At 37.0% G+C, this 57,456-nt stretch overlaps 2 protein-coding genes across 2 annotated transcripts; both read right to left on the reverse strand.

Annotated features, from left to right (window-relative positions):
• Window positions 1-8,140: 8,140 nt before the first annotated feature.
• Window positions 8,141-37,698, reverse strand: LOC121410403 (PDZ domain-containing protein 8-like). Its single transcript, XM_041602469.1, has 17 exons — window positions 37,616-37,698; window positions 32,224-32,428; window positions 30,652-30,843; window positions 29,242-29,334; window positions 28,110-28,286; window positions 24,482-24,562; window positions 24,065-24,281; window positions 22,801-22,985; window positions 21,784-21,866; window positions 20,817-21,453; window positions 20,223-20,449; window positions 19,645-19,887; window positions 17,358-17,442; window positions 14,240-14,334; window positions 11,984-12,290; window positions 10,425-10,487; window positions 8,141-8,622 (listed from the first exon to the last, which is right to left on the reverse strand). The coding sequence occupies exons 2-17, from the start codon at window positions 32,368-32,370 to the stop codon at window positions 8,422-8,424; spliced, it is 3,033 nt and encodes a 1,010-aa protein (XP_041458403.1). The 5' UTR covers window positions 32,371-32,428; window positions 37,616-37,698; the 3' UTR covers window positions 8,141-8,421.
• A 9,099-nt stretch (window positions 37,699-46,797) lies between these two features.
• On the reverse strand, window positions 46,798-48,737 carry LOC121406403 (thyrotropin-releasing hormone receptor-like). The gene has a single exon (XM_041597434.1). It carries the CDS (start codon window positions 48,433-48,435, stop codon window positions 47,299-47,301), a length of 1,137 nt encoding a protein of 378 aa, XP_041453368.1. The 5' UTR covers window positions 48,436-48,737; the 3' UTR covers window positions 46,798-47,298.
• Window positions 48,738-57,456: the final 8,719 nt, after the last annotated feature.

Raw genomic sequence — 57,456 nt, forward strand, 5'->3', positions numbered from 1 at the left:
TGATGACATCACTCACTATTTTTTTGTATTTTATTACATGAAATATTCTAATTTTCTCCGCACTGTCCTGTGGAACAAAGTTTTATTTCTCCCTGGACATGTGGAATTACCATTGTTTAACATTTCATGGTTCAGTCAAGTTGGTCTTTATTTTCAAATCTGTAAAAATTGAAATATTGTATAATTCAAACAATAAAACACAAAAGAAATAGTGAGTGATATCGATTCTCACATTTGCATGTGACTTAATTGTGCATGTAACTATTTTGTGAAAAAAAGGAAACTTTAAAATGTCACAACTTTCTTATTTTTCATCCGATTTTGATGAAATTTTCAGCACTATGCTAGTCTGATTGTTCTCTATTTATTCAAATCAGAATTTTTCTGGGGTAGACTGGACCTTTAAGAATCCATACATGCTCACACTTGTATGGATTCTATCGAGTTTGACCACTGAACAGAATTAGTATCCTCTTGTGCTCTCATTGATGCTATTTTTCTTTTAAACCGCTTCTTTGACAACCAATCTTGTATATTGATTTATTGTATTTATGAAAATTACAAAATTTTATATTGAAATTGTATTCTGAAATGTCCATCCCATTCCATAATAAAGAACATGTTTTATCCCAGGCGGGTGTTTCATAAAGCTGTTCGTAAGTTAACAGCGACTTTAAGAACGACTGGTGATCCCGTCTTGTTGTAAATGGTATATTCATTGGCAATGGCTTAGCGCGTGTAAGAAAGGATCACCAGTCATTCTTAAAGTCGCTCTTAACTTACGAACAGCTTTATGAAACGGCCCCCTGATTCAAGAAAAATAACCCCATAAGAGACCTGGGGGCCGTTTCATAAAGCTGTTCGTAAGATAAGAGCGACTTTAAGAATGACTGGTGAACCTTTCTTATGCGCTTATTAGACCATCGCCAATGCTGTATACCATTTACCACAAGAAAGGATCACCAGTCGTTCTTAAAGTCGCTCTTAACTTACGAACAGCTTTATGAATCACCCACCAGTGCCCTGCCTTACAAAGAGTTACGATTGATCCGATCAACGTCAGCTATATGGAAATCCATTGATATCATAATTTCTTTTCTACAGGAACTTTGCACCAAGTACTTTTTAAATTAAGAGGAGCATACTGAATTGCAAAAACACCAAACAAATGTATGAATTATACATCGTATCTAGAAATATTTTGAAGAAACACGCTTTTTTACATGTTGACGTTACTGGCTTTCCGTAGTTGTGATTGATCGGATCAATCACTATTGTTTGTCAGACAGGGACGTGACCTTCATGGACTGCAGAAGGGTAAGATGAAAATATGTCACTGTGACCTTGACCTTTTGACCTCAAAATCAATAGGCTTCCTTGGAACCATGCTAGTATCATACACATCAAATTATATGAGCCTAGGTTAAGTCAAACTGAAGTTATCGCGTTACAAGGAAAAGTTAACGGACGGACAGATGGATGGACACCGAGCGTGACACCATTATACATGTACATCCTGTCTCGGTATAAAAACAGTAGTCTCTGTATAAGTGAACATTCCATAATAAAGTCCAATAATCAACCAACTCCAGCATTACAATGTATTTCAGACCAGAATATGCAAAATAAATTATGTTTTACTAACATTAAAGGTCAAGTCGACTCCAGAAAAATGTTTGATTTGTATCAATTGAAAAAAAATCAAATATCAAAAGGTCATGAAAATTGGATGTAAAATAAGAAATTTACGACATTTTGAAGATTTATTTTTCACAAAACAGCTACATTTATATGCACAATTCAGTGACATGAAAACGAGATAGTCAATGGTGTCCCTCACTCACAGTTAATTTTGTTTTTTATTGTTTGGAATATACAATATTTTGATTTTCATTGATATGATATTAAGGGCCAATTTGACTGAACCATGTAATGTTTAAACAATGGTACGTGTAATTCCACATGTTAGGAAATAAACTTTGTGTCACAGGACAATAGGGAGAAAATTAGAATATTTTATATAATGGAATAAAAACGAAATAGTGAGTGGGTGACGCATTCAGTCCCCTTGTTTGCACACCCACCAGGATATGCATGTAACTCTGCTGTGAAATTAAGCATAACTTAAAACAATTCAGAACTGTTTTTTCTTATATCCGATTTTGATGAAATTGTCAGTATTATGCTTGTTTGATTTTTCTCTTTTTATTCAAATCAACTTTTTGTTGGAGTGGACTTGTCCTTTGAATTTGAACATGTTCCTATGGTCCCGAGAGATTGGACTTATGGGCAGAGTTGTACATACTGAACATAAAAAGGACACCTTGGAGTGATTTTGGCCAATTTGGAATTGATTTATGCCCATAATTAATAAATAGCAAGTCAAATTTCTCACATTCTAATAACAAACATGTAGTGACTATACACTAAATATAAGCGCACCAACATGCATTTGAATACATTTTACCATCTCTTCTAATTCATGTTGATTCTAAGTTTATGAGTTATGAATTTAGAATAAATAGCAGTACTGCATAATTAAAAAAAAATGTTTCTACAATCATACGAATCACCTACAGGGTCTGTCACATCGTTCCGTGCAACCCATGCGGGTGATTGCCCGCAACTCACCTGCAACAAGGTTTTAAGCATGTTCAAAACATTTCTGCATGGAAATCGGACTTGCGTGCGCTTCTGCGGCACAGTGTTCTGCGGGCAACTGCGTGTGAGTCACGTGCGAGATACTGTCAATGCAAGCGTCCTGCGGGTAGCAAACATACTGTAGTTACCTTCATATCACACGCAACGCTTGCATGGAAGGATATGAGAGTGCCTTGATAATTCAATGAATATGTAACAGTATTAGATCTTAGGCCAGCTAAGACAAAGTCAATATACAGTGCATCCCAGAAAAACAAAACCAGGATTCCCATGCCTTTTTTTCTTCAAAGGCAAATCAATTAAAATATCTCATTTACTTAATCATAAAATTTAATCATTCCTCTACATTTTGATACCTAATGTAAGGTAAACACTTTACGCATTAAAGAGCAAAGCGAGTCTGAAATTTTAATGCAAAATTCAGATTGCGCAGAAATATCGGACAGGAATGGTTCGTGATAAGACGACCGTGCTTATTACACGATTGGCTCATTGGTATTTCTTTTGTATTCTTTGTTTAATAATATTCTCTCACTGATCCCTGAAATGAGAGTGGATTCAGATGCGAACGTAGGTTTCTGCGCAAATTGTGTCTGATATGCCTGAATATTTATCGTTTGTAATCTGTCATGTGTGAACGATTTGCTACGCTGTTGGTCTCAAATTAAAAATGAGATTCCACTCTTACCATAAGTATACATACATATGGTGGTGGGAACATATTCAATAATTGTGAAATCTATCTCTGAAACAGGTTTCCTTTTTTGTAGGACGCACTGTATATACATGGAGGTATATGATAGCCAGTTTCACCAATTCACAAGTAAAGAATGACAGACTTTTCTGTACCTAATAATGGAATTCAATAATAAAAAAAAGGAAAACTGAGCATGCATGAGAAGTCTGCTAAGTAGTGTAATGATATGAAATAAAGTATCATTGATACTATATGGTAACTATGCATGTACTTTGTTATCATCACCAAATGAATAATTTTACACAATACTATTAAAGGGGAAGACCACCCCAAGAAAAAAAGTTGAATAAAAAGAGAAAAATCAACCAAGCACAATGATTAAAAAGGATGGAGCCACCTTCTAAATTTTGCTTGTCTGCTGTGACCTTTATGCATACGTTTTGTGTCCATCAGTCAGTCGGACCAGGCCTTTCAATGAAAAAGTTACGACATTTTAAAATTTGGCTTATTTTCCTAAAGCAGTTACGCAAATGACAGACTCAATGATGTCACCCACCCAATCACTCACTATTTCTTTCTTTGTATTGTATTGTAAAAGTTATACAATACTTCATTCTTTTACAGATTTGACAATGATTAAGGCAATTTCATTGAATCATCAGAGGTTCAACTGTGGCAATTCAGCATGGTCAGGGAGGAATCACACTTTGTTTTACATCATATTCAGGTAAACATCAAAATATTTAAAATAGAATTTATCATTTATTTCAATAATTGGGATACATCCCTTGAACTATTGCTATTCATCAACATGAGTGACTACTAACCGAAGACAATAACACACACACACAAAATTCCTTGAGCAGTGTCCCGGCCATCTCCCTGACCCGAGCATTACGCCCAGTAAATCAATCATGGCCACGTCACGCCCTCTTTTCACTTTGTGTCTTAACTGAGTAAAGATGTTCAAAGCGAAGTCTCTCTCCAACATTAGAATTGGAGACTTTCTTAATTGGCGTTCTTGTTTTCTATATGGCTCATATGTTATATCAATCTGAGTCTAGGTTTAGCACACTAGCGCAAGTTTTCATGTAATTCTAGACCTTGTTGGTCTTCTACATTTGAGCTTGTTTTACCGTCACACGCCGCTTATACATCGAAATACAAAAGAAATAGTGCATATGGGTGACATCATCAGCCCCCTCATTTGCATACCAACCAGGGTTTGCATAATAGGGTTTTTGTGAAATTAAGCCAAACTTTAAAAACATCATCGCTGTCTTATTGAACATCCATTTTTGATGAAATTTCAGCATTAAGCTTATTTGATTTTTCTCTTTTTTTTATTCAATTGAAATTTTTGTTTGGTGGAACAAATCCCTCATGACCCAAACCCAAATCTATATAAGTAGACCCTTTATTGGAGGCAAGAGAAAAATGAAATATTTACTCATCACAACCAAACCTATCATAATAATGTAACATTTAATTCAGAGCCTGTTTTGTTTAAGTAAATACTGTAGGAACTCGGCACTGCAGCTTTCTGCTGCATGAACTCCAAGCTGGTATAAACCAAATAGGATACATTTTACATCTAAGTTGAGCAGTCATAGTGGCTGAATTTATTACTCTCTTGCACCCATTTGGTCAAAGTGGAAATAATGGCAGAACAGGGATTTGAACCCACAAACTCACAAACAAGAGTCAAATGCCTTAACCACTAGATCATAAGAACCCTGTATTAAAGATATAATCTACAGCAAATTCAGAAAAAATGTCTTTTAACTGTTAATGACAATAATAATGATCCGCTTTTATAAAGGGCTGAATATACATCAGAAGGACATCCCCAAGCACTTTAGAGATAATCAGTCATCGGATTCTGGCATGCCCACATACAATGCATGCACCTTCTCCACCCCCTGGGGAGCATTCCAACAAGAGTTCCAAGACTCAATTGCTAGGCATACTATATAGGCTTTCGCATCCTCCCGGGTACCCATTTAACACCTGGGTGGAGAGTGGCAAATTGTGGATTGACGCCTTGCCAAAGGACGCTAGGCCGGGGTGGGATTCGTACACATGACCCTCTGATTACAAGGTGAGAGTCAGAACCGCTACACCACGATGCTTCCACATGATCCTTATTAACCAATCATTCCTGGTTTTCCAAATAAACAAAACAAAACAGAAGTACTGCTCAAACATTAATACTGGATTGGGCTTTAAAGGAAGTACTCACAAAATATAACGAACAGAAGAAAAGAGAATTTTGAGATCACACACATAGATAATCTTGTACATTTCATAGACATCTTGTATATCTAAAAGTTGCGTGACACTTCAGACAGGACTAGACATCTTGTCCTCTTAGAAGTAGTGCCACACATATAGCCCTTCAGATATTTTAGGTAGTCTACCTTCAAGTCACCTCACACCTTACGATTGGTCTGACTGTGACTCAATATTTGGAATTATACGTAAAAATTTATGTGAATATTGATATATGGAACATCTGTTTGAAGTTGTAAAATTATTGTAAGAATACTTATGTTAAAATTTGTGATGATGCTACTATCCTATACTAGAATAAAATTGAAAATCAAGTCTTCATGATGTCATAGCAATTGTACGATTGGCTATGATTTGAAACCAATTTGGTCTTTACTCCAAAATAATGGACAGCAATCTTCTAAAATTGCTATATAGTATTCTTACGGTTAATTTGAATCTTGTACACATTTTCAGAAAATAAGAAAAACACCATTTTGTTCCAAAATCAGATCGTGGACCAATCTAAGGTGTGCTGTGGCCTCTCGAAGATATGCTAGATGGGTTTCATCCACTTTTACAGAGGTTGCTGATAAGGTCCTTGGAACGGACAGTATTTCCTTTAGTTTCCTTTAGTTTCATTCAACATCCCAAGTTGGTCAGTTTGTCAACTCGCTAGTTCGCTCTTCGAACAGAAAATACTTGCAATTGTTGAAAATGATCAATGAATGGCACATAAGTTTCATGCGATACCAATGACAGCAAGAACAAATTGTGGAACAGAAAGTACTCGCTATAGTTGAAATTGAATACTAGTAATTCGAGACTAAGGACAAAATCACAATTGTCACAAGTCTGCCCTTCAAACAGAAAGAACTTGTTATGATTCGATTGTAAATGAGTTGAGAGTAACACCGAAATAGCAAGAATGAATTGACGATTGGCCACACTACTCTGCCCTTCAAGCAGAAAGTACTAGCTTCAGTAAAAAATATTGATCTATCAGTAATTGCAAATATGCAATCAATTACAAGTACATCTCATGGAACAACCTAAAAGATAATAAGAACATTCTTTACCTACTTTCTTTGTGCTTTGTGAGAAATAAATCAATGCATTTTATGTTTAAAGGTACTTCAAATGGGTCCTTTATCAAATATATCACAATCTATATTTGCATATACTATATACAGCAGACATCAAATATAATTGGTAATTTGTAAATTCCCCAAAATATGTACGTCTGAACCTCTATATGTTCCGACAATAAAACTGAAATTTGTATGCTGTCAAATTGCCATGAGGGGAACACAGAGAAAGTTTTATATCAGGCCATATTTGCCAAAAACTTGGAAAAATGTAACTTCATATTATCTGTTGTGTCAGAGGTACTATATGTAGCCGAGTATCAATGAAAACTTGGTGAGTTGCTCTTTAATATTCTGATGAAAATGATTTGAGTTGTAGTATTGACGATCTCTGAATAAAAGCCCTCTAAATCAGCTTAACTTTTCTTTATACATGTAGACACTGGATAGGCAATACAAAGATTGTTTTCAGAATATGTGTAGATGCTTTTAAACATTTATTTATAAAAGTCTCAAAATTGCCAAAAAGTGAGTTAAGTCCATCTGAAGGTGTCATTGATAACTAGATACCAAAATAACTACGACCATAATGCCCTTCTATTAGTAAAATGTGGCTCAGAGGCAAGAAGGCAGATACAATATTTGATTAAATATATGACACCTGTTGCATGTCAAAGGTGTGTGATATATCTAATTTCTAGTGTACATATCCACACGTCAGTGAAATTTTCATGACGGCATACATGTGCATGAATGGTATCAGAGTGCATATACAGTGTGTACATATACACAAAACAAGCACACGCACAAAGCTGTATTCAGTTTTAATACAGTGTCTTCAATGAAAAAATGATAATCCTCAGTTTCATTTTTTTTTCTTTTGGAATGCTCGAGACAAAATTAAGAAATACTTTTCACTCTTCACCTACTCCGACTGAGCTTAACAACAAACCAGACTTGCTAAAGCTACATGTATAGCTGTTTTTTTTTTCAATGCATGGCATAAGCATGATTATAGAGAACAGAATACATTTCCTGACATACATGAAAAGTGGTAAAACACATATCCTTTTCCTTCTTTTCATGGACATGTTGGATCCTTGCAAGTAAGCGCATTGTTAGTGTTCAGGGTCCTGTTTCATCCAACTTGTTATAAAAACAAAGTTGAAGTAACAGTTAAAAGCTACTGAAATCCTTCAACCTAATTGGCTGATAAGTCTTTCTGGCACAGGACCCAAAGCATGGATGACAAGGGAGTTGTAGGGAACGGTACATTCATACTAGAGCAATTAAGAGAAAGAACTGTGTGTACCTAGATGTATGTTCAAAGGTTATATTCAAACCTCAAGTTTCCATTGCAGTGATGAAGTAATGTATGCCTGAACAAAAAAAAAAGGTGTCTCTTGTCCTTTTTTTTCTGGGGGGGGGGGGGGGGAGAGCCTCACATCCCACTGAATTGAAAAAAAAAAATGAGTGTAGCTGCTAAGCTCTGTCATGCAATGTTGAGAAGAGCCTCCAGTTTATGCAGAAATATTCACAACCTAGCACATCAGCCGATTCATGATTTTGTGCGAGCTTCATTACAGTAGATTGTGGGGGTTTTGCAGACTCCATTCTCGTTACTAAGCAATGGACGTACCAATGACACTCACTGCAAGGTCTTGAGCTGCTGAATACAGGATGAACAGGGGCAGCCACAGCATTTCACAGCGTCTCGTTGCAATGCTGGATGCCGGCGCAGTAGTGCAGCATGAGGTTGGCCAGCGTCTGCATGCGCTCCTCACTCTGAGCGAGGGCACCCTCCAGCGCCTGCTTCTGCTTGCGGCGCCTGGACATCTGGACTTCCTTGGCGAGCTGGAGCTGGCGGTCCGCCTCCTCGTCGATCTCTGTCTGGAGCTTCTCAATCTGTAGAGGGTCATGGATAGAACAACAGAGGAGATGTAATGGGCAACATCAGAGTTGAGTTCTACAAAGATTGAAGGCTGACTAATAATTGCACTTAATTTACACATTGCGTATTGTACTCATGATGCATCTTCACCTCGATTTAGTAGACAAGAGATATGCACTACGACATATCAATCGATGGAAATCAATGACATTTTGTGAATATTAGAACAAGTTTATGTAAGCTTGAAGTTTAGTCAGACTTTATGGCCTGTATTCTGAAGTTGGGTTTAACTCAAACTCAGGTTCATAGTTGTGGTTCAATTACGGATAGCCCTAATGGTAGAGATACATGTATCATATTTCAGCTCATTCGGCTCTCAAATCATTCACCATTTTCTAGGAAGTATAAATAGATGATTGTCTTCACCATCAATGAATCGGAAAAGAGCAAAATAAAAGAAACATACAACTCGATAGAAATTTTGACACATTTGGCTTCCCATACTTATAGCACAGAGTTAGACCATGGTCTAAGTTAAAGGGGAATCCAACCCAAATAAAAACTTGTTTTTATAAGAAAAAGAAAAATCAGACAAGTTGAAAGGTGAAAGTTTGAACAATATTGGACAAGTAACAAGAAAGTTATGATTTTTTAGAAGTTGTAAATATTGGTAATCACTATACCTATGGAGACTTCAAATTGGCCGCTTATGTGATGTCGTAGTGATGTAAGGCAAGGACTACTCTTCCATGCACTTCAATACATATTATGGCTAAAATGTCATTTTCCCCAAAGGTTTTATTTCAAATTCTATTTTTCTTTCATGAGGACATTAAACAATATACTACCTGGGTTATATTTAGATTACTGCCCCAGGGGAATGGGAAATTAGGAGAAAACCACAAATCCCTGATAATAAAGTACATGGCCTATGGGAAAGTTGTCCTTGCCCCTTGTCATAATTTACTTACCCAGTTGCCAATTTGATATCTACATGGTATTACTGATCTCAATTTTAAAGCAGCTATAACTTTCTTATTGTTTGTCCGATTTCTTTCAAACTTTCACCATTCTGTTTAATTCATTTTTCTCCTTCCCAACACAACATTCTATGGCCAAGGCTGGATTCCCCTTTAAACCTGACTTCAGAATACGGGCCTAAATCAACAGATACCCCCTTGATGTGACACATTTTCTTGCAAGGCTAACAGTCTTCTCCTCAATAGCTAATGCCATGTTATATTCTTGGTGGCTTTAAATTTTGTGACGTCTCAAATTGATATATATTCATATCTCAAATTTGGGTGCCAGTATAAGAAACATACACATGCGCACTACTATCCTCCTGCATGTACTTAAAAATGTGTTGCTATATCAGGTGAGTGTTTCATAGAGCCGTCTGTAATTTACGATCGACCTTATGAGCGATGACTGGTGTTCCTTTCTTGTGGTATTAAAATCATACACATATTTTCATTAGTGTTGATGTAGTCCTTAAGAACCGCTCACCAGTCATTCTTAAAGTTGCTCGTAACTTACAAACAGCTTTATGAAACACCCGCCCGAACCTTTCACTTTTCCTATAACTCACACTTGTGGGGGTCCATATTATCCCTGTTCCCATTTAATTTTCTAAATAACATTATTACAATTATGATAACCCGGTTCTCCCTGCAGAAATAGTTGCAATCAAACGCAACTAGACTTTCAACCAAAGAAATACATGTATTAGGAACTTGCACTTGATTGTTTAGTGGCACATAAATCCAATTTTATTCTGTAACAAGCGTGAGTTGAGTTATAAAAACAAACGTACCATTGCCTCTAGTTTTTCTTTCCTCTCATTGACTGGAGAATCAATGAATAGCTCACGACCCATCTAAAAATAAAGAAAAACGGTACGTATGAGATGTTAATTATCAAAATAAAGCATGACTGAACATTTATTTGCAGCTAGATGATACTGGATAATTCTATTGGTCCATGAATGCTTAGATATACAAAGTTTTAGCTTCCAATGGCTTTCAACATATCAAAATAAACCTTGGAAAACAATTTTAAAAATTAAATACCGATACATGTCTCATATCAACTGTCCACATGTATTGAACGTAAACAAGTTTTCACAGATTTAACGGGGGGGGGGGGGGGGGAGTGGAAGTGTTATTGTAGTTGTAGTGAAAGAGTGGAGTTTTAAAAAGCCTTTAAAGGACAAGTCCACCCCAACAAAAAGACGATTTGAATAGAAAGAGAAAATTCAAACAAGAATAACACTGAAAATTTCATCAAAATCGGATCTGAAAGAAGAAAGTTCTGACATTTTTAAGTTTTGTCTAAATTTCACAAAACAGTTATATACACACCCTAGTTAGTAAGCAAATGAGGGGACCGATGACATCACCCACTCACTATTTCTCTTGTATTTAATTATATGAAATATTTAAATTTTCTCCTAATTGTCATGCGGGAAAAGTTTTATTCCTCCCTGATCATGTGGAATTCTATTGTTTCAACAGTTTGTGGTCAAACAAGATGGTCATAATTGTCAAAACCGTAAAAAATGAAATATTGTTTAATTCAAACAATAAAAAACAAACGAAAAAGTGAGTGAGTGACATCGACTCTCTCATTTGCATATAACTGAGTTGAGCATAGAACTGTTTCGTGAAAAATAAGCGACTCTTTGAAATGTCATAACTTTCTTATTTTCCATCCGATTTTGATGAAGTTTTTAGCATTATTCTTTGATTTTTCTTTATTCATTCAAATCATTTTTTTTTCTGGGGTGGACTTGACCTTTAATACTTGGATTGGAATTATGCAATAATTACTAATTACTGCTTTTATACAATACTGCCCTACATGCTAATGGAGGCATTACGAGCAGAAAGTAAGTAAGGATAATAACAATATCGAACATTAATATACTGCTTAATACAATGATTCAAATTGCTGCTTATATTATCTCAGAATAATGTCAGGTATATGGTTGACATATTCAAAGATAAAGTAACAAAACGTACTCAATTATGGTCAAATTAAATAGTGAAATATACCAATCCATAAGTAACGGTTATAAGGTCATCAGGGCCTAACTCAATTATATGAATATTTGATTTGATTTGATTTATTTTTTCTTCTGCATTCATAATATTTGTAAAACAAACATGATATATCGGTAATTGATCTTGGTATGAATCGTACAAAATATTAACGTCATTCTAAACAAATATGATCTACTACCAACAAAGAAAATCCAGCATTTACAGTTTGCAGGAGAATTGTCATTATGAGCAGATTGCTTGAAAACAGTGACAGCTACATACATGTAATAATTCATTTTGGAACAAAAATGCAAATTAGTGCAGTGCAAACCTCTCTGACCGCCGTCATGACCATCGCATCGGTATCATCCACTCTGTTTCCTTCCGCAGCGTTCAACTGCCTCAGACGCCTCTTGAGCTTGCTCAGTCTCCTCACCATCGCCTCGACATCCTCCTCCTCCTCGTCCTCTTCTTCGGATTCATGGGGCGAGGGGGCAGGGGACGGACTTGGGGACGGGTGGGGTGTGCCCCTGCGGCCGGCCGCGCCCGCCAGAGACTGGGCGGCGGCCTCCAGCTGCCGCGTCTGGCTGAGTTCTCTGGTGGGGGAGGATTGGTCAGTACGGCGAGCAGCCCGGTTCCTAGCAACACAAAATAGGTATACAGTTGAGCTTTGATAGCCACACCCTTCTTGTTCCTAGAATATGAAACTAGAATGTATACATTCTTGTATTCCGAAAGGATGCGAAAGCCTATGTAGTATGCCTAGCAACTGAGTCTTGGAACTCTTGTTGGAATGCTCCCAAGAAAGTGAAGAAGGCGCATACATTGTATGCAGGCATGCAAGAATCCAATGACCAGGGTAATAATATATCTATCTGTAAAGCACTTTAGAGACATTGTTCCAATATGTTAAGCACTATAGAAATGCGGAATATTATTAATATTTTTCCTTGAGAACAGGTAATGGTCAAGAAATATAAAGAGTAAATGATATAAATATTGAATTTTCTCTCAGATTGACCAATCATATTACAGAATTCATGAACACAGGCTAAGGGATAAATACAAAATCTTGTGTCAACAAAGCACACAAGATGAAGATCAAAGATGCCAATATATATCTTATTTTTGATCTATTATGTATTCCCCTCATGTACACAGCAGTTTATTGCATCAGGGCTTCAGACTTAACATCGCTTTTATATTAAGCAAAAGAGGTGTAATCTGTCTTGCCACATCTGAACACAAAACGTAGCTGAGCTGTGAAGCATCCTATTTAAGCCAGGGGATTTTTTCATCAATATTTTCCTCCGACAAGTTGTCAGATCTTACAACTTTCCTTGATTCTGATTGGCTTCGACGCACTGTTACTAAGGTAACTGTCGGATAAAACAGGACTTGTCAGATCAAGCCCTTTCATGAAACCCTCCCCAGGTTTACAAGTACATAGTGCAGGGCAATAATCTAAAGGCCACCGCACACCTTACGACCCGACCGGTTGCCGACTGGCTTGCGACTGGGTGAAGGGGAGATGAATCGCAAGGCAGTCATAAGCCTCGACACCGCACACCTTGCGATCCGATCTGCGACTCACGCATGCGCTTTTTGCTTTTTGGCATAGCATCTGAGAAATTGCGCTTACTACTGCGTATACACGTTGTTTATAATACGCGTTATGCAACTCTGCTGTCTGATTGGCTGGAGGTTGGATTGAGCTTGCGATCCAGTCATAAGGATTCAACATGTCAAATCCTTCCGATTTTCCTTGCGACTTGTCTCTGACTGGTCTGCGACTGTGAAGCTGACAAGCGCTGTGACGTCACATCTCCCCTCACTCAGTCGCAAGCCAGTCGGCGACCAGTCGGGTAGTAAGGTGGGCGGTGGCCTTGATAAATCTTCATATTGAAGATACAAAGCTATGATGCTACATTCAAATGCAAATGCAAGTTATTGGCAGATTCAGGAGTTGAGGGCCCCCTCTATATTATACAGAATCATCCTTTGGGCATTTATATTTCTTTAACTAAATCTAGGAAAATAGTCATCTGCACCCCCTCTATTAAAAAATTTGATGCTTGCACCCCTTTTTATCAAAATCATGCATCTTCTACTGCCCATCAAACGCAAAGTGTTTTCTGAATGTTGAAAATTAATGACAAAAAAACTAAACAGGCTAAAAATTTTTGTGGTTTGCTACTAATGAAAATTAATAAAAGATTAAAAACTAAATAAATCATATTTTGTAAAAAAATATACAAGAAAAGAGTTGACATAAAAATATTTCATATTGTGATATAATTCTTTCCTAATTTTTTTCCATGTATAGCTCTTTTATTAAGCTAAGCAAAGTTTTAAATACACAATTTTAATAAATCATAAACAACCGATTATAGAGTAATGATCGATTAAACGTAAATTTATTAATTATCATTATCCAATGCTAATTAAGCTTTAGTGTTACGCATGACAGATTTTTCTCCATTATTTTCAACTAAACTTTTTGTTGGAATGGTTTCAGCATATTGGTATTAAAATCATCAACAATAATCAAAAGAACAAACATCTCGCAGCGGTGGCATTGTCTTACCTATCACACGGGATGCTGGCCTGCGTTTTCTCTGAACATTTCTTGTGGCATATCAGTTTACAAACAAGGCACTGCAGGGCATACTTTGTCCATACCTAAATCATACGAGAGTAACATACCCACAATGCATTGCAAACATGCTTGTAATAGGTCACACATGCACGTATTCTGGTTGGCTGTCTCTCACAAAGAGTTTAAAAGGGGAACTTTACCCTGATGATAAGTTAGTTTGAAACAGAGGGTCGTGGGTTCAAATCCCAGCCATGGCGTAATTTCCATCAGCAAGGAATTCATCCACAGTGTGCTGCACTCGACCCAGGTGAGGCAAATGGGTACCGACAGGAAGTAATTCCTCAAAAAAGCTGTGTGCACATGAATAGGTAGCCTAGCTTAGCCGGGTAATAATAATAGCAGGGCCTACTGGGAGAACAGTTTTTGGAACTGAAGTGGCTACCCTGGGTAAATACATGTATACCGTTAATATTATTATCATTATTATTACTTCTAATAAGAGTAGAAAATTCAGAAAACAATATTGGTGAGGTTTGATCAAAGTCTGTCAAAGAATAAGAATAGAATTTTTCAAAAGTTATCATTTTATGACATCAAAGACTATATTTAGCAGCTCCTCCAACAAACCAAGTTATTGTCAGATGAATTTCCCCTTTAATCTAACAAACCAACTTATTGTCAGAGGAATTTCCCCTTTAATCCAACAAACCAACTTATTGTCAGATGATTTTTCCTTTTAATCTAACAAACCAACTTATTGTCCGGGTGAATTTCCCCTTTAATCCAACAAACCCAACTTATTGTCCGGGTGAATTTCCCCTTTGATCTAACAAAACAACTTATTGTCAGATGAATTTCCCCTTTGATCTAACAAACCAACTTATTGTCCGGGTGAATTTCCCCTTTAATCCAACAAACCCAACTTATTGTCCGGGTGAATTTCCCCTTTGATCTAACAAAACAACTTATTGTCAGATGAATTTCCCCTTTAATCCAACAAACCAACTTATTGTCAGATGAATTTCCCCTTTAATCCAACAAACCAACTTATTGTCAGATGAATTTCCCCTTTAATCCAACAAACCAACTTATTGTCAGATGATTTTCCCTTTTAATCTATCAAACCAACTTATTGTCAGATGAATTTTCCCTTCAATCTCACAAACCAACTTATTGTCCCGGTGAATTTTCCCTTTATTGTCCGGGTGAATTTCCACTTTGATCTAACAAACCAACTTATTGTCCAGGTGAATTTCCCCTTTAATACAACAAACCAAACTTATTGTCCGGGTGAATTTCCCCTTTAATCCATCAAACCCAGCTTATTGTCCGGGTGAATTTCTCCTTTAATCCATCAAACCCAACTTATTGTCCGGGTGAATTTCCCCTTTGATCTAATAAACCAACTTATTGTCAGATGAATTTCTCCTTTAATCTAACAAACCAACTTATTGTCCGGGTGAATTTCCCCTTTAATTCATCAAACCCAACTTATTGTCCGGGTGAATTTCCCCTTTGATCTAACAAACCAACTTATTGTCAGATGAATTTCTCCTTTAATCCAACAAACCCAGCTTATTGTCCGGGTGAATTTCTCCTTAAATCCATCAAACCCAACTTATTGTCCGGGTGAATTTCCCCTTTGATCTAACAAAACAACTTACTGTCAGATGAATTTCCCCTTTAATCCAACAAACCAACTTATTGTCAGATGAATTTTCCCTTTAATCCAACAAACCAACTTATTGTCAGATGATTTTGCCTTTTAAACTATCAAACCAACTTATTGTCAGATGAATTTTCCCTTTAATCTCACAAACCAACTTATTGTCCCGGTGAATTTTTCTCTTTATTGTCTGGGTGAATTTCCCCTTTGATCTAACAAACCAACTTATTGTCCAGGTGAATTTCCCCTTTAATCCAACAAACCAAACTTATTGTCCGAATTTCCCCTTTAATCCATCAAACCCAGCTTATTGTCCGGGTGAATTTCTCCTTTAATCCATCAAACCCAACTTATTGTCCAGGTGAAATTCCCCTTTGATCTAACAAACCAACTTATTGTCCGGGTGAATTTCCCCTTTGATCTAACAAACCAACTTATTGTCCAGTGAATTTCTCCTTTAATCCTTCAAACCCAGCTTATTGTCCGGGTGAATTTCTCCTTTAATCCATCAAACCCAACTTATTGTCCGGGTGAATTTCCCCTTTGATCTAACAAACCAACTTATTGTCAGATGAATTTCTCCTTTAATCTATCAAACCAACTTATTGTCCGGGTGAATTTCCCCTTTAATTCCAACAAACCCAACTTATTGTCCGGGTGAATTTCCCCTTTGATCTAACAAACCAACTTATTGTCAGATGAATTTCTCCTTTAATTCAACAAACCCAACTTATTGTCCGGATGAATTTCCCCTTTGATCTAACAAACCAACTTATTTTCCCGGTGAATTTCCCCTTTAATTCAACAAACCAACTTATTGTCCAGTAGAATTTTCCCTTTAATCTAACAAACCAACTTTTTGTCTGGGTGAATTTCCATCTTAAGTATGACTTTACTTCATTTTTTAATGTGACCAGCCATACTCTATTTTTCTTTAAAAAATAATAAATTAGCAAAAGAATATAATGATAGAAATTTGTTTATGAACAAAATTAACATTTTACTAATGAATAACAACAGCACAGCTTTTATATGAATATATAAGAGCTCTTTTTACTTAATTCTACCATGGATATACTTCTCTGTCAGAGTAGTACATGTAGGTCCATTATTCTACATAGCATTTTTTTTAACTATTGTTCTTAATTTTGATTTGAAGATATTCAATGATGGAGAGCTTCTTATGTCTATATGCTTACAAAATGTTTTAGAAGAGGATTCCTAATGCTCAAAAGGCTACACACATGAAAAATGCAATCTCAAAATGCAAGAAATTTCTCCAATTCTACTAAATGAAGTAATTTGCATGAAAACAAGGAGAAAAATTACATACATGTAATAGTGGAAACTTGCTCACTGTCTATATTCTATTTTGTGAAAAAGGAAAGAAAATACACATCACAATGCAGAGTTTTTTTAATCATCACAGAAGTAGCTTACCTTTTTGCCACAAAAGTCACATCGTGTGGGCGAGGAGAACTGTGTGCCTACCAATTTATGAGGCTGCCCAACTGGGCCATGGAGACTAGAAGTATGGCATTGGGGAAAAGTTGTTTTGAAGGGAAGAAGGGCATTGTGATCGTATCCGAATTGCGGATGAATGAAGGGAGAGTAAGAGAGAGAGAGAGAGAACGAAGAGTGGGGTGAGAACATAAAGAGAGGGGGTGGGGTGGAAGGAGGATAGAGAGAATGACAGTGAGGGCAAAAGGAAAAGACACACACACAGAGAAAGAAAGACAAATTGGAGAGGGGAAGGGAAAGAGGGATGGGTCATAAAAATAAATCAAAAGAGGAGGTGATGGCAAAGAATGAATGAGAAAATGATAGGAGAAAGAGAGAGACATAAACATAAATAGAGGAAGAGAGATAGGAAAGGGGAAGAGAAAGAAGATTTAGAAATCAATTGTAAGGGGATTGGTACGGCAAAGGGAGAAAGAATGATAACAGGAGGGGGAGAGAGATAGGGAGGAAGAGAGATAAAGCAAAAGAGAAATTGGGGTGGAAAGGGAGAGAAAGAGGTGTCATAAATAAATTGAAAGGAAAGTGATATAGCACAGGGAGAAAGAATGATGAAAGAGAGAGAGACTTACACAGAAATAGAGGGAGAGAGAGTGGGGAAGGGAAAGAGAGGGGTGATAAATTACAGGGGAAGTGATGGTAAAGGAGAAAGAATGATAATAGGAGAGAGAAGAAATTTGAGGGGAAAGTAAGTAATGGGACAGATAAGAAATAAATCGAAAGGGGAGGGGAGGATGAAGCCAGAAAGAAGCACAGAAGAAGAGGGGGAGAGATAGATAGAAAAGGTGGAGGAGAGCAAGATGGATGGTGAGGGAGGGATGGGAAAGATGGAGGAGGTAAGAGAGGGAAGGGTTAGTTGGGAGGAGAAAACAAGATACGGAAGAATATCAAGGGGTGGAAGAGAATGATAGGAGAGGCAGGAGCGGCGTATGGAATGGTGTCGATGGGAGTTAAGGCAAGGCAGGAGAAGAATAATATCCATGAGAAAATGGAAATAAAAAGGGAGAAAAGAAGACAAAAAAATGATATCAGTGCATCTAATATGAAGACATTCAATGGAGAATGCAAATATATATGCAATAAGTATTGCAGGGAATGCTGATGCATATCAATCATAGGTCTACTCAGCATGTCACATGCTGCCAGGTATCTACCAATCATGAAAGGCACATTCATAAATGTAATGTCAATGAAATTCAAGAATGTATTTTCTCACAGCATTGCGAAACAGTATACATGCGATACCCTCAGAAGTCAAAGAAATTCTAACAGAAAAAATAAAAATGTTAAAATAAAGGTACACATTTCTTTCTAAATCTCAGCACATTATATTTCACAATCGTGAAATGGACATGTAGTAATCTCTTCCATTTCAAAATCTGGTTAAAAAAAGAGTTGCTTCAGTTGCATGATTAGAAAAGTTGTTCCACTGAGTTAGTGCCTTTTATATGCTAATATAATTTCATTTTCATTGCACAACTTGATATTCGTGGCATAATGAGGAAATATTTTTGCGTTACATTTTGGAAAAAAAAAATAAGAATGAACAAAGCAAGTGAGCTGTTTAAAATCAATGCATTTCAATAACTTTTGGGGCAGGTTTAAATTTCAAATTAGCTGAATATTTTCAAGAAATTCTCATAAAAATCATGATGAAATTTTTTTATGCAACCCTCCCACTCGAGCCCAAAAGTTCATGCGTGACAAACTGGCTTTATCTTGTATTTCATTTTGAATTTAACACTTCATACATGAATTTCCCATATGTTCTAAATCTAAATACATGTACCTGACATGCAATAACAGACTTGACCATTCATAAACTGAATGTGGCATGTCCCAAGATGTAATTCAAATGAAAAGATGAGTAAATATTTGTTGTGCCAAATGCCATATGTATTATACATCTACATAATATGAATAGAAAAGAAAAAAATTAAGGGAATGAGAGAGCGAAGGGGAGGAAGAGAGATAAAAAGGGAGAGAGAGAAGGGAGAGAGAAAAGCAAAGAGAAATGGTGGAGAGAGAAATAGAGACAATGACAGAAAGAGATACCGAGCCCAGTGCCTAGGATATATTGCACATAACTTTTTAACCTCAAGCCTGTATTATAGATATTGAACTGCAGTTAAAGCTTTTCCATTAAATGCACATCCCAAAGATTTGAATTATCCAAGCCCATCTGCAACATTCTAATTGAATGCCTTACCTCAAATCTTCTGGTCTTGTGATCTTCTTAACCCCGACCGGCTTGCCTTTCTCCTCCACACTGACCTTGGGCTTACCCTTGGTGTCGTACGGAGAGAAATCTGGACGCTCAACACCGCCCTCTTTGGTGGGTTTTGGGGGATCCTCGAACGGAGAATGATGGAAGAAGAGGGAGATGTCTCCGTAGCTGAGGGTGCTGTCGAACCCTGGGTGGGTGAAGAGATGCATCTGGGAAGTGATTCTCCTACAATAGAAGAATAAAACCATTTCAAAGAAAAATAATGCTAATAATAATGATAATCAGAAGAAGAAAAGAAGAATATCAAAATAATAATGATGAAATAATAATAATAGTGATATTAATAATATAAATAGTACTACTACTTCTACTATTTGAGTGACTGTTCTGGCTTGAACAGTAGTTCTAGATGTCCCCCTGAAAGAGTGCGGACACACTGAAGTGTAAAATCCATTTATAGACTCACACTACTGTAGTCAAAATGTCCCCCTCCTAACGGTCATACCTAGATGATTCCAGATTCGCTCCCCCCTAGACCACTAAGACTACAAAGTACTCACGTTGCGCCTCCTCTCTGTTCTGGCGGCTGCAGCTTGAACAGTTCCAGGTGTTCCCCTGATAGAGTGCTGACACACTGAAGCGCAACGTCCATGAGACACACACTGGTGTAACCTATCAACATGTCGCGCTCCCCAACAGCCATGCCAAGACGATTCCAAATACACGCATTCAGGAAGTTATCATTCTCACCCACCTGGAAGGTGAAAGTCTCGTCCCATTCAGGATTCTGAAAGAGAGAGAATATGATCATTGACATTGATCAGTGGGTCATCTAAGTAATTCTTTCTTCTATTGATTCAATGACTTGTTGGTTGTAATGGACTTGGGAACCTATTAATGCAGATCCAATCATCTAAGTAATTTCAATCAATACCAAGTCGGTACGGTTGCACAAACCAGTTCTGTACCATTTTCATTGGGACCCAGTTTCATTTTGTGGCACACTATATTACCCAGCCTTAGCTTGAGCTACTTTTTCCTTTAAATGTAGATAATGAATTTGATAGTCAAAACTTTTATATGGTACCCTAAACATCTACTAGACAAATGGATGCGTTGCATAATTTTCCCCTAAATTTGGTTAGTGAACTTACAGCTTCTGCAGCCACAAGACATGTTTCCTGCATGTCATCCATTGGAGGAGCAGCTTCAGATCCTGAAGGAGCAATGGACACCGAAGGGCCAACAGAACCTGAGTCCACATCCTCCATCTGAGAGGTTAGACTGGACACACTGATTGCATCAAGGTCTATATCAGGTATCTTAACGGCTTCTGATTTCATTATCGGTATGGCTGATGTAGGGTCCTCCTTTGGTCTCTCGACCTTGGGTGTAGGGTGAATGGTCTCCTTAATGACTCTCTTCAAGTTCCGTAGCCTGTCTTCATTGTCTAGCTGCGTGGACAACTGCTTGACGGTCTCATAATCCAGACATGACGATAGGCGCCTACCGTCCGCTGTCGTCGGTTGCTTGTTCTTGCGCTGCACGACGGGGGAATCCAGACTCGGGACTTGGAGCCGTTGGGCAGTAGAAGAACTTGGCTGCGATGCATCGGCTTCGTCGTCGTCCTTTATGCCAAGTTCGTTCATGATGTTGACGTTGATGAAGTCCTCGTAGTCATTGTCTGCTGTAGTGTCTTGAACGGATCGTAGGTCGGGTTGATCGTAAGCTGCTGATGAGGCTGGTAGGTTCTCCATCTGGTTCATCGGCCTCTGAACTTTGATGACAAACCTGGATTACAAGGGATCTCAAACATTTTAATAGGACAACAATATAGAGCTTTACACAACCTACAGCACTCACCAACAAAGACACAAACGTTGTAAGGCACTGTAATAGAGAAAGCAGTGATTAATAAAAAATGTTGCAATGGCCAACCAAGATCACTGTTGCATGTGCATATGATATTGCTAACATTCCCAATGTCAACCAATCAAAATCATTGTTTAAAATTTACAATTGATCACTATTCTTCTCTCGCAATTTAAACAGGGAGACAAAATTAATTTTAATAATTCAATTCACTGAAGTTGTAGTTGAATCACTACACATGCAACATACTTTTCCTTTGCTTGTTTGACGACCTTTGCTGCTTGACGTGCAGATGTGACTTTTATTTCATCAATGCTTACTACGACATCTCCCTGACAGACAGAAGAAACAATACAACAAAGAGATAAATCAATGAGTTAATATAATTTATCTTATCTATTGTCTGAGATGGGTGAGGAGCAAAATTCTTGTTTTCTCCAATAAAATTAAGAGATCAGAAAAAAATACACAAATACACAGCACAAAATAGCTCATTGAAATTGAGGACATATATTTCTAATGATGCATATTTAAAGATAGAACGTAAAAGCCATTATACTGATGGAATGTTCCATAAAGAGTTGAAAAAAGTAGATGATTAATGATAAAATTTGCCCTTTTACATACGAATGTCTCCAAGCGCTATTATACAATTCTACACAGGTCAACAGATTAAGGCTTGCCTGCACACAAATATATAATCTTCCCTCACTCCCTGGGAAGCATTCCAGCAAAATTTTTCAAACTCAATTGCCAGGCATACTTAACTTAACTGTATTGCAAGTAGGCCAGCTAAAAGCTGAAGGCTTGGAACAGCATTTATATTGTATAAATGTTGCATAGATACGATCTTCATGACTATTATTAATTTCATGTAGAATGTCAAAGGGATATGAGCCTATAATATTGAACCAAACTAAAGAGGCATTATTGCCGCCAGACTCACAGAAAGTTGAAGATTCATCAAGTTCTAAAATAGTGAAAACAAAATTATTTTCATCCAAAGTCACATAAGGCTATGCCTTGTTGAATAGATCTCTCTCTCACCTTTATTTATGCAAAATCTTGCACTATCGCACTCATGCCTATTCACTATTTGTACAAAGCTGTCAGTAAGTTACCTCAGGCTCTGGTGACCATTTTTGTGCTAAATTATACATGTACATTCCCATGCAGCTGCTTACTTAGCTTTTAAAGTCAATTTCCAGTTGTGCATAAAGTCCTCGTAACTTTATGAATGCCACCCAGTTCATTTACCAAACTAACCTTTCTCAGTTGGGTCTGGGCGACCGTGGAATCGGGGCTAATAGTTGCCACAATGACCTCCTTGTTGTATATTCCCCTGCTGAACGTTACTCCGACGTTCTTCACGTTTCCTTTAGGGATTTCGATCTCTAACGAATCACCATGGAAACGTTGTTCTATGTCTTCGTGTGTCCACGCGTGGTCATCTAGGAGAGGAAAAACAATGGTACAGGATGGGTATTGTGATCAATTGGTGTATTTCATGATACATTTGTGCAAGTTGTTTCCATATTTAGACATCACTCCTTCGTATTTATTCTGATAAATTTGGTCGATCATAGTTTACTCAATATCATGCACTAATACCCCCATTACATAAACTAAGGGGGTACACCACCAATGCAACATAAAACTTAGCAAGGAAGTGGCACAGATATAGCATGCACAGGGAAATTTTTTACAAAGAAGTTGGAGCTGTGTCCCAGTCATTTTGTGGAGCGTTGTGGCCCAGTGGATTAGTCTTCTGACTTTGGAACAGAGGGTCGTGGGTTCGAATCCCAGCCATGGCGTACATGTAATTTCCTTCAGCAAGAAAGTCATCCACATTGTGCTGCACTCAACCCAGGTGAGGTGAATGGGTACCCGGTAGGAAGAAATTCCTTGAATGCTTGAGCGCCCAGGCAGCTCAGCTAAAGCCGGGGTAATAATAAAAGCAGGGCCCGCTGGTAGAACAGTTTTCGAAACTGAAGTGGCTACCCTGGGTAAAAATACCTATATTATTACCGTATTGTTTTTTTTTACTGAAAGTCAATAATGCTGCGGGAACATCATCAACTTCATCAAGGTGCCTTCATCAACATGTGTTTCTATGAAAGTGATTACAAACCTCATTCAAAACACTAAACTTTCACAAAGAGTTATTAGGAATAAATGAAAGTCATGCTCAAAGACAAACATACACATGAATGGTTTCTTAGCCGTAACCTGAGCATGATCTGACCAATGCGGTGGTATGTTACACACAATAGGGCGTTAAGAACGGCTTCAATGGGGTATCGCAATTGATCGCAAGTCGGTTTTAGGTCTGCAAACGTACAATAGATGGATAATCTGCTTCTTGCATCAACAAGTAATAATTGATTTGCTTTTGTCCAAATCAATCTATCACTAGCGAAGTTGCATCTGGCATTTGCAATCAATTGCAAATATTTTCTTGCAACACCCCCTACGTCACACTTTGTGAAACACCTCTACAATGTAGGTGTATGTTGAAATGTAATCTTACCAAGACATAGAGTAATGTACAGCTCAGAGTTTGTTGTTTCTTTACTTATAGGGAGACGACTGCATTCTATGACGGTGACCTGCATACGCCCAATCGTGATCTTTGAATCGTGGACCCTGAAGTCGTTGTCGGAAGGTGGAACAGGCTTTGGAAAGAACGGTTTGCTGCGAATCTTGTAGGCGGGTAGGGTGTGTTTCTTGCGCATTGTTTTACGAAGCTGAAATTTGGAGAGACAGAACAGAATCAATAGTAAGTCAAGATTTTTTCTTTCTTCAACTTCCAACCATCTGAAGTTAGAGTAAAGCAGACAGTAAGTTTTGTCTCGCCTGTACGAAGTTCGGCACAGACCTAGTAATCACTTTTTCTGTACACAGCTTACAAAAGTTTTATGAAAGACCACAATGGTATCCTGATTACCTGATTTAAGATGAGGGATCCAAGTTGATGCACTGTACGACCTTCAAAATGAGTCTCAATGTCAAATTCCAACTCTGGTTCCTGTAGCAGAAGAAAACAAAATGAATTAAGATTATACCTATCAACTGTGTAGTTAACAAAGTTTGGTTTTATGCTTGACTTGCGATCAATTGCAAGATTTATAATAGACTTATCAAACTAAGTATTCCTTGCAACAGCAGAGCTACCAAGTCTAACCCATCCTGCTTGAGACTCGTGCATTTAGGGGCGGTGTCATGATCTTATGCATCAGGAAAACCAACAGAGTAGCATTATTTGCTAGACCACGAACAAGCCTACAACCTTCCCATGAGCCATCTAGCAAAAAATGATCACTAAAGTATGCACAAGATTGTACCATTTAGCGCTGAAAATTAAAAAAGCTCCCTACTGTGGGAAGGGACACCCATCTTCCACATCCCCCCCCGCCTCAGTTGTTCATTTACCCAGTTCGAATGCGAGCCTAGATACCAAGTTATGAAAATCTTAAGGCCCTGTCACATCGTCCGTGCAAGCCTTGCGGGCGACTTGCAGGTAACCATTTTTCAGCACACAAAATACTTCTGCAGGCAAACAAGAATTTTCTCAAGTTCTGCATGCGGGATGCGTGCAATTTACTGTCGACTTGTGGGCATTGCGTGTGACCTGCGGGTGAGGCACGTGCAAGCTTCCGTGAAAGTTGCGGGCGACGTGCGTGCCCTGCGTATTATCTACTGCCAACTTGTGTGTAAAATTCATGCAAGGTGCAAACATTGGGAAAAATAAAAATTTCTCGATTAATTCCCTTGAGTAAACATGCCTCGTGATACAATAGCCGGTTGAATCAATACCGACCACAAGGTTGATGACTGGGAGGCCGCAGAGACCAACGAAATTATAAATTCCGACGAAGATGAATCAGAAAAATGTCGTAAAGCAAGACTGTCGAACAGAATCAGCGATAAGGCATTCAAGGATGACCTCGTGGAGTGGCCATTGCGAGAAAGACAGGGCATGTGGGCCGACAAGGCAAAAGTGTTTGACAGAACTGGTAATTCATACAGGGACATTTACTTGTTCCTACAAAAAATATATATATACACATATATTTCCACGTTGCTTATTTAGATCATTTTTAGAAATAGTACAACCGAAAAAAAAAAAGAGAAAAGGAAAGAAAACGAAAGGGCTAGAAGTGAAATACTGTATGACATTATTTTCCGAATATTATGATAAAATCTAAAACTCTATAACAAACTTGGATTTTTGCAATAAAATTGTTGAAATTTTTGCTCGATCGTTTTGCTCGCTCACAACTTCATATTAATTTTACGCGAAAATGCCATATCGAGCCCGATCAAATTGTTCGGCTCACTACTCCACTGTGCCAAAGTGTGGGTATGTTTTTATTTTGAGAAGTAATTACAACTAAGAACATGAAAAAAAGGAAGAGGGATGACTCTCCCAGCCTGGTGGAGGTGACCCGCCAGTTATCCACTGCCCAGACTCAGGTCCTTCATTTGCATAGACAGATCTTGGAGCCAACAAATAAGAGGGCATCATACTGAGAATACTTTAAATCCATGTAGTAAAAGACATCAGCATAGATGAATGGGATGAGTACCACCAGCTAACAGTTGAACAAGAATTCAAGTGGCGGAGATCCGCGAGGCAGTGAAGGCAACAGCAACCGTCTGCATCCTTTCAAACAACCCTTAACGAGTCTGAGCAGTACCAGCAAGGACCCTGGCAATGCCAGCACAGCAGCACCAGCTCATAGTGGAGCCAGAACCAGGACTACACGGCAGCATGCAACCAGCAATCGTACCAGCAGCCATAGATGTTCTCTTCCTTCCGTGGTCCTAGCCCTAGGTCAGCTGCTGTAATGACGGCACCAAATAAGAGCGCACAAAAGACTGCGACTCCGCTTTCCGCCAAAGGACTGTTGTCCAAGAACACATCGACAGCCAAGGTAGTGTCCAGGGCATTGTTTGCCCTTGACGAACAGGCAGCTATATCTTCAGAATCACCAAATCCCATCGTAAAGTGCGATCATGAGGGTACCGTGTAATATTCCATCGCCAATGCCTCAGGAAAGGCCGGGCGAATGAAACTGAAGAAGTGTTTGTCGAGCCCGAGAGACTAAGATACAAATTTTTTCATCTGAATTGATAAATCATTAATCTAGCAATGTGATTTTTTTCATCACATTATGTCTTGATTGATGTTAAGGATTTTTTACCAGACAAACATAGGTGATGGGTTATTTAGATTTTTAAAGATATCAAAAAAGAGTTGCAATTATTTTTAGCTCTTCTGTCTTATGAGACCATATGACATAAACTCAAATATGCATTGTTATGTTCAACTTTCATTGAAAATAATCTTATGATTGTTGGAATGGTCACTAAAGTTGTTTGTCATTTGTATTCAAGAACATCATCTACTTCAACAGTGCATGTTATGTATTCATTTGCATTGTTATACTTTGTTACCAATTGAAAATTATGATTTTTTAAATCACCTGTACGTGCATGATACCAAACTGTTTCTTGATTTGAGCCCCATCAGCCATTCTTTAGATGCCTTCTTTATCCGAAACCAGAATAACAACTAATTGAATGTACCCCTCTGAAGGACTTAATATACCTTGACCGTTCTTCATGCGGGTTCATTACGAGTGACTTCGGCGGCTACGTGCTTCCTACTGGTGTTCTGCGGGTGAGTTGCGGGCAATCACCCACAACTAGCCCGTAAAACGTTTTGAGCATGTTCAAATCTTTTCTGCGACTTGTAAGCGCTTCTGCGGGAAACATGCGCGTGAGATACATGCAAGATACTACCAAAGCGGGTGATCTGCGGGTAGCAAAAATAGTTACCCACAAGGCTTGCACGGAACGATGTGACAGGGACTTCACACTTAAAGTTTCTTTTTACTTGGCATCTCTGCGACAGACTTGAGCTTAAGTTCATTCAATAGCAACTTCGCATATATTTGCAAAAAGAAAAAATTTCCTTCTGGCAGAAAAGTTTTCCATACCCTGTGGAAATGTATACTATCCATATCTTGATGGGCACGGATGGAAAAGAAGAAGTCTACATTATTCATGGTCATCATGTGGTGTGTGTACGTGTAAAGACTCATTATCAAAAAATTGTATGCGGTTTGAGATTTCAATGTGCAATGTCATTGTCCCTTGGGCTTGTATACCGTGACTCAAAAATTCACATTCAGAGTGTGAAACTAATAATACCTATAGTTCTTTAATTCTTGAGTTAATTACAATGCATCTATTCAACAAGGAATAGGTTTTGAAAATACAATATCAGTTTTTATTGAGCCAAGGATAGGCTTTGTGTGATTTTCAGGGGCAATCATGCAAATACAAATTGATCGTGCTCACTGTTCTGAGCTCATCATAAAATGTACTTGAGCCAGACAGACATTTAAAGGGCCTGCTTTTGGCAGGGCTTTTTCAAAATGTTAATTTATTTTTCAAGATTAGCACATTGTATGGTCTTCATCCTTAATAATAAGTCAAAGAAAAGAACCCTTTAACATACATCAGGGAACTAGTTCATCTCTTCCCTTTTATGCTGTTAAACTAACCTCATAGAATGAGAATGACCAGTGACTATATGGGTTTCGTGTAAACTCAAGTCTGGCCCTTCCTTTCAGTTTGGTGACTATCACCGAGACGTAAGCTGATGTTCCAAATACCAAGTCCACATCAACAGAAACTCGAAAGCCACCACCGTAGTCTATGTCAACAGCTACATCAACGGTCTGTGGAAAATGGAGAAAGAGAAAAATGTAATCTTAATTTGAATACAATACCTACTTAAAGCTTGTGTATAGTTTTGGTAAATCCACCAAAATGCACCTATCACTATTCCAATTCATTGCTAGCTAATATGAATGGATATGCCCTATAACAGTTATGATGTGGAGGATATGAAATGAAAATGTGTTTAACAGGATAAATTTTGCGATTTTACATGGAAATTTAACTTGATCGGGTCACCCGATCAAATTAAAATATCAGTGTGTTTTTGTCTTTCAATTAAATCCTATTCCAAATCATGGAATGGGCTGAAACTTTCAAGATATGTTTTTTGTCTGTTTCTTTTGGATATCTAATCACTAAATTTATAAGATAAGTGCTCGAATGCCCATTTTTAAAATTTAAAACAAGCATCGCCGAGAGAGGGCGCTATATATCCAAGATTTGAATATTTGAAATTTTCTCAGAGAAGTGCAGTTGGAAAAATATCTAACGGTCTCTACGCTTCAGCAAGACTGTCATATTAGATGATATTCGATTATCAATCACATTATTGACCCTTTTCCAAAGCTATACACAGGCTTTAAGTATTTCCTCAATGCAATGATTGGAGATTAATTTTCCAGGGCTCTGTTTGAGCATTTCAGGGGTGAAATAGCCCCGAGCTCCCATTACAACACTGGCAATTTCCCTCTGAAATAAAGTATTGCAATTATGATCAAATTATCAGCTGAATCAGTAATGATTTTGAATCCTGGGGGCCCCTAACACAACACTTACCAACGGTCGTAGAATATTTTTTTTTACGACTGATTGCACTGATTTACAATGGACAATTAATCATGAAAATCAAGCATATAATTAATCACTAGCCATTGTGTTACGGGATCCTGGACAATGTTACTTTATACAGCTTTCGAATGTCTGTTTACTACGTTCTATGCAAACAATTATTACCTCGGGCATATCGGTCCCCTCTGCAGTAGAAAATTTCATCAACGTCACACCGGTCAATGTAGGAAATGTGGGCCCAAGGCAATAGTCCCTTACCTGTAAAAACAAATGGGGTAAACTAATCATACACCAATGCAATGCATTTCTTTTCTACAATGGCTCAGTCAAAATGTGCTATCTGAGTAGTGGAGATTGAAGACTTCCTCTTCATATCACTCCTAGAAACATAAATCCATGTAATCTAGGGGGGGGGGTTATTTCACAGATTTATGTGTGAATTAGTGTTGCATTTCAAATCCTAGAACTTTGCGTGTGGTGTGAAAGACATCACCACATTGGTCAGATCATGTGCAAGGGATGTGCGCTACTGCGTATTGATCAATAAGAGTACACGTTTTTTAAAATTATGTGCTGATGTGCATTTAAGCATGACTGTAAGTCACTCTTTACTCTTCGGGAGTCACCTTCCCCCCTTTAAACTTTTTCATTTAAATTTGATTTGAGCTGACTTTACAGGTAATTACATCGATCATGATATGTAATTAAGCAAACAGATAAATCGTATGATAATAATAATAAAAACATTAAATTCACCCGGGGTAGCCACTTCAATTCCAGGTCTCCCAGCGGCCCCTGCTATTAGTATTACCCTAGCTTTTAGCTCGGCTACCTAGGTGCTCAAGCATTTGTGGAATGGGTACCCCTTCACCTCACCAGGGTGAGTGCAGCCCAATGTGGGTAAATTTCTTGCTGAAGGAAAACTCACCATGGCTAGGAATTGAACTCGCATCCCTCGGACTGAAAGATGAGTCAAAACCACTAGACCACATGATGCCCCCACTATATGACTAATCACTATGCTTTCTAATACAGGACAGATGATTGAAATATACACGACAGAAAAGCTAATGCCTTAAGGGAAAGTTCATCCTAACAAAAAGTTTATTGCACAAATAGCAGAAAAAAATAAAACATTGAGGGTTTGAAGAGAATCCATCAAAGATATAAAATAACTTATTTGAATTTCAATTTGATTTGGGATGTCATGCAAGTTGCTTCCCATATTGTGTTGTAAAAACATTAATGAAATGCTATTTTCACAAAACTTGGTAAATGTTATTTTTTATTGTACATCAAATATATCAACAGACATATCACTTCAGACCTGCTCCTGAAAGAAAATATTTGTTCAATCATCATAAACCATTCAAAAATTGAAATATGTATACATTTCATATTAAATAAAATATGAGGCAATTGCTCGTATTTGACGTCAAAAATCAAAAACTTCAAATTCTAATAACTTTCTCAATCTTTGATGGATATAACTCAAACCTTTACCAATATTTGATATTCTTTCTGATAATTTTACAACAAACTTTTTTTTCGGGTTGAACTTCCCCTTTAACTTACTGTGATCTGTTCCAGTATTTTCCCAGCAGTCTTGGCATTAAGAAGTTCCTCAAACTCGACGTTCATCTTCTTTATAATCCACCTACGAACGGGTAGAGTATCTTTGAGCTCGTTGAAGAGGAATGAAATCAGGGCATTGGCTGCATTGCAACTCTCCTTCTTGAACAGGATCGAGGAGGGGTCCTTCAACTCCTAAAACAAATCATTCATTAATAAAACTCTTAAGTATAATTCAAAATATCATGCAAGATATAAGGATATTAAGGAAGAACAGGAAGAATGAAGAACAAAGCAAATATTATCATTTTATCTATAATTATTTCAATATTAACGAACCAGTATTGTGCTTTTCCAAGAAAGGCCCAATACACTTACAGCATGAAAAGGAAAATGCTACCATTACAAAAATGAAACCTTGCAATCCTAAAAGCTGGATTGGAAAAAACTTTTTTAAATGAAGAGACAGATGGTGATTGCCCGAGAGACAGAGGTATCCACTTCCAATATTTGGAAGCAGTTCCAGTGTAAGCCTTAAGTTCAGTTTCCATGCCATTTTTATAAGCAAGACGGAGTGGGTCCCTGGAGGCTTGTGCATGTCTGCGAGGGGCGTATAGGGTCAAACAATCCTGTACATGACTGTAGGGGAGACCAGGGTTAGTTGGAACATGGGGTAAGTTGAAACATTGTAATTTTCTTTAAAGCCTGTAAAATAAATCTATGCAATACTGCCCTCAATTTATTGCTATTAATAATACAACAGTGTTGAATCATTATTGTAATAAATTGAGGGAAGTATTGCATAAATTTATTTTACAGGCATTTAAGAAAAGTGCAATGTTTCAACTTACCCCATGTTCCAACTAACCCCGGTCTCCCCTACTACATAAATATAGCACCTATTATGTCAAAAGATGCTTCCAGCAGATTTTGGATATCATATAATCACAGCTTCTAATAGCATCAGAAGCCTTTTTATAGTGTTAGCACATCAGGATGGTTTTTCATAAAGCTGTTCGTAATGTTACGCACAACTTTACGCACGACTGGAACATGTTCTTAGGCCATAAATCAATTACATAGGGATATCACATAGCACAAGAAAGGATCACCAGTCGTGCGTAAAGTCATTTGTATCTTACAAACAGCTTCATGAAACACCCACCAGGTAACTATTCACCTTTCTTCACCTGGGGGCCTTTTCATAAAGCAGTTCGTAAGTAGTGACTTTGAGAACGACTAGGGATCCTTTCCTGTGGTAAAGGATATCATTAAATGTTCATTGGTAATTACTTGGGGCACAAGAAAGGATCACCAGTCGTTCTTAAAGTCGCTCTTAACTACTTACGAACAGCTTTATGAAACACTCACCTGGGGGCCGTTTCATAAAGCTCTGTTCGTAAGTTAAGAGCGACTTTAAGAACGACTGGTGATCCTTTCTTACGGACTAAACCATCGCCAATGAATATACCATTTACCACAAGAAAGAATCACCAGTCGTTCTTTAAGTCACTCTTAACTACTTATGAACAGCTTTATGAAACACCCACCTGGGTGAAATTCAATGCCACTTACCCCTACTTGCTTGACCCTGTCGTAGAGGTGCTTCCTTGGCACATCCTCCTTTGGTTGGCGTTTGATGTACCAGTAGAGCCACAGAGCCTGTATGGCCAGCATCAACACCCCACCAAAGAATACAGACAAGATGATGATGAAAAACATGTTGGTGAGGTGCTCTTCTTGGCTCACGGCATCTAATCTAGTATTAATTCCTCAAATCCTGAAGTAGAATACAAAACAAATTTACCACTACCAGTCAACCTACATACATTGGATGCATAATGATAAATAAATTCTTATAATTACTGAGCTCTATATGGCCAATATTCTAAACAGAGCTCATGAAGCCCTCTTTACCAAGTTCAGGTACAACAACCTCACTAAATATTTATGACACCTCCGAACCTGTCACAACTTCTTTCTTAATGACGAAGTGACATCACGTGGGTAGACTATGACATGCAAAATTGCCTAGAAATTTGAAAATTATAATCTTATGTAATCAATCATAGAAGTTGAAATTACATCCCAAAACAAATTGGAAATGCATTCAATAATCATTGTAATACAAATAAACTATAAAAACTATTGGTAAAACGCCACAAAACCATTCATTTTGAAATAGTAAAATAATTCAATCGATAAAGATTCTACCACGTCAGGCCATCCATAACAGGACTCTTATTTGTCGTTTTCAGACCCCTTTTAACATTTGGATAAATTCTATCTCTAATTCATGCATAGAATTTGTCAAATCGTAAGTTTTGGTATCAAAGATTTAAAAAAGAAATTGTTAAACTATATTTCGATGTTTGGAATCGCATAATACCGTATAGTTATCATTTTACAAAGAAAACTGTTATGGTTTACTTTTGTAAACTATTAAAATTGGACATCCCAGGGGTACCCATCTCAGCGTCCACATGATCCCCTTGTCTCTGTACAAGGACCTCGAAAGCAGGGTTTTGTGGAAAGGCAAAGTTAGTGGGACAATTCCTGTCACACAAGGTGTTCGGCAAGGGGGTGTCCTCTCACCTATTATGTACACAATGTATACTGCCTTTATTGATGGTTTAATCAAGACTCTTAAGAGCAAGAGACTGGGCTGCTCAATTAACAACAGGTACTCAGGAATTATAGTTCTGGCTGATGACGTGGCACTAGTCAGTAATTCTGAAGCAGAGATGAAGGAAATGATTCAGGTCACATCGTCATATGCTAATGAATGGAAATACCGCATCAATCCATCCAAAAGCGCAGTTGTTGTTTTCACTCCTGGAAAGAAATCTATGTCGAGTACCTCCTTGGAAATGGATGGAGAAGTGATTCCTCAAGTTGGAGCATACACTCATCTTGGCATCAAGAAATCTGGAGCCCACCTTGATCCGACTGACGATATCATCAAGAAAGGACTAAACACCTTCTATGCCATGTCGGGTACAGGAGCTTACACTGGAGGTCTTGTTCCACTGCTCGTTGCCAAACTCTGGCTGACATTCTGCATCCCACGAATGCTTTATGGAGGGGAAGTTTTGAAACTTACAAAGGCAATGTTCCAGAAGCTAGATAAATGTCAGTCTCATCTATTTAAGAGAATCATCGGTGTCCCATTGACTGCACCAGATGAGATAGTTTTCTTGTTGACTGGCCTCATCCCTATTTCTCGTCAAATAGAGTTAAACAGACTCCTTCTACTAGGACATGTAATCAACCTGAGCCCTGGACGTTTTGAACTCAAGACCTTTCTTCATGCCTTTGCCCTCCTCACTCCCTCTATAAGAGCTTTGAAGGATTTACTACTTAAATACCAACTGCCTGACTTGAACTCACTTCTTGAATTGACTCCTTCATACCAGCAATGGAAGCAGGTGGTCAAAAGTAAAGTTCATGCAGCTGTGAGAGAGCAAGTGGTCGGAAGTATATCCCAGAAATCCTCCCTGAAGTTCTGGATGGGAAAATCAGAAATCAATGTAGAGGTACTCTATCCTCCCGGTCCTGTCCAGGATGGCTTGAGGCAAGCATTAATATATCGAGCACAACTTCTTTCTGGGACAATCTAGTACAGGCTAGATGTAAGATGTAAGATCGGAAAGAGCACTAATACCCTCTGTCCTCTTTGCAAGCTTGAAGATGAGACAATCGAGCATTTCATAGCATCTTGCATCTTTCTAAAGCATATTAGAGATGATTTCATACTCAAAATCAAGGAGATATTACAGGATCATCGATGGTATCTGGAGCATTTTTCTGACAAACCAGCTGTAAACTACAATTTCAATTTCACCCAAGATGTTCTTATTGCCTTTGACTCAAAGCTCCCCCTGGATATCAATGCCAAGCTATTAAAAGCGACTTTGATATATATCACAAAAATCCATAATAGCCGTTCCAGTGCTCTCCTGGCCTGATGAGTCACTATCATTCAGTCGTCAAGATACATATATATTGCCCTTTCCGTTTCAGAAAATCTCAAATTCCGTTTCAGCACGTCAGAAAACGGAAATTCCGTTTCCCCATAGACTTTGTACACACGGAAGAGTGACAATTCCGTTTCCAAATTGAATAGCAAAATGAACGTACACTCGCACTAGTCAAACTTTATATCTGCTACTGTACCAACAACACAATAGAATCCATTCTAATCGGATCTATGCGGGTGTAAATATTATTTTTACAAAGAAATTTAGCATGCATTCATCCTCACCTCTCACACCATTAGCATTATTTCACGGTGAAATGATTTTTCATCGATAATTTGGGGGGTTTTCTGACATCGTTATCATCAGTCAACGGCTTTTGCCAATCCGCCATCTTGGATTTAAGACCACGATATCGTGCTGTTACATCTTCAAATGTAGAGGGCAGCAACACACGACCGTGCATAGTTGGAACAATATGTGTACAGTGCAGTGAAGCCCAACCCGGCCGGCGCGGCTGGCCGGTACCGGGTAAGGGCGTGGGGTACTGTACAATCGAGTGTGCTGATGTCGGGTGCAGTCATGATTTGTGAATTGTCATGATTGTAGCGAAGTGAGATCGTGTTTTCTGGGGTTTTGTGGCCATTTAATATACTCATTTTGTTGTGATTTTGGAGTAATTTCTGTTGCTATTCTGTGTATTTTGAGGGAAAATGCGTTTTCCGTGATTTTCCGTTTGAAATGCCACTTTCCGTTTCAAAAAGCATTTTCCGTGAATTCCGTCCGTTTTCCGCGATCGCGGAAAATCACTGTCCCTACATATACGTCACATGCGGGTTGGACCCGACAATCTCCGAACCAAGCGGAGGGATGAGAACAGAGAGAGAGAGATCATAAAATAAATTATTCATAATTCCATTTTCTCAGCAATTGAATGCTCCAGTGACAGTCTTCATGGTCTAGGTATGTATGATGCATAGTTTACCCAAGGCTCGACATTAGCGGTGGCCCGGGGCCACCAAAAATTCATCTCGGGCAACCATTATTGAAAAAATGTTAAGTTTTGGTGGCCCGAATCGGGCAACCAATAATTTTCAAAGTAGCGCAATTTTTCTCCCGATTTTGCATGCATTTATCAACCTTCTACAGTTAAAATTGCAAGCCAATTCGTCATGCGCCTTTTTTGTTAATCTACACACAAATACACACACACAAAGAGTGCATAGTCATGACAGTATGTAGGCCTACCGCTAGCATACAGTAACTATTATTCAGCCGGCCGCGCCGGCTGTCTGGCTGAGCTTTGCATGCATGAAACCAATGCAGCTAGCTGTGCACGAGCAGACTATTCAGACCCAGGGAGCTGCGATACGAAATGTTACTGCTAAGAAATCTTCCCCAGAACTTTGGAAATCTACGTCAAAGTCACATTTTACACCAATGAAATGCCCTTCTACGGTCCATATTACTGAAACCTGATTAATTGCAAGCATTAAAAGGAGGAATTATGACCTCTCTTTTGACTCAAAAAGACCGATTTCCAAATGCATTAATACACATAGGTGAGTACATCACAGTCCCATATGTGCATTTGTATGTATGTTGATATTTGGTTTATTTCGAAGCTGTGTCTCTTTGAGCCAAAAATAAATAGGCCGCTCTTTCTTTCTTGTTTACAAATGACTTCTTAAACCACTCTTAAGGAAGTAAATACTTTGGGAAGGCATTTCATTGATATGACATGTGATTTTTTTTTCCATCATTTTGTCAAATATAGGGAAGGAATTGTCTCACTTTTTTTTCCAGATAACTTTTGCCATTTTATTTTTTTCTTTCATTTTTTTCAGTGATTAAACCATTTATACCCCTTCCCATTGAAAATACCTGATTAAAGAACATGTTTCTACTGAATAATAATAATTTTCCCCATTTTTTGATAATTTTGTTTTATTTATTTTTCTTAAATTTTCTTTTGTTTTTCTCAAAATTTTTTTTATGACCTGTTCTTTGTTTTTTTTCTTTCTTCATTTTTTCTTTTGTTTTATGCAAAGTAAAATAACAGCAAGCACAATTTATATACAAGATGTACAAAGAATAGTGGTACGTGTTAGTGATTGCAGAATATTTCAGTTTGTTTTATTCATTTTTAATTAATGTTTTTCTTTATATTTTTCGGGCCACCAAACTTTATTAGTGGGCCACCAAAAAAAATTATTTGAAGGTTTTGGTGGCCCGAACGGGCCACCACCAAAAAAAGTTAATGTGGAGCCTTGGTTTACCTGTGCTATTATTTTTAAGAGATGTAATTCCCAATTCATCACAATATTTGCAATTTTGTTATAATTTTTCTTTTTGAAAATTATGCTATCACTAAGTTGACTAAGGCCTTAGGCTACGTCTCCTCTGCTCTTTTATTTACCGACCATATCGGCATCGGTATTCCAGTTAGGAAGCCTTTTGCGAAACAGTTTAAGTAAGATTGGAACTAACTCTGTGGTTGGTGGATAAACATATGACTAACTTGTCCAGGTGTTGAGATACAGGCCCCTGCCCCTGCTCCCTGGGTTAGATCTAGTCTACTGTATGAGACTGTACTGTTGTTGTTGCACGCTCATGACGCTGCAACGGAATTTATTTTCTGAAACGGAAAAAGCAATTTCATTAAACGGAAAATCACTGTCCTTACATGCCCCGGCCCACCCAGAGCTAACTTTAAGGTTAGGTTTAGCGTGCGCTGACTTGATAATCGGAACCGTACAAATTATAGTCATAACCTTGTTCATCGAAACAGTGAGTCAGTACAGCCACCACCACTAACATGAGTTTCAACGTATGGGCACAGCCATTCACACAGTCGCAGAGTTTGTTCGATGACAAATTCCACGAAGATTGTAATTTAACCATCTTAAAACTACATCAAAAACTCATCTCATTATATAGATTGCTATCCACATAATGCTTACATTTACATAAATTCTAGATATACTTACATTAATATATTTCCTTTTAAAAGAAGAGAGATAGATGATTGGTCCCGTGATTGATACCCCCTCCTTTTTTTCCACTGTTTTCTCAACTTAGTCTCGGCAACCAGACTCTGGCTATTTCTAACTCTGAATGATTTGCGGTTGCGGTAATTGTTGCGATTTTTTTTGCAGATTAATAACAATTCAAGCGCAAGGGGCGAATCCTTGAATATTGACATTGTTCAAATCAATATGTCGTTACGAATACACGAGACAAAAAAAACCTATAAATAAATGAAAAAGAATAAATAAGAAAAAATATCTAAATTAATAAATGAATAAATATAATGGTTACACTTCGTAATTCCGAAGGTTCATAATTCCGAAACACGTAAATTGCCTATACCTCGATGTTCGTTAATCCGAAAACGTAAAAGGGTTCGTTAATCCGAAAATTTGTAGCGTTATTCCCCCGGTTATCATAATCCGACAACGAAATAATTAAAACAAGGGCCGGAAGGAGGAAAGGCCGGAGAAAGAAAGATAAACGTACCGTACAAAGAAGAAAAAAATTATTATATGTTATATTATATTATGTATGTTGTATTATTATATTATATTATATTACATTATACTTGTGGTATATTATATCTTATTATATCATATTTTATTATATTCCATAATATTATATTATATTAGAATGAATTATCTTATATTATATCATATCATATTATAATATATCATATTACATTATTATGATATGACATCTTACAGATTACATTTCCTTACGTTCTAGTACCTCCTCAAGACTTCTCCGTTCATCGTGTACAATGCAGTTAACTCCAGGACCTCGAACCTCTACAAAATATGGCGGACCGCGCTTTTTCTTCAATTGCCCCTTCCTAGCTTTTTAAGATACCATCTTAAATTCATAATGCCAAGTCTGTGAATCAGTTCAAAACCCTACTCAAAACCTACCTGTTTAACAGATGATTCACAGTTGTGGGTCGGTCAATTGGAGGTGCACACCAGTTTCGAATTTTGATTATTACAATAGTTGTATTACATGTTCCATTATCCCCTGCCACTTTTTTTTTTTAAACCCAAGTACAAACCATAAACAGAACGTTACACAGAGTGCTTAGAAACAACAGTATAGTAAGCGCCTTATAAATTTTATGTATTATTATTTATTATTATTATATTATATCATATCATATCATACTGTAGTTATATTACATATATGATATATCATATTTCATATTTTATAACAAATATTTTCCCATAACTCTATGAAACATAAATTGCTTATCATGCTTATTCACTATACAGTGCGTATCAAAAAAAAGTTTACACTTTGAAAAAATCCTGTAAAATTATAAATTTGTAATTCCCTGAAGATTTTCCCACACTTTAACATTGGTACAGATCCATTTGAGCAAATGACGATATAACTGTCGGAAAAAAATTCCGCTTGAGTGAGCACCACTCACTTTTGAAAAGTTAGTGAAAAATGATTTGCGCAGAACTTTGAAATAGTTATGCGGATAAAAGTAGACCTTAATCATGAAGAACATGTGGAATTTAGCTAGGAAAATTGATTTGAAGATATATTTTACCTTTTTAAACTTGTTTCCTTGCCAAAAAGACTTCGAAGAGTGCATTGCGCCCCATCCCACTTCCCCACACACCGAGGCCATCGTGACGATATTTGCTTTACACTGAGCTGTAATTTACATGAAATGGCTAAAGCTTAATTTTCATTTTGATAATCATTGTCAAGCTTGGGAAAAGTGTGGAGAAACAAGTATTAAATGAAAAATGAAATGTGAACCCACTTTTAATGATAAAAACTTAGTGAAAAAATGCAAGAGATGTCTGAAATAAACTTTTGTTCAGATTCAGTTATGTCCTAAGATCCAGCTGGCACAAAAAGGTTAAAGGTTATGCTTACTAAGTGTTGAAATGTCAATTTGGGCGGTAAAATTGTTACAAGATGCTTGAATGTATCCGTTTTATTTCAATTGACTAAAAGTGCAAGGGAAATGTATTAGAAATGTGTTGCAGGGTAAGTTTGATTTCGCCCTTTCCACTTGACACAGCGTGAAAACGAGCATTTCTGCGCAAACAGATTTCTGCGAGCTTTACAAAAATGGACAGTGCTCACTCAAGTGTAACATTCTGTCAAAACTTTTACTTTCATTGGATAGATGAGACCCAAATCTAAGATTATATGTGAAAAAAATACCCACATGTTGTATATTTTTTAATTCCCAGGTCTTTTTCAAAGTGTTTTGATACGCACTGTATAGGTGCATGATCGCGTTATCTCTTTAATGAGGTAAATATCCCTGTTCAAGGGGATAAAATGGTGCTAAACCTTTTCGTTTCAAAGTCAATATATATGATTTCCTTATTTTAAGGTCAAGTCCACCTCAGAAAAATGTTGATTCGAATCAATAGAGAAAAATCAGACTAGCACAATGCTGAAAATCGGATGTAAAATAACTAAAAGTTATGACATTTCAAAGTTTCGTTTATTTTTAACAAAATAGTTATTATGAACGAACCAGTTACATCTAAATGAGAGAGTCGATGATGTCACTCACTCACTATTTCTTTTGTTTTTTATTGTTTGAATTATACAATTTTTCAATTTTTACGAAGTTGATGATTAGGACCTCCATGCCTGTAGCAGAAAATGTTAGAATAATGGAATTCCACGTGTTAAGGGAGGAATGAAACTTCATTTCACATGTCAATGAAGAGAAAATAAAAATATTTCATATTCCATAATAAAATACAAAAGAAATAGTGAGTGATGTCATCAGTTCCCTCATTTGCATACCGACCGAGATGTGCATAATATTGGGTAAAAATGTTCCATGAGGGTAATTATGTATCCAACCAACATTGGGCATTTCTTTTAGGCATTGTTATTTATCCGATGTGATGGAAATTTTGCTCGTTCTAAAGTAATTTCTGCTTATATTTTAACCTTACTGGACAATATGCTTCCCGCATTGGGTAAAATACTGCCCAAAATTGGTTGGATACATAATTACCCTCGTGCTGGTTAAAATGTTGCCCAATATTTTTTACAGTGCTGTTTTGTGAAATGAAGCGAAACTTTAAAATGTAATAACTTTCTTATTTTACATCTGATTTTGATGAAATTTTCAGTGTTATGGTTGTTGAATTTTTCTCTTTTTATTCAAATCAAGTTTTTGTTGGGGTGGACTTGTCCTTTAATTGCAATTCGAGTTTTTATTATGCAGTGACGTAATTATTTTGATGACTACTTTTATGATTGCCCCCTTTAAAACCCCAAAGATTAGCAATTAATCGTACGCTTGATTTTCACGATTAATTGTACATTGTATAGTCAATGCAATCCGATAAAATAATGTTCTACGTTGCGGGCCCCTGAATATAAAATATTTCTGTCACGTTCGCATAAGCGGATTGGTGAGATATTTCTGCTCGACTTCATGAATTCCTAAAAACAGTCCTTAAAATGTCTCTTTTTCTGAGTATCAACAATTTTCAGCTCACGCTTCGCAAGTGCGTTATTTGATCAGTGATGTACACATACTTTTAATGGCACAGTCCTTTTAATGGCACAATTAGCTAGGTCAGTAAATATATACTGGCTTATCGATCGCACTTCGCGCGCCCACTATAAGTGACTAGGAATTTTTGCTGGTAGTGCCCCCAACTGCCGTGACTGACGGTACGCCACTGTTTTAAACTTTTTATAATCCCCCTTGTTTTTTATGAAACATGATTTCGGACACCATTCAGTCTTCCAACTACTGAAAAGTTTGTTCGCTGGCTTTGCTTTCTCACATCTGGTCAGCTACTTTGTAATTCAAAAGTAAATGGAAGTGATCTTTTCCCTGATTGCAAAAAAAACCCTCCATCGTAATACTTGCTGAATGATCGAGAGCAAGCAACCAGAGGACCAACGGCTTAATGTCCTCTCCGAGTTTTTTTTTCACCATTAAAAGATCCATACAAAAAAAATTGTGGTCGGTCTACATTAATAACAATAATAATAATTGGCATTTATATAGCGCCATCTATCTAGAAATATTCTATTCCAAGGCGCGTTGTTATTATTACCCCGGCTTTAGCTCGAGCTGCCGTTCAACGCTCAAGCATGCATTCAAGGAATTAATCCTGCTGGGTACCCATTCACCTCACCTGGGTTGAGTGCAGCACAATGTGGATGAATTTCTTGCTGAAGGAAATTACTCCATGGCTGGGATTCGAACTCACAAGGCCACTACCCACTGTCTCAAAGTCAGAAGACGTATCCACTGGGCCACAAAGCTCCACATTGTTACTTTTATACAGGCGTACCCCGTAAACGTAGCCTTTAATGTGGGGGATACCTAATAAATTGGAGTTTTCAGCCCTATATATTGGTATCACCCCCCGGCCATTGCTCGCGTTTACGCCACTGAATTCTTATACAGTGCGTATAAAAAAGGGACAGTTTTGAAAAGTCTATAAAAAATTGTTTCAAATTATTATATCTATATTTTGATGTTAATAGATGCACTAAGATCTTATCTTTGAAATGCCATTAAAAAATAATTTTGTTCATGCTTGAGCAAACACGGGATGTTTTTGTCGGGGGTTCAAAAAGAGGCTTGCGCCAAAATGGCAGAAATGAGAAATTTGATGATAAGACTTTTGGCTAATCAGCACACGTCCCTCTTGACCTTTTCATTATCTTTGCCATAATTTTCGAATTATGCTGTCAAATTTCATTTACAAATTTATTTATTTACCTGAATTATATTGTTTTTCATTTAAACTTCTTTTACCTTTGAATTTTCCTTCATAAGTAAGAAAAGAAGAGACTTTTTGTCAACCCAAGTAAGAAGATTTGAGATTTGCAATAATGGGGAGAATTTGTAATTATTCAAATCCTTTTATTATGTGAAACAAATTATGTTATGGTAACTTTAATAATTATTATGTGAAACAAATTATGTTATGGTACCTATAAAGACATGAATCCTATTTTCAAGGGGTTATTGAATCCTTCACCAAGTTTAATTATGTGCTTGAGAGGACAAACAGGAAAGGATTCATGTCTTTCAATGGCAATGGTGTATTGAGTCAATTTTGAAGGAGCAAGATATGGCAGATCGGGTAAAATGTATTAAAAAGTGGTAGAGCGAGCAAGCAAAAAATTTCACTTTTTTATTTAAAAATAAAATTTTGTGATTTTGACATAATATTCAGAAAATGACATCATATTTCACTTTCTATGTTTTTTGTTAATTTTCCATTCCACTTTTTTTCCTTGGTCATATTTTTAAAATTTTTTGGGAAGGGAGCACCCCTCAGTATGCCACTGTTCAAAGGCACCATAACCTTTGTAGCACATAATGAAAGGATTTGAAAAAAAAACACTCTTTCCCATACTTTGGTTATAAAAAAAAATGTTCTTGCCTAAAGAAGGAATATTCAAAGCTAAAAGAGAACATATTAAAAAGGAACAACAACAGAACTATTCAAGCAAATAAGTAGATTTGGAAATGAATTTTGACCGCATAATTTGAACATTATGGCAAAGATAATGAAAAGGTTAAGAGGAAGTCTGCTGATTAGCAAGAAGTTTGACCATCATATTTATCATTTATGCCATTTTGGCGCAAGCCTCCTTTTTTACCCCAGACAAAAACATTCCGTGTTCGCTCAAGCAAGAACATAACTAAATTATTTTAATGGCATTTGAAGGATAAGACTTCAGAGCACGTATTGACACCAAAATATTGAGATCATAAATTGAAACAAAAATTTTATAGACTTTTCAAATCCGTCCCTTTTTTTATAATACGCACTGTACAGGCCGATTGAACGTATTTTTTTTTCTATTTTACAATAACATCCCTCTTATTTTTTGTTCTCACTTTTCTTCCGGCATCCTGTAGTTTTTTTTCCTCTCCTACGTTTTTTTTTAGTATTCTTTCTTTCTCCCCCTTTTTGCACACTGACCAGTGGGGGGGGGGGGGGGGGGTCCTTTGCCGCCTGGACCTGCCCATGCAGCTAGACCAATGCATCTATTTCTGTTTTCTTCAGGATAACAGAGAAGCTAATTCGAGGAAACTACTAGTAGCTGACCTTTTTTTTTGGGGGGGGTGGGTGGGCGGGGGCAAAAGATATTCCATCATAATTTGTTTTGTGTTATGGGATCACCTGCCAAAAATGCCCACTAATACGCCGCGGCGGTGCCACCGATTGCCTTTGAATATCAATCAGTAATACTTTCCTTCCTCTTTCTCTCTTCAGCCTTTCATTATTTTCTCTTTGCCTTCATTTCGCTTCTCCATTTAACTCTTTTTCTTTCTTTCTTTTTTCATTTCTTTCCTTCCTTCATTATTTTCTTCCATCCCTTCCTAATTTCTTTCTTTCTTCTCTTCTTTGGCTTTCTTTCCTTTTTCAATTTTTTGTTTGTTTCTTTGTTTCGTTCTTTTCCTTTCTTTCTTTCTTTCTTTCTTTCTATCTATCTATCTATCTATCTATCTTTCTTTCTTTCTGTCTTTCTTTCTAATTCCTTCCTTTCTTCCTTCCCTCCTTCGCTTGAGCTATTATTTTGCAAATCCAGTGGCACTATATAAAGGGGAATTCATTTCGGTGCCAAATGAGAAAAAGAACAACGACAGAACAGTAAAAAGTTTGAAAGAAATCAGACACGGGGTGAGAAAATCATGATTGTTTGAAAAAAGTTAATATCAATAATATTCTAAAAGCAACAATGATCCTTCTCAAATGTTACGTAAGCAACAAAGATAATGATTTATTTACAATTACCGTTAGTTGATCAAACATCATTATGAAAAATGATAATATAATCATTAATTACACAAAATTTGGTGTACAATCAAGTGTAAGAAAGAGTCTTAAAAAAAATTAAAGTCAAGAATACCTAATCGATTGTGGATTTCTAACGTTATCCGATTATGATTTAGGTCTATACAGTGCGACCAAGAAAAAAATATGAAGTTTCAAAGTTCTTCATAAATGACTCTACTCGAAACCACTGCAAAGCTTTGATTCAAGTTAATCTCTCTCATGAATAATTAGTAAATAATGAGAATAATGGGTAAACAAATATCGGTAAATATAGAAGAGGAACATTCTGATTATATAAAGTGGATAAGATGGAATTTTTCACCAGCTGTCTCTCATACAGAGGTATCAAGATAACGCTATGCGTGGCTAGCGTCAGCAAAACGGAAAGGTGTCTTTAAAAATTATATGCATATCAGTGAAATATTTGCGTTTGATGAAACTATATGGATATGGTATTGTTGTTTAAAATGAATATTTTGGTTTCCCCAAGCCTTTTCACTAATTTCATCACTAGGGCCTATATCAAAGGACAGATTTAGAAAGAAGACAAATAGAGAATTCTCTTTGACATTATTTCAGGAACTTTCCATCATTTTTTTTTACCCTCCTCCAACTGATGGCTTTAAATCATATACGTAAACCAAATGCATCATGTGGGTTGAATTAAATGAAAGAAATGAGACCCTAAGTTTGACGATGATGTGTCATTAACCCCCCCCAAAAAAAAAAAATTGTGGTTAAAACCAGGGGCCGCGGAACGGTTTTCATGGGGGGGGGCTGACCATGCAAAAAATCATAATCATATGGTCATTTGTACGTTTTTTTTTACAAGGTTTGTGAAAGGGGGGGGGGGCTGAGGCCCCCAGCCCCTCGCTTCTGTGGTCCCTAAAAACTTCTATAGGCCTACTTATTTTGACGCCTTTGTTTAATTTTTTTTAGAAGTACCAAACCATGCACACACATTTTTCTTTATTTTCTGGGTCATCATGGTCTTGTAAACTGCATTTTCAGTAACTTACAGCTCATACTAACATTTATTGCTTTCCACTATAATCTCTTTCGGGGGGGGGGGGGTATTATCTTACTTGCAATGTCACCCTGTATAGGATGTGTACCTTCTGTGTCTATTGTTTTTGTAACACCTAACGAGAAAATAGCATTTGGATAATCATCAAGACAGAATTCGTTCAAGGTGTTGTTTTAATACAGCTACAAGATAATCCTTTATAATCCAACTATCGGAAATACAATATACCGCTTTAAAAAGAAACAGAAATGATATTTCTATACATTATATACCAGTCACGAACAAAACTCGTAATGGTAGATGAAATTGTACACGAATAATACTAATAGGCATCAGACAAAATAATGCATTTGTGCAAAGTGATCACAAAATACAATGATAAGAGTGTTATCAAAATTATAGAAGAAAATGCTTTAGCACAAAATCTGATTAAAAAAATAATTGTTAGATAAACATAGATTAAGTAAAAAACAGTTCTACAACAAAAATGATAACTAATCAGGGGAGGAGTATAGAGGTCAAGTAAATATCAGGACCCAGTTTCATAAAAACTTCTTATGATCAGCCAATCAAATTAAAAGGATTTCAGTAGCTTTAAACGATTATTGCAATCTTTTAATCAGAAAAGTGATATGAAACAGGAGCCCTTGGTCAGAGGAGGTGCTATAGAGTCACTTCTCTCTGATAGGCAAAAACCAGAAGAAAACATGAAGAGAAAGGGTAAAATATTTGGGAAGAAAAGGGAAGGAAGAATGGTTGCAAAAGAGAGGTTTTTGTGTAACTTTATATTATCCGTCATTGAATCGAGAGAATCTCTTTTCAGTCGGCTCCCTCTTTCAAAGTCGTCGTCGTCGTAGTAATTGTAGTATTAGTAGAAGAAGCAGCAACAACTCTAGTATCGTAAAAGTATAGTAGCAGTAGAAGCAGCAGCAGCAGGAATAACAGTTAACATAGGTCCTATAGAAGAAGTGGTGATGGTGGTAGGAGTAAGTATAGCAGCATATAGTATAGTAGAGTTAGTAGAAGTGAAATGTAGTAGTAGTAGTTGTTGTTGTTGTAGAAGTAATAGTATATCATAATTAGTATTAATAATATTACCATTGTTATTGTTATTAATATTCTTCTTATCATTATTATTATTTCCACACATTGTACAATTCGATCACTACTAAAAGTGAATTAAATGGACTTTAACATACATGTATATCAATGTACTACGAATTAAATAAATATTGAAGAATCACATTAATTTCTAAACACTATACTTCGAGATTTTTTGACAACCATTGCTTGATAACAATGATAACAGTTTGATATGGTTTTGATTATGTCTTGAAGATGGAACTTTCTTCTGCGTTTCTATCAGTTGACAAAAACGATGCAATAAGTCTATATTTATAAACGAGCACTGATGAATCGCATACAAATAATCATATCTGACAGATATTATAGAGAAATAGAGAAAACCAAGAAATAGTACTTAGATATCAAACAATAAAATGATAATAATTATAATCACATTTGCCTGGGGAAGCCACTACCAATGGCAAACTACCAACTGGCCCTGAATAACAGTACACAGTATGTTAATGTAACCCTTCTCTAATCTAACTGCAGAGGGCCTATAGCAAGAAGGCAGAAGGTCCCACTTTTATAATCATTTGGTATGACTCGGTTGGGGATCGAATCCTTGACCTCCCGTTCATTATGCCGGCGCTCTACCACTGAGCCAACACCGAGCCAGATGTACAGTAACAAACTAAACATGTGATAGATCCCAGTCTCTTCCACAACATATTGAAAGCGTTCATCGTACGCCTTTGGAAACCGTGCTCACCGAAGGATCTCTGGATAATTTCGATTTGAGTCCGAAAGCCTCTTTGAAAGCATCGAAATATCTTTTACAAAAGACCGTATAGATGATAGGATTGGAGAGAGAGTTGATGTATGTCAGCGTGCGTGCGATGTAGATATAGACCGTCAGCGTTTTGCCTGGGATGACGATGCCGCCGGTGATGAGGATGTTGATCATGACGAACAAGGAGATGAACTCGAAGGGCGAGAGGAATACGAAGAAGAGAACGCTGTTGACGACGAGCATGCGGACGGTCTGGTTGTGGATCTTCGCGTCCCGTTCGCTCCGGGATCCGTCGCCTTTTGTTTTCCCCAGAGAGTTGCTTAAACCCCTCAGGGTCTTGTGATGCAGGATGAAGTTGACGATGAGGGTGATGAAGAATGGGATGGTCTGCGCACCGCTGGTGTAGCTGTCAGCGACGAGCGAGAAAGGATTGCAATGGCTCGTCATCGTCGGCCAGTTCACGTACGGCTCGACGTCTGGCCACTCGTAGCAGACGTGCTCGTATTTGGCGTAACTTGGGAGAAAGGTGCCAGAGACGAGGAACGCAGCCACCCAGGAGACGATGCATACATTTCTGGTGAATGCCCAGCGCTTCGACCCCTGAGCCTGGTGAAGCTTCAGCGGGTTGCACACCGCGTTGTACCGCTCGACGCTCACCGCGGTGATGAAGCACATCGAGGCATTGTAGGCTGCGCTGAGGAAGAGAAAGATCACCAGGCATCCTTCGAGACCGAGTCCGGAATCGTCGTACGAAATCGGCGACGTCAGGATCTTGACGATCTTGTGGACGACGGCGAAGATGATGAACATCATATCCGCGCAGGCGAGGTTGACGAGGTACACGTTGGTGATCGTCTGCATGCTCTTGATGCGAAACACCACGTAGATAAAAGCGCAGTTGTCGAGGACGCCGACGATCATGACGATGGGCAGGAATATGGTGTTGAAACCCCATTCTGCAGAAGAGTAGGAATAGCCCTCGGCGCGCTCCTCGGACACATTCCTGATCATGCTGATATCAATGGTCTCGCAGTAGCCGAGCTCTTCTCCCTGATCATCGCTTATAATTCCGGGAAAATCCGTCATTTTCAAATTTTTGAATGTAGTCAGTATTGCTAAGAACAAAATGTATTTAAGGCTATCCTGATGGCTCGCAAATGTTCGTGAGGGTGAGCAGCTAGACGATAATCGAGTGTTTCAAAGAATGTCGTTGAAGATATTTTTCCTCCAAGCCTATTAAGTACTCATTATAATGAAGTCAGGCAGGTATCTTGCATTCTGCTCATGCACCGATATCGTACAAATATGTTTGATGATTTCATTTTGATATTCATCTATACACATCTAAGAAATGTCATCGATCGAGAGAACAAATGAAATTATTTAGTCGACTACGTGCATTATTTAGTTATAGCTGTCAAATTCATCAGTTTGGAGCACTTGATTCCGTGTAAAGCAAACAAAGAATAGATTATCTCGCATCAAACTCGATGGGTAAATATGGACTGCATCATATTCTGAGCGATTTTAGGAATAATCGGTGCTGTTGAGGAAAAGAGAAAAAATTGTGATAAAGTCGAATCCATTTCAAATTAATTCATTTCCATCTCAATATAAAAAATAGATCTGAGATGATTAAACAATAATGGTAGGCCTATATACACAGCTCAGCACAAGTACTTGAAAGTATGCACCATCATCATGATTTCTTCCGCCCCCAAAACTAGCTTATTATATGTGTATATAAACACATCTATTTTTTTTTCTTAAGATCATTAAGAAAAAAACGGTTGTAGGCTTTTTCCTTCAAAGTCATTGATTGAACCAAATTATTGATGCACTCATGGCCTAAAGTCCAGGCAAGGCGTTATCACATTAGCGTTAATTTTGGTAATGATTTTTTCTTAAATCTCATTTTTTGTAGATTGTGTTTATTCACTTTGTTGTGTAATTTTAACCGAATAAAATAAATACAATACGAATACAATGTATTAGAATTGGCAAAATTACTACATAAGATTATAACGAAACTTGATTACTGACAACACACAACAACTTAAAAAGATGTAAAGTACAATTCAAATTTAATTCTAAATTAAGGTTCGTACCTTTTCATTTCGAACAGAAAACATACGATGCAAAATCATTGCATGTAATAAACTTCGATAAAATAACTAAGATATATAAAAGTAGCTATAATGGAAACGATAATGATTGTTAAGAATAATAAATAATTACAATAATGAGGATGATTACGATATCAATATTAATAATTACAACAATGTAGATAATTATGATCACAATGTTGTTGCTACTGCTAATACTTATTACCATTATAATCATCACTATCACTATTATAATAACCACAATAATAATTCTTTTTAATGATAATTTGAATTGATTAAAAATACTTTTATATAAGTAGGCATTAAACGAACGAGATCAACTCACCATTTCTTAATCCAGTAAAAGTGAAGTGATGCAATCAAGCGATCACTCTTCACCTTAAATACACATGGAACGTACCCCGCCCAATCGAATGTCACGTCAAACAGTTCCTTAATTTGAACGCGGAAGATGAGCTTGTACAAGATGGTTTCTTTCCGCCCATCTTCGAAGAATAGATACCGATGCTCAAGAATCTATTGATACGCTTTCTCCACGACGGTCAATAAAACAGCGTTTTGAAAAGACAAAAATCAATGCTCATCCGACGTCAAGTCTATAATTCCGTCACTGTAGCGTGAAATATTTTTATTGCGATTATTTTCTTTGCGGTCATCTGGCATCGCTTTCTGCTTTCCCACACACTTAATTTATATTCTATTCTTAATCCTTAGATTCATTGTATTGCAGGCGTTATATATAATTACAAGTACATTGGCAATTAAGCCTTTCGCTGCGTATTGCTGCGGTAATTATTTGTGTCGGGGTATTTCCACATGAACAAGATGATCTCACCTCAAACATGTCAAATATTAATTAAATACTTTCTTACGATTAAGCAGTATAATTATTTGTTTAATTAGGATGATATTTCTGTTAATAGCATGGACCTATTTGTAATACGCCCATGCATGGTTATTAGTTATGGAACCTCTATTTCGTCTTCAATTTTTTTGTTCTCCATGGAATGATATTCAGCTACGAGATTTGCACTAATAATAGACCCAACATCAATCACCCCTTAATGTTAACTCTTGGTGTGTTTGTTTTATGATTTTTCTAAAAAAATATCATGAATGGATAAGCTATGATATATCTGCAGTACAGTACTAAATGTGTGTATGTGGGGGGGGGGGGGGGCTATAAGATTCCGAGAAAAAGCTATGATATATATAATTCATTGCGCTTCTGTCAGACCGGAAACCGGCATGAAATGTTTTGACTTATACATATACGTTTCTCCGATTAGATGATGATGATGATGATAATGATGTTGATGATGATGATGATGATGATGATGATGATGATGATAATGACGATGATAATGATGATGACGATGATGATGATGATGATAATGATGATGATGATAATGATAATGCCAATGAATTATGTTTCTAGTTCTGAATATAAAGATCGTTTAATATTACGAAGCCCATACAGATATATTATCGGTGTAATGTATTCTTTTTAAGACTTGAGTATTCAATCAAAATTTCCATTTTTTGTTTGTGGAAATTCTGCATTACAATGGTTAATACATAGAGTAATAGCTCCATGGTTAAAACCAGAAAGAATATCATATTGTTTAATTACAGTACTGTCATGACTACGGCGGAAAACCAGATATATTCAACGAGCAAAATTTACAAAGAGTCAGGTATTAAGGTAAATGCTATATTTCATCATTATTTGAATATTTTTAAATCACATACTGTAATTTTGTATGACGATGCGGAGCTATCTGGGAGAACAGGTCCATTTTGATTGAATATAATTTAAATAGAGGCGCACTTGTTGAAATTCAACTTTGATATAAATGAATTGAATAAATAAACTTCTAAAATGTTGTTAATGCGATCACTTTGCTCATTATTTTGAATGTACCTGAATGTACCCGAATTCCATCAGTCATTCTCTTATTCAACATTATCACTTTTAGTATACACTTTACAAACATTTTCGATGTAATTCAACTGTAGAAATCAACGGTTAGCCATACGCGTAAAGGCTTGTTGATGTCCGGATGTAGATGGATTCCTGGTTAATTCGAGAGAATTAAGGGGAAAGTATTACTGGCTAATGACGTAATGACCAATATATTCTTACTGACCAATCATTATGTTGTAATCATTTTTTGTTATAATTAAGATTTATAGCATCGCTGTAGTATATTATTGACAGTGTTGTCAGTATGATGACGAAGGTTGTGGTTATGATGATGATGATGATGCTGCTGCTGCTGCTGATAATGATGATGACAATAATGATGATGATGATGATGATGATGATACTGATAATGATGATGATGCTGCTGATAATGATGATTATGATGATGGTGGTGATGATAATGGTAATGATGATAATGATTATAATACTGATGATAATGATGATGATGATAATGATGATTATGATGATGATGATGACAATGATGATGATGATGATAACGATGTTGATGATGATGATACTGATAATGATGATTATGGTGATGATGATAATGGTAATGATGATAATGATTATAATGCTAATGATAATGATGATGAAGATAATGCTAATGATGCATGTGATGATGATTATGATGATGATGATGACGATGATGATAATGATGATGGTGATGATGATAGGGGTAATGATGATAATGATGATGATAGTGCTAATGATGATAATGATGATGGTGATGATGATAGGGGTAATGATGATAATGATGATGGTGATGATAATGATGATGATAGTGCTAATGATGATGATGATAATGATGATGATGATGCTGCTGATGATGATGATGATGACGATGATGATAATGTTGATGGTGATGATGATAATGATGATGGTGAAGATGATGATGATGGTATGCTCCATTATATAATTTATGTCGGCTACTCAACAGTGATGACATCAAACAAAAAGGATCAGTTGAACAATAGTCCTACTGACGAAAGCATAAAAATAATATCTACTGTTACAGTAGATATTATTTTTATGCTTTCGTCAGTGTAGCCATTAGGGTATTGAAATTGAACAGCAAGTCTACCTTAATTTGCCCGGTGCTGTAAATGCCAATTGCATTATTTATTATCATTTCCCTATACATATTTTTCAACAACTCTCGTGATGTGTACGTTTTATACATGCATTGATTAACTTAGAATTAACCAATTAACAGCTTGTTTCGGTTTATGCGCTTTAGATTATTGGATCTGAATCACTGACGTAAATCCGGTCTGAGCCGTGGGGGGGGAGGGGTGGACGATAGCAATATATTGACCTGAAAATTAAAAAATTGGGGAACATCCCCCACCAGGGTATACGGAGGTATATATAACCGTGGATATGATGCTACCATCTTTCAGTTGAAGGCCTGTGATCATTTTTTTTCCCGATGGCTATGTTGTAGCAGATTTGTTGTGATATGAAGTAATGACTTACAATTAATATCAATATGCGAGCGAGCGAAGCGAGGAAGCGATTTTTAAAATAGTGTTGAAGACAGAATGGCATCCAAAAACATCTTTCAAGTGGTGTGTAATTATTGGATAAATGCAAGTGAGCGTTGTGAGTGAGCCTTGAAAAAGCTGCTTCAGTCGTTTAAAATGATATGCATGTATTACAGAGGATGATAAGGGCAAATTACTATCAATAATGTAGACTTTTAAGAGGAAAGGATTAAACAGTCCAGATTTTGTTCACTGAAATTCATTTTCTCCTGGTTAAAGATGGGATGAGAATGAAGAAAATGGGATTATGATCGGGAATAATGATGCTTATGGAATGATTATAGGCCATCACTGACCACAATATAAACTTCCAAAAACGTGGAAATGGCAAAACGATGCAAATGAAAATGAAAACATTGCAGAATGGAAAGCTTTATATTGGGAGATGATACAACATTCAAAATTCATTTAGCAGCACTAGCGTACCTACGGGGGGGGGGGGGGGGGGCAGAGGGGGCAGTCTGCCCCCGCTGACGAGTCACAACCCATACAAATGACATATCCCCCCTGACAAACTTGAAAACCTATTTTGTCCCCCTCACGAGTTTAAAGACCGTTTTGATTAAAGACCCTTTTTTTTGCTTGTCAAAATTTTCGACCAGTTTTGCCCCCCCCCCCCTGTGTAAAATTTTAGGTACACCACTGTTTAACAAAATTCATATTTGAAATATCTATTAGATAGGAGCAGGCGAGTACGCAAGGGGGGTTAGGGGGTTCAAACCCCCCCTTTTTCGTTTTTTTTTTCCTTTTTTTTTTTTTTTTTTTTTGCTTGTCTCCCCAGAGGTCGTTTGATCAAGGAGTTATCGGGCAAGCGCCTGATAACTCCTTGGTCTGGTTATGGACAGTTCCCCTACCCAATAATGTATATGACAGCAATAATGAACAGAATCTCATGTTTCCGACGAAAAACACAGAAAAAATTTCAGCTCGCTTCGCTCGCTCCATTTTATTATATCTTTTATTTCCGTATGTCGCCGACATGATCACGGTATCGCCATTAACAAGGCCATACATGATTATCATGATGTATACTTATGAATACAAGTGAACCAAGACAAAGACATACGTTTTCTTACAAAATATGTTTTACCAATATGAAAACCAAAATGACGGAAAACGCTAAAATGTCGGTTAGCTCGCTCCGCTCGCTCGTAATAATTTATGAAATTCCATAAGTATCTAGTCTCCTGTTCAAGGCCGTATTATGAGTGTTACGAATAGAAGGACATGTAGCATCGACTAATACTTGATTTACTAACAAACTATTGACAAGAAATGTATGTTTTGACGGGAAAACGCGAAAATTTCGGCTCACTCACTCCGCTCGCTCGTAATCATTTATGAAATTTCTTAAGTTTCTAGTCTCTTGATCAAGGCCATATCATGAGACTTACGAGCAGAAGGACATGTATCATCAACTAATATGTAATCATTACCAACAAGCTACTGAGAAGAATTGTATGTTTTGACGGAAAAACGCAAACATTTCGGCTCGCTCGCTCCGCTCGCTCGTAATTATTCATAACATTTCTCAAGTTTCTAGTGTTCTGATCAAGGCCATATCATGAGTGCTACGATCCGAAGGACATGTAGCATCGACTATGATACCAACAAACTATTGACAAAAAGGTTATGTTTTCAACGCAAAAACGAGAACATTTCTGCTCGCTCGCGGGTCATGACCGCACTGTTACATACCCCATCCCCACTTAAATGTTATTGTCTTATTTGCAGCGCTGAAAAAAAAATAAAAAAAAAATCATCACCTCCCCCCCGCTCATCACTTTTTAGAGACTTAAAAAAAAAAAATCAGCTCGAAACCCCCCCCTTTCAAAAATCCTGCGTACGCGCCTGGATAGGAGACATTACATTAATGTGATTTCATGTCTCTATAAACGGATGATATTGTACAGTATATGGAAATTATTGCTGTCCTAATTTGCCAATGTTTTAATTATCGGCATTGATTTGACCAATGTCATTAGTAACTCATCCTACACTTAATATAATGTTGAATATGCTTGTAGGCCTATTTTTATGTTAAAATCACTGGCGGATCCAGGGGGGGGGAATGGCGCTCAGCCGGCCCGTGCCACCCCCTTTGAGAGGCAAAATTAAAATTTTGTAATGTAAAAATGCCGTTAAATAAGATTTTGGTACATTAAAGATGAATCCACGAATTACCAGTATTACTAATCATTTGCTAATCATTTGATGATTGAAAAATATATTTTTTGTCTTGAAAAGTGTGTGTGTGTGTGTGTGGGGGGGGGGAGATATATCTCCATCCCCGAGATTTACGCCTATGCTCTCAATAGAGTGATCCATCGAAATATTTTTATGTTAGCATTGGCTTTTATTTTTGTACCCTGTACAGTTAAAAAAAAAAAAATACACAGTAGAAAGCATTGTTTAAGAATTGTTATACAACGCTCTTTACTTTATGAACCCTACAGTAGTTGTTTGACGGAAAACAATTTTTTTTGCGTAATCCTCAATTAATTAAATATGGTTGTTTAAACTATTAAAGCAGCTTTTGTATAATGTTTATATAGCAAACAACGTTGTATTTAAATTTATGTACGATTTATGTTATATCTTCCTATATTTTCACAATTATCAAGGATGAAGCCAATCCACAGAAAGTTAGCAATTCGTTGAGCCAATCTCCCTTTGCTTCAGGTTCGTTATACTGTAGCTGGATGTCAAATGCAAAAGCGAAACTTCGGAGACGCAGTTAATGTCGCCTATTCAATTGCATCTTGAAAAGATGCCGGATTTGACCTATATAAATAGAGCATTGTATAGTTGTATTTTCCCATTAATATTTGTTATAAATTCTATTGCTGGATATTTACGTCAGTAGGGCATCTGGGGAATTAATATACTTTTAGAATGCATCCGAAGCATCTGTCCTATTGAAGGCTTGATCGTAGTCGATCAAAGTTAGTAATTCAGGCGACCAGGCTAAATATCAATACAATCGTTAAAATCAACAATCAGCCTTGGCTGGCATCGGAAGTGAAGGCAATTCAGTGTATAGGGAGATCGGAGTGATAGAAGCTTGGTTTTTGATAGTCACTTTGGCATTATTGGATGAGGATTGGGGTCCTCCACCCCTTCAAAAAATGAAATAAGTAAGATGAGCTAGTTAATAAATAAATAAATGAATATATGAATAAAAAAAACAAGCAATAAAAAAAATGCAAACGAGAACTTATAACACAATAATATTGATGGTATTTACTTTCAAGACTGTTCGCAGCATGAGCTGAATGTTACAGAGCTTTTACATAGTGACGTACAGTGGGTCGCGACATTAGGGTCCACCATCTACAATATTATGTTACTTAGTATAGGCGAGCAAAGCGCGCTCATTTGACAAGTGTTCTGACCTAATAGATAATGCGAGCGCGAAGCGCGAGCTGATTTAAAAAAAATCAAACCCACGTGTCCCCGTAGTTAGGCCGCTGCTTTTATATACACACAAAAAAGTAGTTCCCCTTAAATCAAATTGCTCTAACTTTTGAACGGAATAATTTTAAGACATGATATTTCGTAAGTAGTTTTCTACACTCATTAATTTAAGCAAAGGCTCCTGTGGAAAAATGAGATTAATCGGTTGAGTCATGCATGAGTAATTAAAGATTGAATTAAAAATGACCATTTTTGTAAGTCACATGAGTCGTTTTTCAGATTGTGTAAAAACAAACTTTGGCAAGGGCTGTTTTTAGATGAATATTTTCCAATGTACACAACAAACATGAAATAAAAACAACAACAACATATTGATTTAAAAAAAAAATACACTTCGAAACATAAAAAAAGCAACCCCGGGGGTGGGACCGGGAATTAATCTTGGCACAGAAAGCCAATCAGTTCATTCAATTCACTCTCAGTTTAACAAGATACATCCCTTTTATCCCTCATTGTAATGAGTTCCCGAATTTGCTCAACCTAGCGATCCACATTGGTTAAGCATTGAACCTTATTCCACTGCTTATTTACCTGTCTAGGGTCCATTTACTATTCAAGTATTTGATATTCCCTCCAGCACAGAGAATGAACCAAACTGACTATTTTTCTTTTATATATGATACTATAAAGTTATCAGCATTAAACAACAAAATTTCCGCAAAAATTAGGCATGTTTTATGAAACCACAATTTTATGCACAAGTTTAAAGTGCCATTATTTATATTTATTTACTCTATACAACTCCCTCGTATCTTTTTTCTTCTTCAATATTTTATGTATATCGATGATACTACTAAATATTCTGACTGCATTCTTATTGCATTCAAAATATTTTTATGATTTCTTTTGGCCGTCCAGAAGGTTTTGGTAATGTTAAAAACATTCGAGGGGTATTTTCGAACGGTGTTCGATGTCGATTTAAATTAATGACCACTGGTACGTGGCCGAACAATAGTCCTTTACAATATTCCAC

This window comes from Lytechinus variegatus, chromosome 1 (assembly GCF_018143015.1).
Source record: "Lytechinus variegatus isolate NC3 chromosome 1, Lvar_3.0, whole genome shotgun sequence".
Classification (NCBI taxonomy): domain Eukaryota; kingdom Metazoa; phylum Echinodermata; class Echinoidea; order Temnopleuroida; family Toxopneustidae; genus Lytechinus; species Lytechinus variegatus.

What these genes read in the sequence shown, in the direction of transcription:
- LOC121406403 (XM_041597434.1), bottom strand. Translation starts at nt 48,435, where the DNA reads ATGACGGATTTTCCCGGAATTATAAGCGATGATCAGGGAGAAGAGCTC.
- LOC121410403 (XM_041602469.1), bottom strand. Translation starts at nt 32,370, where the DNA reads ATGTTTTTCATCATCATCTTGTCTGTATTCTTTGGTGGGGTGTTGATG. An exon ending in GTCTTGTGGCTGCAGAAGCT is followed by an intron (nt 20,450 to 20,816) that starts GTAAGTTCACTA and finishes TCTCTCTTTCAG; the next exon opens with AATCCTGAATGGGACGAGAC. An exon ending in ACAAGACCAGAAGATTTGAG is followed by an intron (nt 17,443 to 19,644) that starts GTAAGGCATTCA and finishes CCATACTTCTAG; the next exon opens with TCTCCATGGCCCAGTTGGGC.